The sequence below is a fragment of the Cricetulus griseus genome, chromosome 3 (assembly GCF_003668045.3).
Source record: "Cricetulus griseus strain 17A/GY chromosome 3, alternate assembly CriGri-PICRH-1.0, whole genome shotgun sequence".
In the NCBI taxonomy this organism is placed as follows: domain Eukaryota; kingdom Metazoa; phylum Chordata; class Mammalia; order Rodentia; family Cricetidae; genus Cricetulus; species Cricetulus griseus.
The window spans coordinates 244,444,669-244,505,639 of NC_048596.1; the positions used below are offsets into that span (position 1 = coordinate 244,444,669).

The 60,971-nt window shown below is 41.9% G+C and overlaps 4 protein-coding genes across 4 annotated transcripts; 2 read left to right on the forward strand and 2 right to left on the reverse strand.

The window, feature by feature from the left end:
- Positions 1–10,414: 10,414 nt before the first annotated feature.
- Positions 10,415–11,317, forward strand: LOC100772694 (putative vomeronasal receptor-like protein 4). Its single transcript, XM_027409494.1, has one exon. It carries the CDS (start codon positions 10,415–10,417, stop codon positions 11,315–11,317), a length of 903 nt encoding a protein of 300 aa, XP_027265295.1.
- A 9,623-nt stretch (positions 11,318–20,940) lies between these two features.
- On the forward strand, positions 20,941–22,030 carry LOC100774431 (vomeronasal type-1 receptor 4-like). The gene has a single exon (XM_035441721.1). It carries the CDS (start codon positions 21,086–21,088, stop codon positions 22,028–22,030), a length of 945 nt encoding a protein of 314 aa, XP_035297612.1. The 5' UTR covers positions 20,941–21,085.
- Positions 22,031–35,638: 13,608 nt separating this feature from the next.
- On the reverse strand, positions 35,639–36,541 carry LOC100772400 (putative vomeronasal receptor-like protein 4). Its single transcript, XM_027409492.1, has one exon. The coding sequence runs from the start codon at positions 36,539–36,541 to the stop codon at positions 35,639–35,641; it is 903 nt and encodes a 300-aa protein (XP_027265293.1).
- A 13,012-nt stretch (positions 36,542–49,553) lies between these two features.
- Positions 49,554–50,456, reverse strand: LOC100774145 (putative vomeronasal receptor-like protein 4). The gene has a single exon (XM_027409493.1). The coding sequence runs from the start codon at positions 50,454–50,456 to the stop codon at positions 49,554–49,556; it is 903 nt and encodes a 300-aa protein (XP_027265294.1).
- Between the last annotated feature and the right edge of the window lie 10,515 nt (positions 50,457–60,971).

Consider the following 60,971-nt stretch of genomic DNA (forward strand, 5'->3'; position numbering starts at 1 on the left):
GGATTTCCTGTCGGTATCTTACCCTACCAATTTTGTGTCTTATAAAAGTGCTTCATAGCGTTAGAGAATTGGCTTTGAGATTAAGGGCACTGGATGCTCTTCCAGAAGTCCTGAGAACAATTCCCAGAAGCAACATGATGGCTCACAACCATCCATAAGGAGTTCTAGTGCCCTCTTCTGGTGTGCAGGTGCGTATGCAGGTAGAATGCTGTATACATGAAAAAAATAGATCAGGATGCTCGATTCAAACTTTGGGATTTGTGCAAGTTTAATATACTTGAAATGCAATTCTCAAGTCTCCTGCCTTTCCTTTATATCAAACATTAAGGACTGTTGTAGATCTCTGTCCTGAAGGTCTCTGACAACATGAGCTACACAGAATAAGCTTGAACCCAGGCCACTACCAGACATCCTCACTCTTCTAGGAATATGAGATATTGCGTTTCATCTCCCCTGACAGCTGGGGGGTTTGTACCTGAGCCATTGCATTATAGAGAGCAGAACACTGCTGTAATACTTAGCACATAATGAAACACGCTGCAGCTTTCATACAATCACAGTAGTATAAAGAAACAAGCCTGGAATAAAAAACAAGTCCTCAGAGATTAGAATGTACAGTGTCCTGAGGGACTTGTCAGTTCTATTCAAAGCCCTCTGTCTGTCAGTCTGTCTGGGACTGCCTATTTGTTTCCAGCTCTCTGTTCCTTTCCACAAACTTCAATGATCATATTTAATAAGTGATATCTGTTTTTTTTCTGATGGAAATGAATACTGTCAAAGGAAGAAGGCGCCGATATAGTACAGACACTTTGAAAGTCCTTTAGGAGAGTAGGTTTTTTTCTTTTTATTTATTCTTCTCTTATACAATATATCCTGACCACAACCTTCCCTCCCTCCTCTCTTCCCAGCCCTGCCATCTCCCCTCTCCCCCTTATCCACTGCTCCTCCATTTCTCTTCAGAAAGGAGCAGGCCTCCCAGGAATATCAACCAAACACAGCATAACAAGATACAATAAGACTAGGCACAAAGGCTCATATCAGGCTGAATGAGGCAACCCAGTAGGAGGAAACGGGTCTCAAGAGCAGACAAAAGAGTCAGAGACACCCCCATTCTCACTGTTAGGAGTCCCACAAAACCCCAATTTAAACAATCATAACATGTATGCAGAGGACCTAGCCAGACCCATGCAGGCTCCGTGACTACTGCCTCAGTACCTAGAGCCCCTATGAGGCCAGGTTAGTTGATTCTGTAGGCTGTGATCTCCTGGTGTCCTTGATCCCTCTGGTTCCTAGATTTGTTCCTTCCCTGTGGGAACCCTGCAGCCTGGTCTCAGATCAGCATATGAGCACCTGTCTGATGGGTTTCCTAGGGACCAGGCACCCATGGAAACAGATTCTCACTTGGAAAGGACCAGTAGACCACAGGACAACATAGGAATTTGCAAAATTAGTACAGCTAGCTGATCTTTCCCCTCTCATTATGTATTTTTTGGGCAGTTTCAGTTTTACTTTGTCAGTCACACAAGCAACAGTTGTAATTTTCCCAGGAAATTTGGTTCTTTCCTGAATTATTTCCCCCTAAGATTCATCAGGGAACTAATGTTCTCAAATCCCTTCTGTGGAATTGCTAACTACAACAACTAATCCTGGAGCTCTTGTGACTCAATACAAAGAGTTAGGTACATATGAGGAAGCAACACATAGAACATTAAACATGACTCACAGCTCTGGAAAGGAGAGTAGGGCATGCATACACAGAATAGGGAAATAGCCCCAGGAGTACACTTAGTACCAACTACTGAGAGTAAGTTCCCTGAACACCAATCATATAGAACCAATGATATGATCTGGCATGCTCCAAGAGGAAAAATGCAGTGCAAAATGTTGGGGATGTGTATAGATCCATCTTTACCACACATAGGAGATTGTATTGGAAGAAGGATGGTATAGTGGGATGGGAAAGAGTTCCTTATCTAAGTCTGCCTTTTACGGAGAGATTGATACAGGGGACCCTCTAGTAGAAAAGGGAACTGCATGAAAGCATATCTTCCAGACATGAAAGAATTGTCTGGGTTTGAATATTGTTGTCTTAAAGCATTGAATTCATGTCGATTATTTTTTAACTTTGTAACTTGGAATAGCTGCCCACAGATTTCAGGGCTGCAAGAGCAGGATGTGTCTGGCTAGATATTTAGTTAAGCCTGCAAAAAATACTGAATTCTATGTCTAGAATAAGGTTATGTAGGGGGTGGGAAAGTGTATTTGGGGAAGCATAAAGGGGAACCATGGGGACTTTTATAATGATTAGGACCCCAAACACACCTCCTGCTCTGCAATGTTCCCTGAGCTCTGTCTAATGTTTGGCTATGGGTATCTGCAGTAGTGCCTTTGACTCTAGGAAAGTAGTTTTAAAAATAGACTTTGCAGGGAGGACCAGTGTGAGAGAAAAAAAGGAGAAGAAAAGGTAGTAGGGGCAAATACAGGAAAATATAATGTCATATGCATGAAAATGTCATAATGGCTGGGTGGTGGTGGCGCACGCCTTTAATCCCAGCACTAGGGAGGCAGAGGCAGGTGGATCTCTGTGAGTTCGAGACCAGCCTGGTCTACAAGAGCTAGTTCCAGCAAAGCCACAGAGAAACCCTGTCTTGACCCCCCCCCAAATGTCATAATGGTACCCATTGTTTCACACAATAACAAAAGAGAAACAGCAGCAGCAACAAAGGAAAAACAAAACAAAACAAAAAAACAGGGTGGCTTTGCATGCTGATAGATGAATAGTTGCCAAAGGGACTGGCTTCCAAATCAGCTGGGGCACGAAAGTGAATCTATCAGGCCCAACTTTCTCGAATTAAAACATAAGGTATTGCTCCTTGATTCATTATACTATGATGAGATTCTTGGATTATAGCAACTCAAATCTGGCAAGTACATGACTATATTTTTTAATCTCTTGTTGTTGTTATGAGATGCCTGGGTCTCTCCTAGACTGGTCTTGACCTCACGCAGGTCCATCTACCTCTGCCTGCCTAGTGCTGGGATTAAAGGCATTTGCCACAATGCCAGTATTATTTTTTCTCATCTTTGTAGTTGCTTTTTTCTTCTGAGACAGGGTTTCTCTGTATTGTTTTACAGCCTGTCCTGTCATCTTTGTTTATAGTTCTTACTAGTTCTTACCACAGTAGAGGAATGCAATTAAGATACTGACTTACAAGCTCAGTACAACGTCACATGACAGGACGTAGACTTTAAGGATGGATTAACAAAAAAAAAAAACCTTCATATTAAACAGTACCAGGCCTGGGGATTTAGCAGGCAAACTAGAACAGACAAAGTTGCCAGCACAGGAAATGTAGAAATTCACCAGAAATGAAAAAGGATGAAACTGACATCCTTATACATATGGCAAGTGAACTTTCAGGTTTGAGACAATGGACACTTTCCATAGAAATTTGAAAAGTTTCTACTTATTTTTAGTTATTTGAAGAAAAAAGTGAACATTAGGCAAAGATTCGCCCCAAACTCTCTCATGACAGCAGATGCTGAGCACAGGGAACAGAGCACCTGTGCATTCCTGGTATCATATCTCCTGGAATTGGCCCCAGTTCTTTTAAGTGTCCGAAGAAGAGTGAAGGTGACAGGCTCACCCTCTCTCCTCTTCTCCTTGGCACAGTCAAAGACAGGCTGATGTGAATCTTTAAGCAAATGTTGCATGACACACATGGTTAAAGAAACTGTGAAGTCTACTCACCCAGGTGATGAGGGGCAGACAGACTCTGGGTCCTTCTGGCAAGTGAGCCTTTCCAGGTCATATTTGTACCTTTAGTGTTTGTAGAGCATGTGTCACCAGGAAGTGTCCTCAGGACACTAACATATCACGGTGTGTGGGAAAAGGAAGCCCTCTGCAGAACCCCAGTCCCTAAAGGACGCCTTTCCCTCTCCCTCCTCAATTACTACATGTGTTTGCCTCAAAAGTTTCCTCTGGGTTAATTAGGTATTCCTTGTATTATAGAAACATGTGGAGTGAGATAGTGAAAAACAAGCTTTCTATGTCTAGAGCTCCCCATGCTCCTGATTCCTTCTTTACCTTTCTAAACTAAGTCTACAAATCACAACAGAGACCTGCTTCTGATACAGAAAGAAGTCAGTCTCTGTCCCAAGTCCTTTGTTGTATGGAGGACATAATAAATGACATACAACACTTTACACTCTACTTGCTGAGCACATCCCAACCACACACCTGAGCAGAACAAGATACAAGATGCCATTGCTTCATCTGGACACATTCTAGGATAAAGTCTGCCATAAGAGATGGTTTTACTCCTTCTTCATTGAATAAGTGGTATCTCCAAACCCTATGGACTTCCCTTTTCTAACTTGAATTCTGTCCTAACACCAGGTATCTTTGTAACAGAAAGGTGCTCCTGATACCCAATGCCGGATGAACATACTTGGGCTGTAAATAGGGAAAGTCCTTTACCTCCTGCATCCTTACTTTTGGATGGGAAATTGGATCCTGGATGGGTCAAGCCATCCCATCACATTTTCAAGGGTGAATACAAATATAAAAATGCAAACCCCAATTTTCCCTGAAGAAAAAGGGCAGGATTCATATCAATTTTCCTTTTAAAACATTTTCATCATATATTGTGTGCAATTTTTTCTCTTACCCCTTTGAGATGTTTGCAAAGTTTTGGTATGATCAAGAGAAGAGCCCTCCATTCTCTTTATGAACCTAAAATCAATCCTAGGGAAAATCCTAGTGTTTGCAAGATATGCATATACTTTTGTCATTGGCAATAATAAAAAATACAAAGTTTACTCTCTCCCACTTGACTTTCTAAAGCATTTTTTTATCATGAAAGACTGACCAGAGAGAGAGAGAGACACACAGATTTTTTATGTTTTATTTTTTGACCTGGGGAAAGGGGTATTTGCTCAGACTTGGAGATAACAAAATACATGCCTAGGCCTCTGCTCTCAACTGTCAAAACATGTGACTGCAAGGCTTCTTTTAGGGTGAGTCTCCATATGTGCACCGGAGAGCCAAGAACTGCTGGGTACACATTCTTCTGTGTCTGCTTTGGGGATCAGGATCTCCTGCATTAAACTCTACATTGTACAGTGCCACAATACACCATCTGGAGCCCCTGAGGCATTTCTCTTGCTTGAAGCCCTGCAGGAGGGAGAGGATTCTCCCTTTACACGCCATTTTGCCTTGAACCAGATACTAGAGTCCATGTTATCTTACTACAGATTTAAACTGAGTATTCCCGAATTCCACCTGACCTCTCATCATCTACTCTTGACTATAACACAGCAGTGACTTTCCCTACCTCACAGTTCTCCGTTCAGTAAGAACATCTGATGTTTTATATCAGACTTGTGGAGTTACCCACAACAGCTGGGTGTTTCTATTGTGCCATGTTCCCTGCATCACTGTTGTCCATCATAACTAGCAAAGCCTTTGCTGTCATAGTATCACATGGAGATGGCATGCCACACCACACACTGAGAAGCAGTGGAAACAGGGGCAGTGCTTTCTTGAAAACCCCTCAGTTTCTTTTCTATGCTTGATTTCCTGGCATTGGCATTTGAGAAACAATCATTATTTGGGGTTACTTCAACAATATGTTTCTTAGTAGGGTTTCTAATGCTTCATCAAAACACCACGACAAAAAGCAAGTTGGGAAGGAAAGGGTGTAATAGGCTTGTACTTCAGCAGTGCAATTCATTACTGAAGAAAGTCATGATTGAATGCAAACAGGGCTGGACCCCCTGGAGGCAGGAGGTGATACAGAGGCCATGAAGGGGAGCTCTTCCTGGCTTGCTTCCCATCACTTGTTCAGCCAACCTTCTTATAGAAACCAGGACCACCTGCGTAGGAATGGCACCATCCACTATGGGTTGGGCCTTCCAGGACTGATCACTAAATGAGAAAATGCCTTACAGCTAGATCTCATGGAGGCATTTCCTTAACTGAATTGAGCTGCAATCTCTCTTCATGCCCTACTTACTGATTATGATTTCAGATACTACTCCAGCTCATGCTTGCCTCCATGTCACCATATTACCTGCCATGATGGTCATGGACTTACCCTATGAAACTGTAAGCAAGTCCCCAATTAAATACCTTCCATTATAAGTTGCCTGAGTCATGGTGTCTCATCACAGCAAGAGAATAGTAATGAAGAAACCTTGTAAGTGCTCTCTTCACAAAACTCTGAGGCAGGCTTTGGATTAATTGACATTTTCAACTAAAAGAGGTCCTAAAAAGAGATAGATTAAATGATTAATAAAAAGACCCTCATTCAGAAATCAGGGGTTGATCATCTTCTACGATCAGTGTTCCTATACTTTGAAAACATTCAGAAATAGACCCCTTGGGATCATCACTTTTTTAAAAAAAATCAGTTCGTGGCTTTAGTGTAAAAGGAGGGGGGAACAAAACTGGAACAAAGTCTGTGAAACCAGCACCCTCAGGACACTCCTCTCCCCACTTCCCACCTCAATATCCAAGACTCTGTAATTACAATCATAATGATGTTGAATCAACAAATGACAGATAACCAGGGAGAAGGCTGGCCTCAGGGATGGAGATGTTCAGAAGGAGCCCTGTTCCCTGGTGAAGTCAAACTCCTGACAGCAGTGAGAGCTGTTATGAACACAGGGACTAGGGCGTGATAACAGAGCCTGACTGGTCCAGTGAGGACCCCCACCCTGAGCCTGCACAGACTACACAGGTGAGTGTAGCTGTGCCACTGAAGACTGAGGCTGCCTTTGACTTAAGGGGACCTGTGAGGCAGGGTGGCTGTATGTGCAGAAAAGTAGGGTCTCAGCTCCTCTGTCACTGTGCTAAAGGAGGTAGCAGGACCCAAGGAAACAATGGTTTATCATTTACCAGTTGTCCTCCAGAACCTTTATTAGGGAGTGTTCGCAGCAGTTTGTGGTGCACTGTGCCAAAGATGCTTGTCACATGGGCCAGGACACAGGGGCCTGGTGGCATTTCAGTCTGGATGTGAGGAAGTACTTACTCTTCTCACAGCCTTATACATTTACCCCTCAAAGAGTCAATGATTTTATTTGTGCCTCCTATTTGTCATGTTCTTTGTTCTTTTGAAGATAGGGCTTGCTTGCCTTCTGACTCTGATTTCATTTTCTGAACAAAAGTGAACATGAAGACACATTACAAGAGCAAAAATGCTTGCATGGGACAAAACAGCACCCTCAGGTTACAGGTGAGAACAATGGATGTGAGAAAGCCAAATAAGGTGATCACTGTGATACGTGCAGAATTGAGAGAGCGGGATTTGAGTCTGCAGTGGTTGATTGTAAAGAATGCACTGAACTCTTTGTGTATCAGTGTGTGTGTGGTGTGTGTGTGTGAGAGTGTGTGTGTGTGTGTGTGTGTGTGTGTGTGTGTGTGTGTGTGTGTACCAGAGGTGTCTGATGCTCACTGCTTCTCCTAGGCTGACTGGCTAGAAACACCCAGAGATCTTCTCTCTCTGCACCCCCAGTACTGGAATTAAAAGCATGCAGATACCACAGCATTTTGGTATTATAACCTACCCTGAGAAACTGGTCCTTTTGGCCAAGAATAATTTACTGGAGGAACTGTAAGCTTTTTATTATTTCCACAATCATTTGAATGATGGTCGATCAGGGGCACTGAAGAGCATCAGGATGAGACACCAACACAGTCCAGGAGCCTGAGGTCACACTGGGTGTGGTGAGGAAAAAGGAAGGAACACAAATTTTATCAGACTGGTGCCCGCCTTGATGTGAGAGGACAGGACTTTTGTTCCCTTCTTCCCACAAAATATTAACTCTGTGCCTCTCACAGCAAAAGGATATGAGATATAGTTTAAGCATATAACTCAGGTCTTCATGCCCAGTTTTAAACATTTAACCAACCAAGGTACATTCCCAGCACCCTGAGTTTCATCCTTCTAAAGCTTACGGTATTTCTCAAGCATTTGGTATATTTGTAACCCACTATCACATCACTTGCTGCAGAAAACCTTGACTTCATTAGATCTACATGGACTAAATTTACTGTTACGTGCTTTAGGCGAGAAGCATGTGAAGGCTTCCTAAAATATGAAAATAGCTACCCGAATTAGGTATGTATGCATTCATAGACATTAGACATGGAGTTCTTTCAGTCCCGATGCAGCATTTTATGGAAAGCAATGGCTAGTTAATTATTGAACATTCTATTTTTGATGGGTTCAAGAGCATAGAAGTGTATCTGAAAACCTCACCAAATCACAAAATAATGGATACAGAACTATTGTAAGTAAATTTAAATCACTATACTTTGCTTAAAGGATAATCTGTGTCTTTCACTACATTGGTGGAATTCAACAAATTCATTTAGCAAATGTGTCACCCAAAGGAAGTTGACTTCTTTAGGCCAGTCAGTTTTTAGATATCATAAAAAGATAACAACTCTAGTGTCTCTCCAAGAGAGCTGCCAGCTTTCTTCTGTGTTTACTGTGCAGTTTTAAAAAGAAGAGCCTCATTTAATAACTTATTCATCAACTAGTTTTGAATAAGAATTAGCAACAATGCTAAATCCCTGAGATTGTCCAAACAAAAGCAGTCTCTGAGGCATGCTCCCTATCCAGGGCAGGAAGAAAGCAGATACACAGGCAACATAGCCTGCAGAGTTCAGGGAAAGCACAGGAGAGTAAACTCTGTCTGATAAGTGTAAGATAGAGAGTAGGTAGCCATGAAGCATGATGCCTTGATAGATACCAACCAGGGTATAGCAATCATAGTCCTGTGGCAAAGAGAACACCAATGTCACATTTGAGAGGGCAGAGATGAAGGAAATTCAGAAATAATTTTAATAAGGAAAGGATGCTAACTAGTGAAGGACAAAGACAATTAAGCTTGATTTGTATTCTGAGTGTTTTTTAAGAGGAGAGCCAAATAGCATAGTTGTCAGCTTCAAAAGCAGTGTGTGTTATGTGTACTTGTTGGTGGGGCGGGCTATGTGTGTCCAGTTCTTGTATAAGTGTGTGTACAAGCACAGGTCAGAGATCAGCATTGGCTGTCTGCTTCAATATCTTTCCAACTTTATTTTTCAATCAGGGTCCTCTCTGAACATAGAACTCATTGATTCTGCAAGGCTAGCTGGCCAGCAAACTCCAAGGACATGCCACTTTCTATTTCAAACCCCTTCTCACCAGCAGTGAAGTTACAATTCTGTGCTTCTTTGGCTAGTTTTTATTTGGTTGCTGTGGACCAGAACTTAGGTCCTCATACTTGTACAGCAAGCCTTTTACAGACTGTGCCATATCCCCAGTTCCCAAAGGAATATTACAACTTGAGTGTGTATGGAGAAATAATAGAGAAGATACCATTTTTAAAGAGTGTACACTTTAAGTCAGGCGGTGGTGGCACACACCTTTAATTCCAGCACTCGGGAGTCAGAGGCAGGTGGATCTCTGACTGGTCTACAAGAACTAGTTCCAGGACAGCCTCCAAAGCAATACAGAGAAACCCTGTCTCGAAAAACCAAAAAAAAAAAAAAATACACATTAGCATGGAATATTAGGGAGATGTGATTTATAGTTACATGCCTCTGTATTTAGAATCCATAAGGCCAGCACCTGAGTTAGGAAATGTTTTCCTGATATTTCTTTCAGAGGAAGTCTCAGTAGAATGAGTCAGTAAGAGCAAGGTGGGTGGGAGGGAAAGAAAATTACCTTCTATAAGGACTGATATATGTAGAATGCTGGGAACACAAATTTTATCAGACTGGTGCCCGCCTTGATGTGAGAGGACAGGACTTTTGTTCCCTTCTTCCCACAAAATATTAACTCTGTGCCTCTCACAGCAAAAGGATATGAGATATAGAGTATATCTTATAACCTACCCTGAGAAACTGGTCCTTTTGGCCAAGAATAATTTACTGGAGGAACTGTAAGCTTTTTATTATTTCCACAATCATTTGAATGATGGTCGATCAGGGGCACTGAAGAGCATCAGGATGAGACACCAACACAGTCCAGGAGCCTGAGGTCACACTGGGTGTGGTGAGGAAAAAGGAAGGAGGACTGTCAGGCTAATAATTAGGACTGTGTTGTTTAGAAAACTGACAAAGTGATGCCATGCATTTAGCTTTTGTCTGGAAAGAGCATGGTCATATGAACTTGAGGGATAAAGGATCTTCGTGAAAGGCAGGATACATGCCCTGATTGTAGGTATGAAATTTTGATGGGAACAGAAAAAACACAAACCAAAAGAAAACAACAACAACAAAAAGAATATAATTGGGGATCATTAAGGAAATAACAATTTGTGTTTACAGACTTGAAACCACTCTTTTCATCGGAATAAGCAGAGAAAATCTTACATGTGTTTCTCAAATGACTTTTCCTAGTGCTATGCATGAAGTCAGAAGATGACATGGAATAACATTATCCAGACAATAATCTTCCTTTGTCTTATTGGACCTGGAATTGTGGGGAATATCCTAATGTTTGAGAGACATGTATACAATTCTGTCTTGGGGACTGAGAAAAAGCTTGTGGACCTTATCCTAATGCACTTGGGACTTTCTAATATGATCATTATTTGTACAACAGGGATCAGAGATATCGGTACAGTGTTTTATTTCAAAAACTTCCTTGGAGATTTTGGCTGTAAAGCTGTGGTTTTTCTGGCAAGGATGGCTCGGGGCCTTTCCATCTGTACCACCTGTCTCCTCAGTGTTGTCCAGGCTGTCACCATCAGTACCAGGACCACCATTTGGACAAAGCTAAAACCACAGTCCTCACAGCAAGTTCTTACCTATTTCTTGTTCTTTTGGATCTTTAATGTTCTCACAAGTTCCAACTTGTTGTACTATATAACAGCAGGCAGTGACAACAACAGATCTAAAGTTTCAGGGTATATTGGGTATTGCTATATGCTTCCATCCAGGCTCACAATTAAGTGGCTTTTCCTCTCGCTCATGGCTGTTCGTGATCTGATCTTTCAGAGTCTCATGGGCTGGAGCAGTGGATACATTTCTTTTTACCTGTATAGACATCACAAGCAAGTCCTCTACCTTCATAGCTGCAGGTTGGCAAATAGTTTCAGTGCAGAGATCAGAGCTGCACAGAGTGTTCTCCTTCTCATGGCCTGTTTCCTTTTCTTCTATTGGTCAGACTTTGTTTTCTCCTTTTACACAGGTTCCATGGTGACTCATGATTCCGTTATACTAAATATTAAAACATGTCTAGTACTTGGTTATGCTGTTCTCAGTCCCTTTGTCCTGAGGAGCAGAGATGTCCCTGTTGCTAAATCCTTGTGTTCTCACTGAGAAATGTGAGAATTAAATTCCTCCTTGAGCTCAAGATATATATTGTCATTTATTTGCCTTAATATTTTGGAAGGTATGTTGTGAGTGTGTAGCTTTGTTATGTAGCATAAGTTGTAAGCTGTCCTGGAAGCCACTTTTTAGCCCAGGCCTTGAGCTCATAATCCATCTGCCTGGACATTACAAGCTTTTGCACTCACACCACATTTGTCCTAGTAGTCTAACATAAGCAAATATTAAATCAGGTAAGCATTATAACAATTTCCTTTAAAAAAAGACTAGTGCAGTAGTTTGGATGTAATAGGCCCCCATAATGTCACCGGGAGTGGCACTATAAGAAGGTTTGGCTTTTTAGAGTAGGTGTGGCCTTGTTGTAGAAAGTGCAGTACCATGGGGCCAGGCTTTGAGGCCTCCTATTCTTAGGCTATTGCCAGTGTGGACACATTCCTTCTACTGACTGCAGATTAAGATTCAAAACTCTCCTCTCCTTCTCCAGCACCATGTCTGACCTGTACACCACCATGACCCACCATGTTGATAATGGACTAAACCTCTGAAACTGTAAGCCACCATAATTAGATGTTCCCTTTATAAGAGTTGCCATGGTCATGGTGCCTCTTCACAACAATACAAACCATTACTAAGACAGCTAGTACACAGCCACTTAAGAGTAGTCCAAGGTTTCTAGGCAGGAGGAAAGCGAATTCTTAACATCTACCATCTTCCCATCCACTTCCCTATCCTCTGGCTTTCAGCTTCTCATTAGCACTGGGAAATACTGGAGGCAACACTTTTGTCAGAAATCAGCATTTTCCCCCTCAAAGCCACAGGATGAGAGTAAGATAGTGCAGGTGGAGGTGAGGAGGGGACCCTTTTCTGGGATCTGTTTGTACAGCATTGTGAAGATGACAGTGAGACAAGTCAAGTCATCACAATTAGATGTGGTCACTAATGGTTTGATGTTGTCAGCTTCTAATCCCGTCATGAAACTCGTGGCACAATTCTAACATGTTAGAACTCAGACAATCCCACGAGAAGCTGTGGCTAAAGGGCTCTCTCAGTGATGCCATCTCGGGTCTGTAACCATGCTCCAGGCTGGAGCCTCACCCACACACTGATGTGTAAATACCTCACCAATAGCTTGTTAACACTGAAGTTTCCACCTCTGGCTCCCTGTCACTCACAGTGGCCAACACTGAACATCTGGGTCTGCTAAACCACTGTGCCTGTAATTCCAGGCTCCTTCCTCCCCGATGCTGCACAGGCACAGGCACAGGCACAGGCACAGGCACAGGCACAGGCACAGGCACAGGCACAGGCACAGGCACAGGCACAGACACAGACACAGGCTGCTGAACTGTGGACTAGGAGACCAGGGAACTGAGGATGCACTGGAGATCTGCTTGGTAATGACAAACGGGCTCAGCTTTGCCAACCAGAAGGACTTCTGTTGCTCTGAGAACTCCACAGCCTCTGACCCAAGAGGAAATGGAGGGTCCCGAAAGCGTTCCGACCCCATGTCCTCCAGGGTCTGTGTGCTGTAGATTTCCCCTGGAAGCCTCAGTCGGTATCGTGTGTGCACTGCCGGGCAGGCAGCTAGACTGTTCACCAAAGTTGTCCATCAGCTCACTACAGTTCCTCCTGGAAGAGAAAGAGAAGCACCTCACCAGTTACCGATGGAAGTGGAGCCAAACCAACTCTGTAGCTCAGTATCAAACAGGGCACCTAGCAGGAAGGAAGCTCACTCCTTCCGGGTCTCTCCCAGGTCCAAGAGTTGAAACTCTCAAAAGCAAAGCAAGAGAAAGGCCACACTGTTGGTCTGTAAAGTACTGCTCTTTGCTAAGGTAAACTAGGTTTTTAAAAAGGTGTAACTGGATTAAAGACTATCTTCAGAGTATTATGAAGTAGACACATGGCTAGGGAGGAGGGTTTTTTCTTTACAGCATATAGCATTTACAGATTGTATAAGTCTTTCTTTTGAGTGGACAATCTTTCTTATGAATGGACAGTCTTTCATATGAGTGGACAGTCTTTCTTATGAGTGGACAGTCTTTCTTATGAGTGGACAGTGTAAACAGAATGAGAGATCTCTTCCTCACCTAGCTAACATTTCTGTACAGATCTCTATATTGTCTACATCCTCTCATGAATCTTAAAAAGTAAAAGTGATCGAGGCCATCCTGGTCTCCAGAGCGAGTGCCAGGATAGGCTCCAAAGCTACACAGAGAAACCCTGTCTCGAAAAACCAAAAAAAAAAAAAAAAAAAAAAAAAGTAAAAGTGATATACAACTAACCTTCAATAAATGTACCTTGATGAACAGTGTGTAATAGTTCCCATTAAAAATCAAAATCCACTTACTCTGGAGCTATTATTTGGTGGGTATGATGAAAACACTTGAAAATTCTCTTAGCGAATGCCCAGTGTACATTACAGTAGAAACAGTTATCCCCTTGCTTTGCACTGGGTCTCTTTAAATAAAGAACAGCTAATGGTTGCCATGTTTATATCCCCCCAACAAGGTTCAGTAGTTATGTAAGTGAACTAACCCAGCAGACAGCTGAGAAGCACTCTCCATTTCTCCCTTATTGTTTACTCAAGGAATACAGAAACAGCTTTTGTAACCTTTTTTTTTTTTTTTTTGGCCTGACGTCTGTTGTATGTATAAAAGCTGAATGAACAAAGTAGCTTTAGAGAGAATGAGAGCTGGAAACAAAGAGTGTAAGAACCTCAGATGTCACATGCGTCTTTTTCCCTCTTAGACAGATAAGAGATTTTCCTAAACTCCTCACTGCTTTGTAGGCATTCTTTTGGCACCCGGGGTGCAGCTCTGGGAGTAGGTCTCACAGGCTGCAGAAATAGATCTAGTATATTATCTTCTACATGGGTGTACTCATTTTCCCAGCACCATTTGTCCTTCTCTGTTGACCAAACTTTCTGTACTACCAACTTGACATGCAATACATGCCCAGCTGTTTCAATAAAGGCATGACTGATACAGAGGCAACCAGATGCTCTCTATTGGATCTGAAACCCAATAAACAGAAGGAAATTCCTATCTGATACCATATAGCTGGTCTAAAGCCTTCGGTGGAGATGGTGTGTTCACAGACCTAGTGGGGAGACTGCAGCTGTTATTTTGCTAAGTGGACATGATGGGCCTATCAAATTACATTCTAAATATGGATTAAACCATGGTTGGTGTTGCCATAAGCTTTAGAAACAGAAGCTTCTTTTTGCAGTGGACAGTGGCTACTTCAAAAACTCAAGGCTAGATATACTGCTGCTGACAAGTTATATAACCACCAACATTTTGGCAATCATATTTCTTCTATCTTCTTGTGAGGCTGATTATGATGTAATGGGGCTAATTTAAAATAAAATCCATTTGTCCTAAGATTTTAGTTTGTATATCTTAGAATTAAAGATGTTGTATTTTATGTAATATTGTCATCTTATTTTACTAATACACATACAATATTATAATGGTCATAAAATTAAGCAATGATTTTTTTCAGCATAAGATGTGAATTGTGCTGGCTGGTACAGATCAAGGCCTAGGACCCTCTCAGCAGGTAAACAGCAGTCCTACAGCATATATAAAAGGTGACAGTGCTTTGGACATTGCTTTTGTAAGCTGTATTAAATCTGCCAAAGTCACATGCTTGAGACACCATGTACACATTCCTTCTTGGGGCTCCCATATGGATTTGTAATCCTCAAAAACACAAATGCTCACCTCCATGCCAAGTGCCATTAGAAAGAAGACAACTGTTTACTGACAAGGCTCAGAACTATTCTACTTTTCAAAAGAAAAATGTGGTTCCAGGTAACACCTCTCTGAGGAAAACAGCAGTAACCATAATACATATTTGCAACAAAGGCCTTTTTATTAATAAAATGTATTTATTCTATATTTTTCACCTCATATACCAGGATCCCATTCATTTCAGGTCCCTTTGCATCCACCTTCGCCCCAGCACCTCCCCCGAATAAAATAAAATTCAAGAGAAAAAAAATGAAGAAAATAAAATGAGAAAAATTAAAAAAGAAAAAGAAGGGGAATGAATTAAAAACTTTGTCTTGGAAGCTGCAGTGTGACCCAACAAGTCATACCATGTACCCCTTGGTCGATACATCTCTACTTGCAAGGGTTTAATTGCAAAGAGTCATCGGTTTGGTTGAAGGCCCCTGGTCTCCATTATGCATTCGATGCTGGGCCCTCAATAGGACTCTTCCTGGACATCCCACTGGCAGCCTGTGATGTGGAAATCCTGCAGCTGTGGGTCTGCAGGTCAGGTCCCTTCATGTGCTCCAGCAGATCATAGATGAGGTGGATGTTGGGCCATGCCAAATTGTAACCCTGGGTCTGTCCTGGGCAGCTGTAGCGTTGGTTCACCAGATGGGAATTGGGGACAGCTGTCTCATGCTCACAATTTCAGGGCTGGCTCACAGGGTTGGATCTGCAGCAAAGCCTTTATATTGTAGAAAATTTCTGGTGTGTAAGAGGCAGTCATGGTAAATGCAATCATGCAGATATTTGACAAAGGATTCCATCCTTTATTCTGTGGGACCTTTTTGTGGGTCAGTCTGGAGTCTCTTATGCTTTCTACATGACTATTCAAAAATTTATTTTTCAATTCAGAATGTTTGTGAGCTTCATGCCATCCAGGTGTCCTTATAGAGACAATGGTGAGAACCATGTCCTTGAACTACAGGCTAAATAAACTTTTCTTTATGAAGTTAGCTTGCCTTCGGTGTTTATTACAACAAAACTAGACAAATAGACACCATGACTAGAACTTATTCCCTAGCACATTGCTTTTTCTTTGTTTTTCACTCTCTCTCTTTGCTGATGCATAAATTCACAAGCACTTGAGTAAGTAAAAAAATAAGGCTCTAAAAAAAGTTGCCAATAGTCTGTTTAGAGGAAATGAATGCTCCACCAAGATAGGGCCTTAAATGCGAAAAGAAAATACACCAGTAATGTGAATACATCAGAGATTAATAAAAAATGGTAACTATTGTTATTTCTATCAGAAAGCTGCGAAATAAAATGAATGTTTTTCATTCTAACAGTTCTGAGAGATGCCCTGTTTTAGGGCATTGTTGCTGGCCCATTGGCTACAAAGTATTTCTGCTCCAAGAATACCACTAGCTCTGTCTACAGATGACTAATTTTCTGTACAGATCTCATCTGGGATGGGAGTCTCTTGTTGAATAAATCAAAGTACTACAAGCTTTAAACTTCTTTATTTATTTATACCTCAAAGATAAACAAGATACTTAGAAACTTTTAAACAAAATACCATAGACAACAGAGCGAAGTGCTCCTTGTTGGGGCAGAGATAATTATTTTATTTTCATTTTCTATCTACGGTAACGTATGTGATTTACAACTTACTTTCTCTGAATCTGGATTTCCCATTCAATAGAGAGGATGGAATCCTGGTTTCCTCAAAAGCTTTCATTTCATTTATGAAATGAAACATTTCTGATTTCTATTATATGTCAGCTTCTCCCACATGTGGAGACACCACTACGCAGGACACAAAGACAGAGCAGTAATCTCAAACTCATCTCCCAAGGAAACCCAGTGGTGCCTTCTCTTCAAGAGCAAAACAGTGACATCATCATTTCTAACATCAGGCCTACACCCACATTTGTTTATATGATTTTGTACTTGGAATAAGGACAAGGAACTAGAATGAAAAGTACACAGAGGGACCACTCTAGGACACACATAAGTTTTGCAGGTGCCCTTCAACTTTTATAACGAGTAAAGATTGCTTTTGGAATAAGGTCGATGTTAGGGAGGCATTTATATTTCAAGTCTTATAATATATCTAATGTGCAGGAATCAATCAATCAGTTACAGCAAAGACCTTAACCACCAGCATTCACAGGTAGAACAAGGGACTCTAAACTTGTCCTGGTCCAGGTTTGGGAACTTGCTCAGTAAGCAGAATCCCCAGTGCTGAACATCATTTATTCTACTTCTGTTTAAGGGGGGTGGTATTTAAAAAGGAGAAAAAATTGACTAGGTCTGTGTGTTAGGAGCCAGTTCCTTGCCAGGTCACAGCACAGCACTTCAGGAAGACGAAAACCAGTCAGGAGATGCTGGGAGCTCCATACACAGAAACTTAGTTAGTTGTTCATTTTCTCACCTCACATCCTTCCTCTCAAAGTAATTAAACCCTAATTAGCTTGAAATGACTTCTGAGCAAAACAGATGTAGTAATTGTGGAGAGAGCGGAAAGCTGTACTTCAGGGACTGGGGCTCTGCAGAGGCCTCCCTTCCCCCTGACACTGTGACAACATGAAACTTGAAGTCTGCAATACCTGATGGCAGCCAAGAGTCCCATAAATCCTGACAGTACAAATATGACCTGGAAAGTCATATTTGTCTTGAGAGCCTGTCTGCACCACAGAGGTCCAGGTGAGTCCATGAAGGTAAGATCTTCCATCCCCTCAGCTGTGCCATGAAGAGTGTCATTACAGCAGAAGTCAGTCTCTCTCTCTCTCTCTCTCTCTCTCTCTCTCTCTCTCTCTCTCTCTCTGTCTCTAAACCAGGGAGCAGTTGAGAGGCTTCTGGCCCTAACAAGGCTGGTCCCTGGCTCCAGAAAGATCAAAGGAGACTAGCTCCTGGAGATAGAGAAATGGAACAGAAATGCTGAGGCATCGCTATCCATCCTCAGGTTGGAGTATATGGCAAAGCTCTGGGTGGGTTTTGCCTAAGGTTACCTCCTTGCCTTTTAAAAAAAAAAGAATTGATAAGATATAGAAAAATTTCAACAGTCTAATCAAAACCTTGAGACAGGGACTGGAGAGATGACTCAGGGGTTAAGAGCACTTGCTGCTCTCCCACAGGGCCTGGGTTTGTCCCAGCAACCACGTGATAAGTCACAACTATCTGTAACTGTAGTTTTAGGAGATCTGATATCTTCTTCTGCCCTCCACAGGCATCAGGCATGCAGGGAGTGCACATACAGACATGCAGATGAAACACCCACACACATAAAATTGGTAAAGACAAATTAAAAATAAAACTCTGAAACAAGCAGGATGGTACACTCCTGCGATAGCAGCACTAGGGAAATGAGTCAGGAAGACTGCATGCTGAAGGCCAGCCTGTTGCATAGGAAGACCTGTATTAAAACCAGAGAAAAACAAAACCAAATGTTGCTGGCTTTCAGTCTCCAGATTCACCAGCATAATCATTACCATTGGTGCTTATAAAATTTGTACTTATCAACTTTGGTGCATTTCCATATTTCAAATATTGGCAAGTGTTTTCGTTTGTAATGTGTTGGCAAGACCTAAACCCATTTAGGATAAACTTGAAGGTTTTTGTTAAAGTTTCTCGGTTCTGTCACATAATATTATCCATACATGTAAGTCAATTTTCCTCATTGTAAGCCTGCTGGGTGTGGAGAAATATAAACCACTAGAGTAACAGTTACCATTACCATCTTGAGAATTCCTGCTGTAAAGGATCTAGGTTGTAAAGTAATACATCCTGAAACAGCTTGTCTTAATTTTATTCCAGTGCTAAGGAACAAGGAGCAATAATCTTATTTTAATTGGCATGGAAAAATCACTAATGTACATTAGCATTAGGGAATTAAACAGAATGTGGTATTCTTTGTCTCTGCAAATGGAAATCATGTCTTTTAAACTAGTTTTCTAAAACATTCCACAAGATAATCTAGGAGATGAGTCATCTTTACCTGCCTGTGATTCTTCAGTTAGAAAAGAGAAATCACTTTTGAGATATCCCAGAAGTTAGGACTCAGAGCTTTAAAATTTGGAGAAAAGTAAAGTGGATTAGATAGTGGGAATCCCTAGTCATTAAACAAAGGGAAAACAGTCAATATTTTCCATCAGGAGTAGAGGTGAAAAGATTGCAGGGATATCTACAGATTCCAATCTCTAATAAAATACTTAATGAATATTCCAATGTAGTAATGGATGTTGTAATGCTGATATGCTTGCTGCTAGTGTCTGGCATGTTTCATTATTCACAGACATAGGATGGTATCGTGTATTCTAGGGTGCAATAGTACAGGATCCCTTTGTTAAAGGAGCAATTGAAAGGCAATGACTGATATTTCTAGAGTCATAAGGCAACATGAACCCAAACCTGGGAACATGGCTCAGTTTATGCAGGTCACATGTGGTATCATCAGGCCACAGAAATTTTAAACAGTCCTGTAAGTTTCACAGATAGAAGGGAACAGAGGCATTACAGGTACTCAGAACACATGAAATATCCAAATTAAAACAAGCAAACAAAACAACAAAAAAGAAATATCCAGATTCCTCTTATTCTAGAAAAGACACCCTACGCTTACCATAAATTCCTGAGAAATGAGAATGGAGCTCCCGAACTAGGTCTAAAGTTCTGTAATCAGATCAGACTAATGTAGAACAAAGCAGCCTATCTGATAAACAGGTTGCAAGGGAAACAGAAGTTGCAGAATTCAAAGCAAACTGACATAACTGCTGCCCACAAGGCCCCACAGATGCAAATGCCACCATGGTCTTTTAGATGGGGAATCTCTGCCCAGCCAGTATGCCCCATCATACAATGCTATATGTAGCCAATACTGAGGACTCATAACTCAAAAACTTCACTCATTTCATAGCAGCATAGAGTGCTTCATTAATCTCCTTCTCCCATCTACTTCATCTTTATCCATTGGTCCAGAGCTATTCCAAACTCCTTTAGATGCCCTGAGGTCACTCATGGGTGTTACAGATTCCCTGAAGACATCCATGAGATCACAGTACTCTGCTACAACTCTCCTAGAAAGTGCCCCAAGATTCCTTATTGTGCCCTCCCTAGTTGCAACCTGGTAGTTACATGAATTTTTTAACACAGGAGTCTTTTTTAGGAAGTCTTTCGATGGTTCAGCTTTAACAGTTGGATCATATTTGGAAAGGTTACTCAATATGACTTGACATTGAGAGCTATTTTCTTTGAAAAAAATCCTAAACATTTATATGGAATGAAATCACAGAATGGTTAATGTCAAAAAATATAAAGGGAGAAATCCAAATTATAAAGCTTTGAAGCCAAATGCAAATCTGGAAATAGTTATACTAATCAAGATGCAGATAAGAAAGGAATATCAGACAAAGGAGGAGAAAATGTGGAAAGTAAAGTTACTAGATCTGAGAGATGTTATAGGTGATGACCCAGCAGGGAATCCAAGAGTCTGTGAGTGTGATGTGGGGAAGGCAGACAGGTTCAGCAGGAGCCTCGGGCTTTGAGATTGGGGTGGGGAAATATGAGAAACAGGAAGAAATTTTGGTTAGGGGAACTGAACTTGGAGTTCAACTATGCTAACAGTTAACAAGGACAATGCACACACACACACACACACACACACACACACACACACACACACACACATACAGAGAGAGAGAGAGAGAGAGAGAGAGAGAGAGAGAGAGAGAGAGATGAACAAGTCAACTTTGTTTGTGTAGAGCTCAAAAATAAAAATCTCCTTTAAAACTTTAGATTTTGAATAGCAGTTACCTAACTCACCTGACAGAGCACACACAATATCCCAGAGTCCACAGTGGGGAAAAGGGGAGAATTTCAAGGACCTAATCTACAACATTACATGTGTCCACTGCTGCCTCTTGCACACTAGAAAATTCTATTGTGAAAAATGTGTATTTCAGATCCATGCCTAACATTACTGATGTTTTCTTGAAAAGTGATTGCAGCCTGGAAACAAGTTTTTCTACCTAGGAAGGAAGAAATGGTTTTGAAGTTTATTAAGGAAATAATTTTCCTCTTGATGACTATGGTTGGTACTCTGGGGAATATTTCTGTTTCTATGAACTATATGTTCAGTTGGTGGGCAGGCCCCGAGAAGAAACCCATACACCTTATTCTCATCCACCTGGCTTTTACAAACATCATAATCCTTCTTGCAAAAGGATTTCCAAACACAGTAGCAGCATTTGGATTGAGAAACTTCTTAGATGACATAGGTTGTAAGACCCTTATTTACCTAGAGAGGGTGGCCCGTGGCCTTTCCATCTGTACCAGCAGTCTCCTCACTGTGGTCCAGGCCATCATCATCAGTCCCAGAGCATCTGGGTGGAGGAGATTCAGACCAAAGTCTGCATGGCACATCCTTCCATTCTTTTCATTCTTTTGGATGCTCAATGCTTTAATAAGTATGAACCTAATCCATTCCATCACAAGTATTAATTTGAATATATCGAAGCTTAAAAATGGCTACAACTATTGCCATTTTATGCTAGAAAGTCAGAAAACAAAGTGGATTGTTCTCCCTCTCATGGTCCTGAGAGATGCTGTGTTTCAGGGTGCCATGGGAGGGGCCAGTGGCTACATGGTACTTCTTCTCCACAAGCACCACCAGCATGTCCTCTACCTTCAGAACTCCAAGCTTCTCTACAGAACTCCCCCTGAGCTGAGAGCTGCTCAGAGTGTCCTCCTGCTGATGCTCTGTTTTGTTTTCTTCTATTGGACTGACTGTGCTTTCTCTCTATTTTTAAGTCTCTCTTTAGGGAACAATTCTGAGATGATAGTTATTAGAGAATTTCTTGTTCTTGGTTATGCAATCTTCAGCCCTCTTGTGCTGATTCACAGGGATGGACTTCTGGCTGAGTGTTCACAAAGTCAGTGGAAGAAATTGAGAAACTATCTCACTTATCTGTTTAATAAGCACAGATGAATTCTTAATCCTGTGATATTGTGGGTAAGAAAAATCCAACCAAAGCACTTTAAATATGTTTATATCCTTAAACAGCAATCCTGTTTAAGTAACCCACAGCCCTTATTTGAGAGAGATCTAAACAAATTACAATGTTATAGAAATCTTCTACAGCTAGGCACCCTCAAGAAGTGGCTTTAATTACAGATTGTGAAAATGGTTTTCTCAGAACTGATTCCATTAGTAGTGGGATGTGTGAGGACAAATTAAGTACATTTTCTCAAAAGAACTAATGTATCTTTGCTGCCAAGAATTTCTTATCTTAGTTCCATAGCCACAGGTAGATTTGTTCTTTGGGAATTTCATTGGGGGAAAATGTTATACATTGTAGGATTGTGGTTTCCTAAACACAATAATATAAAACAAAAGCCGATTTTTGGCTGTTTAAAAGCAGGTTAATTATCCAGCCACAGGAATGATCTTAGGGATTGAGATGAAAAATCAAAACATCTTTGTCTGGAATGACACATATGATGTGATTTCAGGCAATAGAATCCATTGACACCAATCACAGAACTTCAGCGCTTGGAAATATTTAACTGATGCATGAAGAGCCTCTGTAGGAGAATATATTGTGGACTGTGTGATAATCATGTAAAGAATGCACAGTTAAGTTTCATTCTGTATCCTTCTATAGTTGCTGCATTTATAAAAATGTGAATTTCTCTTTTTCCAATATGGATAAATAAATGTGTTTGCAAGCAAACAGGGCTTGTTTATAACTGCCCTTTGTTGATATCCTAACTCTCCGCACACTATCCATCTCTCTGTCACCAAAGAACTAAAAAGGATCTGATTCTATTTTAATTTAATTGACAGTTTCTGCAATTGGATCCACACAATAAGGTATTGGGTAGAGAATATGGTTCTAGCTATTGGATATTGGATGAATCCATTATGAAAAATATTTATTATACTTATTGTATAATATATGAACATAAAGCTCTAGATTTGTTAGAGACATATTTGTACCCTATTTGAAAAGAACATTTCTATCACCTCTGGAGAGAACTCCTGTAGACATTTGGATACATCATGGTTCTACTTTACAATGGCGAAAACATATTTATTTTGTGTTTGGTTGTACAAAAACTGTTAGCAATTTCTGTTAAAAGTTTATGTTATAGCTCCATAAGTAGCTTGGCTTTCTAGTGTAAATATAACTTTGCATGGTGAATGCAAAAAAATATTACTTATCTCTTACAATAAATCTTTCCACCAAAGCCACCTGAGCCCTACCGCCACGTGGGCTGTCTCCGCCAGCTGCCCAAGTTCTGCCCTGCTGCATGGGTGGACAAAATAATACAAAGATATATTAGGTAAAAGCTGCTTGGCCAATGACTAGGATTCTCATCTGTTAGCTCAGTCTTAATTATCATAAATCTATATATTTTATAAGACTTATCTTATAGAGGATGCCTTCTGCTGGCACCCTTTCTTGCCGGTGGATCACATTGTGCTGCTGGAGGAAGAGCAGAGGGGAAAAGGGACACTTCCTGTTTCTCCTTGCTTAAACATGAGTCTCCTTTCTATGTCACTTCTTGCCTGGAACACCACTTCACTACTACATTTCCCAGAATCCTCTTTGACTCCTAGTCCTGTTTAACTTGCTATTTCATTGGCCAAACAGTGTTTTATTTATCATCCAGTAAGACAAACAACAGAAGCACTTCCCCTATCACTTATCTAAATTTTATGTTTTTCTTGTTAAAAGCTTTTAAAAGTATCTAGATCAACAATCACTTTTTGAGAGCTGACTCAAAAGGAAGTGAACTAAGAACAACTTGTTAAAACTGAACCATGGGAGAAGATGGCTGAGCATTAAGAATAGATAGACCCATGACCATTGATACAGTGTGAGGATGAATAGACTAAAATTTGAGTTTCTTAAATTGGTGCTATTCTGTGTTTCTCTTTGGAAAAGCAGAAGTAAATCAAAATTAAAAATGGCTTTATAGTTATATGCAGAAAATAAATAAAACTAAGGAAATGTTAAGTTAAAACTGTTGTAAACCTACATGAGTGTAAGGAACAGAATTTGAAATTATGGAATTTATAGTAGCTTCACCAAGTGACTTTCACTTTCTTCTTTTCATTTATTTTTATTGCTAGTAAAATAAAAATATGAACACAAATCATACAGTGATTATTGCCTACAAAATCTTTCATAATGTGTGAACAAATGATGACTAAAAATGTTTAAAATCTGGCACCTTCAGATCAAGGCATTTTGCCAGGCGTGAGTGTGCACGCCTGCAATCTCAGAACGGAGGGAGTTAAGAAGGGAGGAAGGGGAAGGTGGAGGAAAAAGGAGGAAGAGGAGAAGGAGGCTGAGGCAGAGGTGGGAAGATGACTGTGTCAGTAATGTGCTGACTGTGCACGCCTGAGAACCCGAGTTCAGATCCATAGGACCCATGTGGAATAAAATAAACCAGGCAAATGTGACTCGAGCAACTCTAGCGCTGAAAAGATGGAGAAAGACAGATCCTGCCAGCTCACTGGCCAGCCAGTCTGTGCATTCTATAAGATCTAAGGGAGACCCCATTACAAAGATAAGATGTAGAAGGCAGGTAACATAGCTAACCAGGCAAAGGTACTTGCCACCAAGCCTAATGAAACGAGTCTGGTCCGGTGGACCTACATAGTGTAAGGATAGAACTTACTCCCATAAGTTCCCCTCTGACCTCCATGTGCATCACACACACACACACACACACACACACACACACACACACACACACACACACACACAATGTGTTCCCCAAAATAATGGTAAAGTGGAGAGTAATAGTGGAAGATGACACCAGATATCGACCTCCATATTTACATGTGAGGAGAGAGAGAGAGAGAGAGAGAGAGAGAGAGAGAGAGAGAGAGAGAGAGAGAGAGAGAGAGAATGCAAGCCTTCAGCAGGAAACTAATAAATTCACACCAGGCACATCATAAATTGCTAAAAATTAAAACAATAAATGAATTTTTGAAAGTGTCCTGAGAAAAACAACTTATAAAATAAACATAGATTATCAAATAACATTGAACTTTTCACAACGCACTGTGAATATAATATAAAACTTTCATTGATCACCTTTCCTTATGAAACCTCAACTCTGATTGGTGAGGAACATTGAGTTTTTACCCTTTAAATTACATTACATGCTTAAAAACTAGTGTCAGGGGCTGCAAAGACTGTTTAGTGGCTAAGAGCACTGAATGTTCTTCCATAAGACTCCTTTCGAATTCATAACATCCATAGGGTAACTCACAACTAATTGTTCCAAGGGGCTCTGATGCCCACTTCAGACTTCCACAGATACTACATGCATGTGGTACACAGGGACTCACGAAGGCAAATATTTACAAACATAATATAAGGTAAAATCTAAAAACTAATTTCTAAAAACAAATGTCAAATCTGAAAGGTCTAAATAAGTTCATTTCTCACCACAAAGTAACAGGAAATGAGTGCAGTTCATTTGTGCAATAGAGTGGTTGACAGCACATATTTGTGGCAGTACCTATAAAAGGGAATCTGGCTTCTTTGCAGAAGCTTTGAGACTGAACATTGACTCATATCTGAGAACTCATTGGTGAACAGTTCTTGTTAGATTTCTGCTTAAATTTAAAAACATAAAAAGAGGCGCAAGATTAGGCATGAGAACAAGAGATACATTAACCATAGTTTATTATAGGCTGGCAGAGCAGAGAGAGTAAGAGAGTAGAGAGACACAGAGAGAGAGAGAGAGAGAGAGAGAGAGAGAGAGAGAGAGAGAGAGAGAGAGAGAGAGAGAGAGCGCTAATGGCTGACCGCCATGGTTGATCGCCAGAAAGAAAGAGGGAGAATAATGCTGTGGGCTTAAAAAGGGGCGCTCTCGTGCATGTGCAGAGTCCCCTTGCAGCTCCAAACTGAACTGTGTAATGAGCTACATGGCAAGTCATTGTGCATGTCCCACCTGATGTCAGGGGCCAGGGTCTGTCTCTTAAAGAGGTAGAGCAGGTCAGCATTAATGCCTGAACCTTTCAGTTCTAGTGTCTCAAGTCAGAGGAATCTAAATCTGGTGATTCCCCCTTGTATATAGCATATGGAATTCTGGAAGACTTTAGGTCACTTGAGTTTTACAGTTATCAGATACCATGATCAGCCAATCAATATAAAAGCGTTCTCTGCATTGAACTATTCGGATCACCATGTCACCATGATCATGACAACCTTCCCTATGGAGACTAAGTCTCATCACTTGTTTCCTATCCTCTTGTAATTAGACCACCATAGACCAGAGATTCCATGTCAACTGGAGAGCCCATCACAGAGCACTTCAGAATTCTGTGGCCATTCTCATTAAATGATTTCTCATAGCCACAGTGCAAGGCCGTGGGGCACTAAGATTACACAATGTATAAAATGATGTTCTTGCACACACACACACACACACACACACACACACACACACACACACACAAGCACATTGAGAATTGTTAAAAATAAATGATCAACATTTTTACACACTGTCTCTTTTCACAGTGCTATGTGTGTGTAAACCAGATCCAAAATCTTTGACTCTTTGAATCCCTCTGAATCTTTCTTCCCCTCTTCATACATTTACAACCTTCTAATGTTGATCTTTGAAGGATTCCACATAGATTATATGAATTCATTGAAACCAGAAGCCCTATGAAGAAATATGCTAAATACCAAGTTTACAATGGGTTAGTTCAGTTAGTATATGGCAATATCTAGGAATTTTTTACCTGTCACTTGAAAAATTCATAATGATCTGTTGGGCCTAAAAAGGCTCAGATGTGAGGCCCAGTGTAACCTCCTGAGTCTGGCTGGAGTTTGGCGACCTGTCTCTGGCCTGTAACCTCCAAGTGACTCAGCAAGGCCTGATGTAAGACTGACCCCTGCCTAGATACCTGCCAGCTTGGTGGAATATTATTGGCCCTTTCTCCTCGTGTCACTTAAGAAGCTGCTTGGACTTTGAGAACCTAAACTTATGACCCTGCCCAAAAAAGGACCATTGGGGCTAGGAAATTCCATCCTGGTAAACAGTTTCCAGGAATAGAGATGTAGCTGCCCTGAACATTTCATGACCCCGGAGGGTTGCAGTTTGGCAGATGTAGACAGCCAATCAGAAACGTAACTGTTGGTCACCTCATCCCCACCTGCTTTGTGGTTTTTCCCTTTAAAAGAACTCCCAATTCTGAGCTTGGGGTCTGACTCTTTAACTCCTGTGTGAGCTTGAGTTGGGACCCCAGTGCGTTGGCAGCTGAATAAAGCCTCTTGCTGTTTGTATCAAGCCTTTGTCTCCACCTGGTGATTGGGGTTGACACAGTCCTGGGCCGAGATCCTGGGAGCCTGAGCCTCCAGGGGTCTTTCATTTGGTGATCGGGAAACCACGACCACCCCCCACCTGAAAGGAGTCAATCTTGGAGGTAAGCAGGTACCCTATTCTGTCTTGTCTACTGTCTGCCGGCTCTGTCTACTCTGTAAAAGCGCTTTTGTTTTGCAGTTGTCCTGGGAGTTGTGAGACTGCCCGGACTGCGATCAGTAGACATGCCTGGAGGATCGGATAGTGGTGATTGGAGCCGCCTGCATTTGCCGCAGGTCCGCCCAGTGCCATTGCCTTCTGAGACACCTTCCTTTTTGTGTCATAAGTGGCGTGGCCGGATTGTGTTGGCATCTGTTCTTTTCTGTCTTTTCTGTCTTTGTGCGTTTGTATCGTTGGTTTTCAATATGGGACAGACCATAACCACCCCCCTCAGTCTGACTCTTGACCACTGGATGGACGTTAAGGACAGAGCCCATAGTCAGTCAGTTAAAGTTAAGAAACATAAATGACAAATCTTCTGCACTTCAGGATCCACCATGACACCCCCTTTTGTTGAGTCACATGGCGCCACACAAGGTAACTTTCTTTTTCCTGTCTTTGTTTCTGTATGGTTTCTGTGAAGCCTGGAGCATCAGAACAGACTGTGTGACTGGCCAGTTAAGCAGGTTTGTTATCTGATCTGTTCTGATCCACATCTTGCTTGCCTGCTTTTCAGTGCTGGCTTGGCAGATCCTGAGCTGTATGTTCTGTGTCAGATTTGTATTTTCATGTCTACTGTCTTTGTTAATTGTGTAAATGTAAAGGTCCTATGTTGGGTTCACTACCGAAATCTGTAAGTAGGCCTATAAGAATTTAGAGGAGGGGACTGAGGGGATGCCCAATCCCTTGTTTAAGATGGAGGTTCGGGTGGCAGCTTCCGTAGTCTGTAAAAAGGGGGCCAGGGGGCCCAAGGTCGCCCAATCTGTAGGAAGGGTACTTGGTGGGACCAAGTTGCCTGCTCCATCTGTAAGGGGACCCAGGGGGGTCGCCCAATCTGTAGGGGAAGACTTGGTTGTGGACCAAGTTTTCCCCATGTGGTTAGCCATCTGAAATTCTGAATAGGACTCTACTCTGGAGGTCTTTCAGAACAGCTGCTGCTCTGGACTCCAGCGGCGTCTTTCTCTCTGTCCTTACCACCCATGCACATGGCATTCGTGAGTCAGGGGTCTTTTTTTTTGCTGCCCTGAGCACGTGGCATGCAGGATAGGAGTTCCTCTGCCATGTGCCATGGATTAGAGTGTGCTACAGCAGAGTCCCGTGTCTCAGAGCACATGGTGAGGCTGCTGCTCTGAACTTCAACCACTGCTGCAGCCCTCACAGCTGAGCCTGGCCGGTGAAGGTGAGTTTATCTCTCCATCCTCACCTGACTGTCTGTGAGGCATACAAAGTGGAGCTCTCTCTCTGCCCCAACTGCCATCCTGCTGCAGGTCCTAGCACGGTAGTAGGAGTTTCCCTGCCCTGAGCACATGGCTTGCAAGGCCACTATTTGCCTGGCCTTCTCCATGCCCCACAAACATGGTGTGCAGAATGTTGGAGCAGGGAAACCTCGGGGGTCTCTTTCCTGCCCCCGCATGGGCAGAAGGTCTGGGCTTACCAGCATCCCTCCCCCCCAGATTTCTGCCGTGAGCACATGGAGCTAGGGTGGATGAACCATCTGGCCTGATCCAGACATTCTAAAGAAATGGCCTTAAAGTTATTAAAAACTACAAGAGGGAAAGGAAAATATGATCTGTTAACTATAGTTTTTCATGTCTATAAACAATGAAGTTTAAAAATTGGTAATGTAAACTAAAATTTTAACCATAGTAAGTTAATTCTATTTGTTATGTTTTTGTTTAAATTAAAGATAAAGAAAAAGAGAAAAAGAAGAAAAGAGGGGGATGAGACATGTTAACTAGTTTATTATAGGGCCTGGCAGAGTAGGGAGACTAAGAGAGAAGAGAAACAGGGATTGTAATGGCTGACCGCCACGGCCGGTCACCATAGAGAGGCAAAGAGAGCTCATAGGTAGGAGAAGAGAGAGACAAGAAGAAACAGAGAGAGAGTAGCAGGGAATTTGGGACTTTTAAAGGGAAGACTGCCCATGTGCACTGAGGTTCCATGCATGCCCAGAGTCCTCACGCAGGCTGTAATGTGTGGCGGGTAATGTGGTGATGACGTAGCACATTTTCCTGTGTGTGCCCTGACTGTTATCAGGGGGTGGGGTCTGTCTCTTAAAGAGATATTGCCAATCAGAAATTAAAGCCTGAACCTTTCACTATTGAAAAAGTTCTGTTTATTTCTCAAGTAAATTATGTATGCTTGTTTTGAAATGTTCTATCTGTTTTCTGGCATAACCTAAGTTCTGTTACAAGCATACAGCTAAAACAAATGGTGCAGGTCACCGCCATTTTGCAGTCAGCCACATGGCAAGCTGGTCACATGGCTGGCTGGTAGCCATTTTGCTGAAGCTGAAAAAGATATTTAGACTGCCATCTTAACTAAAGGTGACCATTAGGAGGTACCATCTTATAAACAAGTTTTTTTAATTAAGATTTAAAATGTTAATGCTTCTATATATTACAGAAAGACATTAATGTTTGTACTTTTAAAATGTTTTTATTAATGTTTCAATTTAGAATTGTTTTAAGCAAAGCCTGACAATGTAGACTTCTAGTTTTATAAAAGCTGCTAATCTAAGATGTTAAAAATACAAATTAATACAGTTTATGTTTTCAGAAGTTAAGCTTAAGCAAGCAACTAAAATGTGTACATGTAGCTACTGTTTAAAGACTATAAGGTAACTATACGCAATTTAAATTCAACTGTGCTAAGTTTCAACTATTTTACTAAGTTAAAACCAGTTAAAGTCAGACTGAAAGTTAATTACTTACAGAAATAAGGCCTTACTTAGTCACCTATGTACTTAAGGCAAGTAACTAAAACAGACAGACAGAGACCTAATGCTTCAGAGACCTGGAGAATATGGCATTTAAAATGTTATTTTAAAGGTTCATAATATCAGACAGACTGCCAGATCCTGACAGTGACCCAAAGTCTCCAAAGAAGATTAAGAGGCACCCTGGTTCCTAGACGAGGATGATGACGACACTGCCCAGTGAGCCAGATGCTCAAAAATGACACCTGCTGCCTTCCAGGACCTGGCCCAGACTGTGGACAAAACTGCTGGACACTAGAAAATTGATTACCTCGACAAAACAAAGTCAGGCTTTTCCATGTCCCTCTTCCACAGAGAGAAAAAAACCTCTCACCTTATAGGCCTAGCTAAGATTGCTGTTCTTTGATACTTCTGCTTCCAACGCTAATGGAGAGACTTGGGTATGGTTAACTGTATATGGACTGGCTTCTGTCACTTTTTAATAGATTTGGAAACTGTACAAAATTTCCCATTCTCAGGTCTCTGAAATACTAATGGTTGTCAGCTTGGCAGCATCAGGCAGTCAGATCCACAAGACTATAGTCAGCTTGGTAGCTGTTAAAGTAGTGACTACCTACTGTTCAGTCACAAACTCAAGGTTTTTGGGTTTATTTTGGTTGTCATCTAAGTATAAACTTAAAGGGCCTTTTCATCAGGCTAAGGCACCTCTGTCCAATCTATAACCAGCTCTCTGGACAAAAGAAAAATGTACATACTTCTAACCCAAATCTGTAGTTTTTGCTAGGATTCAAAGTTAGAAATATGTTCCTGCTGTTTAAACAGATATCCAGACATCTGTTTTTTTCTGCACTGTGGGTTTCAGTAAATAAGTTTTACATGTCTTAAACAGGTTTCTACTTCTGGCAGACACATCTGAGTATCAGTTGCTGACTACAGCCTGCCCCTAAAGGACTGCAAGCCCTAGACTTGCAGTGGATGTAAACCAGTCCAGCTGATGTGGTCACCCCCTGTCTCTTCAACAGAGTCTGACAACCAGCTGAATTGCCTGAATTCCCTTTTTGCTTTTGACTAGCATTTCAACTCTCTTGGGTCCCTAACTGTGTTCCGAAGTCAGCTGGAAGCAGCATGGGAAAGAATACATCGCCCATTTTCCCTGGTTGAAATGCTAAGTCAAAATAAACTCCCTTACATAGGGGATACCAATGTCACTCCCTCAGAGAAATCAGAAGGACTAGAGAAGCACCAAGGGAGAGAGAGGCCAACCAGAGCTGGTTTGAAAGCTGGTACAGCAGGTCCCCTTGGTTCACTACCCTGGTCTCCTCGTTGCTCAGGCCTATCATTATTATCTTATTACTTCTCACTTTTGGTCCTTGTATTCTCAACCGCCTGATGACTTTCATTCGTGAGAGAGTAAGCTCGGTCCAGGTACTGATGCTGTGCCAATAGTATCACTCACTCCCTAATGAGGATGCCGGAGAGACAGCAATTCCATGAATGGAATCCCCAAAGAAGAAAATGGGAGAGTGAAGAACCTGCTTGGGCTGTGAGAACCTAAACTTATGACCCTGCCTGGAAAAGGACCATTGGGGTTGGGAAATTCCACCCTGGTAAATAGTTTCCAGGAATAGAGTTTCCACCCTGATAAACAGTTTCCAGAAATAGAGAACGTTGCTGCCCTGAACATTCCATGACCCTGGGGTTACAATTTGGCAGATATAGGCAGCCAATCAGAAACGTAACTGTTGATCACCTCATCCCCACCTGCTTTGCTGTTTTTCCCTTTAAAAGAACTTCCAATTCTGAGCTTGGGGTCCGACTCTTTTCCTGTGTGAGCTTGAGTTCGGACCCCAGTGCGCTGGCAGCTGAATAAAGCCTCTTGCTGTTTGCATCAAGCCTTTGCCTCCACCTGGTGATTGGGGTTGCCACAGTCCTGGGGGCCTGAGCCTCCGGGGGTCTTTCAGTCACTTTACCCCATCCTAAGATTCCTATCCCCTACCTCAGCCTTATATAAGTCCCTGCCTGTTGGAATAAAGTGAGATCCTGCTTTGACAAATCTCTGACTCAGTGTGTATTTTCTCCCTGGTAACCAGGATGGGGAAGGTCTGAAGACACCGGCAGGACAGACCCTTCCCCAGCTCTATCTGCAGGAGGATACAGCAGGCATTCTAACTCCAGAATTCTAAATTTTCCTGATTGCCTTATGTCTTTGTGAGGCCCACTTTCAATGCTTATTCTGCCTCTTCCTTGGCAGGCCTTGCTTGGTTGTAGTTAATTTATTCTTTCAACAAATATATATTTTTTAAAATTCTAGCACTCACGATGCTGAAACAGTAGGGTCAACATGTGTGAGGTCAGTTTCAGCTAAACTAGCTAAAAGATGGTAGTAGGAGATTCACTGAATTCTAGTGTACCCTTCAGTGATGTGTCAGGAGAAAGAGTTCTGTTTCAGAACTTATATCACTTATAAGTATCTACAATTATTGATAAGGAGGAAAAATATCAACAAGTTTTCCATCAAAATAGGACTAGGATGCATTTCCTAAGAAGGTTACTTAGGAAATATTAAGTTATACAGGAATAAGAAAACAGACTAAGGAACTCTAACCTAAGACTATATAGTTAAACTAAGCTGTTGACATCTGCTTTTTAACGCTGCTTGGCCCTTCCTCTTCTCTGAAAAGTGTACAATCTGTCCTTCCTTGAGATGTTACCATCACCAGTATCTGCTTAGACAGCAAGTTCTGTTTGCTAAAGACAAATCCATATTAATTAAGAGAAACTGGTAACTTTGGCTTCTATAAAATTTGTTTAGCTCCAGAGAAAATCACTTGTGGATTAAAGATAAAAAGACCACTACAGAATGGTGGGTGGACATGTTTCCCTCAGAGTTGTAGGCCTATCTGCCTCTCTGTCTTTGTTCAGACTGACCCAGTTTAAAGTAGGGGAGGGGACCCCTCAAAGACCCTTGGAACACCCAGCCCTCAAGTAGAAACTGGGCTTCAGCTTTTCAAGTCCCCCTTTTGCTTTGTAGAGAGTCCTCTGTGTGTGCCTCACTGTGTGTGTACACTGGGAATCCATGGAGATTTCAGGGGCTTTCACTTTACCCACCAAATGGTAATGAAGGAGCAGGTGGACATATTAATTTAGTTTATCTGTGAGATTCCAGATTTGTGTCAAAACTGTATCTATTGAAGGTTAATTATCTATCAGTTTTATTTTTAATAATGCAAGAGAAACTACATAAAATGAAATGACTTTGGGCAGAAATGTGTGTGTCGGGCACTGTCCTTTCCTTCCCATTCTCATTGTCCATTCCATAAGAAAGAGGGCGAATACACCTTGTAAACCCACAAGGTCTTTGGAGAGGCAGCTCTCCTCCTCAGCCTTGCATCTCCCTCAGAGCACTGGAAAAGGTGACCACTTTAATTAGGGTTCTCTAGAGGAACAGAACCAAGGGGATTAAAAATATTCCATATAACATATGATATAGTATTTATGTATATAATGACAGAATTGATTAGATCATCTTTAAAATAGTAACAAGAGCTAAATCCCACCAGAACATCTGAGAACCTGGTGTGCACTAGGTTCTTGAGCCTGAGAGTCTCACCAGTGGAGTAGTCTCACCACAGCTGTCTCTCACCAGAACTGACTCTACTGGGGCATAACTGCCAGTTAGTGCATGAGACAGGAACCTCAGTAGTGCTACTCTGGCTCCAGAAGCCTGGAACTTTCCTAGAGAGCCCCTGGTTCTGCTCTCAGCAACGAAATCAGCCCCAGCAGCAGCAACTGAGCAAATCATCTCAGAGTCAGAGGGAAGGCCAAGTTGGGATCATCTTTCTGACACATCCTTTTAATATGGACCTTCTCATTCAGATGATTCTGATTTGTGACAAGTTGACATAGAAACTAACCATAATAGTGGTCTTTAATCTATATTATCAAAACATTAATAGCCTAGATTATCTCAGCAAAGAGCAGTATTTCAGAGACCCACAGCCTGGCCTATTTCTTGCTGTAGTCTGAAAATTTTTGTCTCTTGGACCCAGGAAGCTACACAGAGAGCAATTCAAGCCCGTGGCTTGCAACAATTGTTTGTATCTTTCTATTTATCCTGGGGAGGGAGTGCAGTGAGATGATGGACAGCTTTGGTGAACAGTGCTCTGAGTTCCTGCATCCCTTCAGGAATGACACTTATACAGAAGGCAGGAGCCTCCTTGGGATGACTACAGTGCAGTGTCTTGAGGACCCAGGATCGGGATGATTTCTGAATTCTTTGGCTCCTCTTGGGCCTGAGGCTGTGGAGTTCTCAAGGCTCTAAATGTCCTGTTGTTTGGCATGGCCATGCCACCTGGGTTGTCCCAGGCATATTCCCTCTGCACCACCAGCACCTTGGTCTCCTGGTTCTCAGCTTGACAAGGTGTGCCTGCGCAGCATCAGAGAAGATGGATTTTGACATTCAGGGGCCAAGGAGGCCTAACAAATACCATGATGTTCAATATATAGGCCATAGGGAATGACTGAGAATGACAGATGGAAACTCCAATGTTAACAACCTATCATTAAGGTTTTAATACACCAGCGTGCCAGTGGGGCCCTGGCCAGGAGCACAGCATTGCTAGAGAGGGCCCATTTGCTAGAGTGTCTTGTAGTGGTACTCTAAGTGTTAACCCAGTTATAGTTGACCAGAGGTGTCAATACTTTTGGGAGCAACATTTTGGAAACTAGCAATGTCAAAAAAAAAAAAAGGTAGCCAAATCTACCTGTTGTGGTGACCTTGCTTGTCTCACTGTCATCTTCACTCTGCAGTTACAAGCTCACCTCAGATAAGGCCCATCTCCTCACCTCCATTTAACCTATTTTGTTTTCCTTTTCTGGCTTTGGAAAAGATGCAATATTAATTTCTGACAGCACACTCAGCTCCAGCAATTTACCCAGTGCTAATGAGAAGCAAAAAACATCACATGACAGGGATGGCAAGAGACTGCTTTCTACCTGTCTAGAACCCTGAACTCGTATGAAGATTGTGCAGTGCTACACTTTTTAAGGAAAGAAAATATATTACTATAATATTTAATTTAATGTTGTAATACATTAGAACATTTAGGCAGATGGCAGTTTGGTGGGGAATGCCTGTAATGCCAGCATTTGGGATTCTGAGGCTTCTCCAGGTGAGCCTGTTCTATGTACTGACTGCCAGGTCAGCCTATGCTATGTAGCAAACATGATGTTCCCCAGCTCTAAATTTCATCATGTCAAAGCAGTTTGCAATGTACATACCTTTAGCTCATAAAGAATATGTGTAGAGTGTAATTTCTACACTTCTCAGTGAGCATGCAAGATATTAGGAACACGGGCATCTCTGTTGATCAGAACATAGGGGCTAAACCCAGCATAACCAAGCTCTAAAAATGTCTTAATATTTAGTGAAATAGAATCATGTGTTGCTGTGAAACCAGTGTAGAAGGAGAGAATGAAATCGACCCAATAAAAGAAAAGGAAGCAGGCCATTAGAATGAGAACACTCCAGGTGGCTCTGATTTCTGGAGGGGAATTGTTTTCACACCTGGAGCTGTGAAGGTAGAGGACCCGCTTGTGATGCTTATAAAGATGGAACACCATGGACCCGCTGCTCCAGCCCATCAGACTCTGAAAGATGACATCACGAAGAGCCATGAGAGACAGGAATAGCCACTTGATTACATGTCTTGATTGCAGCATATAGCAATGGCCAATGAATGTTCCAGGTATAGAAGTGTTCAAGCCACCACTTCCTTTGATGTAGCAGAGCAAGTTGGAGCTTATGAGAACATTAGCCATCCAAAAGAGGAGGAGAAAGGGAAGAACTTGCAATGAGTTCTGTGGTTTTAGCTTTGTCCAAATGGTGGTCCTGGGACTGATGGTGACAGCCTGGACCACACTGAGGAAACAGGTGGTGCAGATGGAAAGGCCCCGAGCCATCCTTGCCAGATAAACCACAGCTTTACAGCCAATATCTCCTAGGAAGTTTTGGAAATAAAACATTGTGGCTATGTCTCTGATCCCTGTGGTACAAATAATGATCATATTAGAAAATGCCAAGTGGATGAGGATAAGGTTCATGGGCCTTTTCTCAGTCCCCAAGGTAGAGATGTATATGTGTTTCACAAATATTAGGCTATTTCCCACAATTCCAGGTCCAGCAAGAGAAAGGACAATTATTGCATGGATAATGTTATTCAACTTCATCTTCTGACTTCATGCACAACACTAGGGGAAGTCATTTGAGAAATACATGTAAGATTTTCTCTGTTTATTCTGATAAAAACAATGGTATCAATTATATAAAAACAGATGGTTCTTTACTTGATGATGCCTGATCATATTCTTTATTTTCCCAGTCTGTCTATTTTCCAATTCCACAGAAGTGGTGCTAGCTACAATCAGGGCATAAACTTCAGTTTTCCTGCCTTTCACAAAGACCCTTCTTTGTCTTCTTTATCTTTTCTCCTATGACCATGCCACTCCTGGAGAAAAGCTAAACGTACAGCACCACTTTGTCAGTTTTCTAAACAACACAGTCCTGAATATTAGCCTGATAGGATGCTTCCTTTTCCCTCATCACACCCAGTGTGACTTCAGGCTCCTGGACAGGATTGGTGCCTCATCCTGATCTTCATTGTTCTATATGCAACCATCACTCTATTGTTGAGCTAATACAAAGCTCGCAGCTTCTCAGAAAGTTGTTCTTGGTCAAGTGGCCCAGTTTCTCAGGGGGAAATCATGTGGTATTCTCCTCTCCCCAAACATTTGATCATAAATTATACAGAGGTTAGTGACTTAGTGAGGGCATGAAAACGTAGATCACTGGCCTCAGGGTGGGACTAAGTGTGATTAAAAATTGTGTTCCTAATATTCATGGATAGAATCATCCTGTTTACTCCACTTTCTCCTGTTTTTCCTTTTTCCGCTAAGAACACTTCCCCCGGTATAACACCAGGAAACTGTTCCTGTGGAGTCTTAACATAGGCATGTCTTGCTGATGGTTTTAAGGTTTGGTTCAGTCTAGCCATGTTCTCAGTCACAAATCCCTCAGCCTTCGAGTCCTCCCCAGTATCTCACACTGTGACTGACATCATTTTATGTATGGTATCTCCCCCGCCCCTGTTCTTTACTTTCTATATTGAAGTCAAAATGATCCCATTAAGCAGACAATTATTCCATTTGTTTCATTCCTCACCAAACACAGAGAGCTTCACATGACAAACTTAATTTCTCTTTGTCCTCTACAATTAGGCATCTTCTCCTCATTAAAATTATTTCTGACTTACTTTGAACCTCCTCTTACAAATGGAACATTGGCCTTTACCTTTCCATAGGAATCTGTGCTGTAACCACAGCTGATGTTTGCCCTACTACCATGCCTTATTGCTCCTTGCTTAGAGTCTCATCTCTTCTGCTTTCTCTGCCCTCAGAAGGTTGTGTTGTCTGTGCATGTGCTCCCTTCCCTCACTGGGAAATGAGCAGGCCTCAGAGACACTGGTTCTGCATGTAGTTTGTAAGTATTAGCATAATGCCTGTTCAAAGGTTTATAGCTGCTCAAGGAAGCTGTTGGTTTTAAAATAGCACTTGAATCATAGATATGAACTGACAAAGCAATTTTGAGAATTTGAGTAGGGCTCTTCATTAAAATCGATAAAGATTAGTTTCCTCAAGAAGTCAGTACATTTTGGATGGCACGTTTAGGAAGTGTTCAGCACTTCATCACTTGTGCAATGATGTAAGCTTCCAGGATTCAAACAATTTAGTGATGGGCATGGGCTATCCTTTAAGAACTTACCAGCACTGCTTTATTTTCTCTTGAAATCCCTCTGTATGGAACTGCTTGTGTTTTGATAGCTTTTCAGGTGTGCATAGGTGATCACTGAGATGCCAATAGCAAAATTTATTACCATGAAACTGTCTTTGATTTCCTACAGTGTCAGAACTTAGTTGGAACACACACACACACACACACACACACACACACACACACACACATCTACTCCAGGGTGATTGGGAATACATATCTTTATACATTTTCATACACACATTTAATATGCTCTCTCAGCCATCACTCTTCTAGCATGTAAGACATAGCAAAGAACAACTTTTATGAAACTAATCAAGTCAAGGTTTTCTTTCAGAAATGGGTCATAGGCTCGAGGGGCAGATGCAAGGTCCAGATGCTTGAGAGAGTAATCAATAAACTAGAGAGGAACAAATTGCAAAATCAACAAGCTCAAGTTTTGCAACCAGCTATCCTGTCTGTCAAACCCCGCTCTTCCACATCGTTCTACTCCTGGCTTTGCACATTGAGCTTGGCCCCTTTAAGGCTTGCTGATGTAGAGATGGTACTTGGCACCAATCATGTGTGTTGAGAGGGTTCAATGGAGCTTAGTACAGTGCCTGCCAACCATTAGACACGCTCTCATAGCATTGCTCTGTTTTGTGTCATGTCAGCTTCCCCATGATTCTCTGCACTTGCATTCTGTGTTATGTTTGAGTCTGTACAGGGAAGCTTCAGAAACAATAAAAGCAGAACAAGGAAGGGCAAAGCCCCCCACCCCCTTATGAGAGGCTAAAGGGCACTAAAGGGCACCAGATCTATGATACGGTACAGCAGAACCTTTCACCCCTGTGAGGACAAACACACAAAATGGAGAAACTGCAGAGAAGAAACGCTTCCTCACACTCCATGTCTCCTGGGCTGGCTGAGCATCTCTGGCCCAGTGCAGCCCATGCAGCTGCACACGGCTCCCTCACGAGCATGAAAACAATTCTGCAGGGCAGGTGGGAATGAGAGACTGCTTTTCCCCGTGATCTTCCCCTTCCTCTTTCTCAGTGACAGAGGAATGCAGGTCCTTCTCTTCAAGTGCCTTCCCTCCCAGTCCCTTCCTCATGGCATCTCTGTTAAGGTGAAAGGCAGCTCCAGTCCACTGTGACACGATGGAACACTTACCTGTGCAGTCTGTGCAGGCCTCAGGGTGGGTGTTCTCACAGCACAGCAGGCCCTGTTTATCATCCTTAAGCCCTGTGTTCCCAGCAACTGTCACTGTTGTTAGGATGTTGCCATCGGAGCTTAGCTTCTCCAGGGGAAAGGGGCTCCTTATGCACCTGTCCATCCTGGATGCTCTCCCTGGAGCCCTGTCATTTACTGAGGCAAAAACTTTCTGTTCCTAGTCACAGTCCCTGTGTGATGACAAGAAGTGCTGTGAGGATGAACAGCACCCTGGGTTTCCTGGCTGCTGAGAATTAAATATCTAGCACACATAGTACACATACATATATGCAGACAAAACACACGGATGAAATGCTAAATAAAAATAGGTGTGATAAGATGAATCAATCTAATAAAAATAAAAGTTTAAAGAAAAATAAAAAGAAGCTCAGTGGCACCATGAACAAAAGATGTTCAAGGGCCAGAGTCGGTGGTTGGTCTTCAGGTGTGGTGTCCAGGCCGAGCAGCAGGGAACATTTTGGAGGTCTGTCTGTTCCTTGCTCTGAGTGCTGACTTTATGCAGCGCAGTCAACTCCCCTCCTGGCTTTGTTCTCCATTTCTTCTCTAGTTTGTCTGTAACTCTCTTTAGATGTTCACTGTCAAACAACGGGCTTCAGATTGTTCAGTCATTGCCCAGATCACATGGAGAAGGGGTGTGTATAATTAACTCTAGGGCCACACATGAGTTCTGGATCTGCAACACCAGCTTGAGAAACAAATTCTTTAGTTGTCATTTGCCCTTAGACAGCAGAGGAGACCCAAGGTGGAGAGCGCACGGGACTCACCACCCACACAGCCAGCCCTGCAGAGAGGCTCGGCTCCCACTTCTCCAACTCTGCCACTCCTTTCCCTTCCAGGGGCCTATCCATCCACTTACGGGTGTGAAGGAATGCACTGGAGTGCTCATATCGGAGAACCAATATTCAGGAGACTTCCCCCTTCCCTACAGGTGCATCTGTGTTTCTGTCAGCTGAGACGGATACAGCGAAGTGGGGTGTAGAAGAGAAGAGGGCTCCTAATCTTGCCCAGAGACACTCTGTGGTGTCTAAGCCCCGGGTCGCTCTCCTGAAAGGGAGGCTATGGCAGCTCTGGCATCAACCTGTGTCTGAATGAGACTTAGTGTCAGTCCTGGGCTGCTGAGGGCAGCTTACAGACACATTCTCTCCTTTTATTCTTCTTCAATCTTAGGCATATCTAACTGTGACTTAGGGGCTCTCTCTAAAGGGGTGTGTGTGTGTGTGTGTGTGTGTGTGTGTGTGTGTGTGTGTGTGTGTGAGAGAGAGAGAGAGAGAGAGAGAGAGAGAGAGAGAGAGAGAGAGGAGAGAATCTTTTCATATAGTGTGTGCATATGTGTAGCTTCTCCATTTAGTGTGTAGGATACAAACTCTTCTTATCTGTGGCCTGAAAGGTCTTCACTCTTGATCATAAAGAGTTCTTGAAAGTTGTGATAATGTTCATTTTTATATTGTTGTCTCAGTGTAATATTTTCTTAAACTTTCATTTAATTCCTGATGTTTTTCTGCTTGATCCATTTTTTTTTGGAATACTTCTCACTGCTTTTCATTTGGCTTATTGAGTTTTCCATTTCTAATATTTGTTTGTTTTTCATCAAAATTTTGAATTTTCTTGCTGAATGTCTAATCTGTGCTGCTAATTTTCTGGGTCTACATTCTAAGTTTACTGAATGTTGCTGCCTGGGTGGGGAGGCAGGTAGCCACCAGGAAGCACAAGGCTGAAAGGGAAAATCCACAGCGAAGGTGTGTACCAAACATTTCTAACTGAGGGGGTTAGGGGAAAAGACACTCACATACTCTCTTGACGGTTTTCTTCAGACGTTCTCTTTATTCTTCTTTTGCATTTTCTATTCCTTCTCTCATTCTTGAGGTTTTCCTTCTAACTCTCATCCTTGATGTTTTCCTTCTAGCCCATTTTAACTTGTTTACTCTAATCCTATTTTTCCCTTACAGCTTGTATACCCCAGCAAGATCTTTCAGAAAGGATAAAAATTAAAATGTGATTACATTCTGTTTTTCAAGTGAATGAATACAAGTAAAAAACAGCATGGGTTCCATATCCCTTACATAATTAAATATTTTACATAATACAAGTGAAAGACAAAGCATCCCCAGAACCCATATATATTCACACCCAAGCAACTTGTTATGAATTCACCATGTAGGCAAGCAAGCTATTCTTCTCCATCATGTCTTTTACTAATTAAGGTGTATTTTGCAATTACAAAGGAAGGGCCAATTACTTTATTACTTATCTTGGAAGGTAATCTTATAAGGATTCTTAAAAGAACCACAAATCTAAACCTTTATATATGAAATGAATAAGTAGCTCTATTTTACATCTTTAGGGTACACACCCACTCATCAATAGTTTTTATGTCAGGAATTTGAGGGCAGAAATGGGTATAAAGAATTTATCATCAACCAACCTTAGCAAGAAAAATATGCCATCTAGTAACAATTGGGCTTCTTTGTACCTTTGACCTCAGCTATGTGTCCTTGTGAATTTTAGATTGTTTTCTAGGGTTTTTCCATCTCAAAACTATTATCAAAACATCTGATCAAACATGAAATTATTTTAAAGCTTTGTTTCAGCTCGTGATGCACACTGAAACCTGTGACTGTGTCTTTCTTCATTAAGAGAATTAGAGCCAGCCTGGCTCCTGGGGACTCAATTGTTTTTCTTAATCATTGACCTGAGCTATGGTTTATGTAGCACTTTAGGTGAAACTCACAGACCCTGGCTGTGTTTTATTATTTATGTTCTTGTTTTATTTTTAACCATAAAAATTCAGTATAAGCTAACATTATTATTATCAATTAGACGGTACAGCTTAGGGAGGAATCATCTTCAATGACAATCCACAGGTAAAAAATGCCAACTGGAATGGGAAGTTTTCATTAGATAAACACACTATACTACAGGCAGTGGGGGGTCTCCCCAGATCCATTCACACCAGGCCAGATACCGGAGAAAGATCACAGCAGCAAATGTGTAAAGGCGGAGCAGAAGCAAAAGACAGTCTGGGGTCTAAGGCTTGCCTAACTGAGTTTGACCCATCAGGGGTTTCCTCCTGGTAGGCTGGCACCTTGAACTTCAAATGCCACCTGCTGCTCCTCTGACAAGGTCATCAGCAATGTTCTTTCATTTCACTTTTCTGAATCCTCTTTAAGGTCACTAATGATTAGGAAAACACCTTTTTGTTATTCATTATATCCAATATTTCATTACTTTCATGTATAGTATAATATGTGTGAAGATAGGGAGACTTGCAGGGTGGATTCATAAAATATTGCCTTTTAAATCCAATCCACATGGAACAAACAATACAGTTAAAAACGAAACAAAACAAAACAGAAGGTGACCCTTTGGAGCCCAGAAACTCACCAAAATCTAGTGAATAAATTTTCTAAACAATAATGCAGTCAGCGTCACAAGGACACAGTGGAAACTGAAGGACAGTGAGTTCAAAGAAACCTTGATAAAGTTTCTGAATGACCGACATTATTTACAGGCCACCCTGGAGCTCTGTGATGAGAGCAGATCTTGAATACAGGGACAGAGATGCTCAAGACTTCTGGGGGACACCTGTCACTGGAACTTTCAGTATTCTGGTCCCAGGCACACACCTTTTCATCTCAGGTGGAAAGGGAATGTCTTTGGGTTCACCCTGCCCAGTTTCCTGATCATCCAAAGAGAGACCAACATTTGTGCTTCTGAGGAAAACTGGCATATGCAAGAATCAAAGAACTGTCAGGTCTCCTCACCATGATGGCTGTGGGACATACAAGCTCTGGCCAAGTTCTTCTAGCCAAAAGAAGGTGGTGTGTGTTTGGCAGTATGTATATCTCCAGGGTTTGCAGAATTCTTGGCTGTCACAAAACATCAGCAAAACTTCAGTTTCCAAAATTGTCACCATGTCAGGGAGAAGCAAACCCACTGTGGAATCTCAGTGCCTGATATGCAATCTTCATCTCTACGCCCCCCCCCCCCCAGTTACCTCATTTAACTCTCAAGTTATCCTAGGCTTAATTATTTACTTTTTACTGTATTTCTTTCATGTAAGTTTGACATTTGTTTACAGATATATTATTGCATTTTGGCATTAGCTAGATCTTGGGAATGAAACCTATAGATCTGAGCAATGCCCCTTATGATTTGGTACAGCAATGTTTTATGCAGATTTTTGCCCATATCACATCTTAAAGTGTTTTTTTTTCTCCATTTCTACTGTTTTCTCAGAATCTGGGGCCTCACTTGAAGGTCTGTGATTTGCCTTGAACTGCCTGTTACATAGAATGATAAATAACATCAATCCAAGAATATTCTTTACATATTGACTTCTTATTTCCACAGGGGGATTTATTGAAGTTTATTTTTAGGTATTTCTTTTTATTGTTTGAGACTATTCTCAAAAGTATTGTTTTGCTGATTTTGTCTCAATGTTGTTTTCATTAGCACATAAAATGTCTTTGGATTTGTACATTGACTTCATATCCTGTTATTTTGTTGTAAGTTTTGTACTGACCAGACCTAAGAAATTTCTAGGGGAATCTTTAGGGTCATTTAACATCATGTCATCGGAAACATTTGACTTTGTTGAAATTACACTGGAAATACCAAGCACAGCTCATGGGCTTGGGGAGGAATTGGTGAATGAATTCCTTTTCCCCTCCTGTGCCCTAGCTTGCCTAGGCTCTACACTTAGCTTTTTCATAGGCTCTCCTAAGTCCTCACTAAGAAATGTCAAGAAGTCAAAATTAGGTTGATCATCAAATTATTCACTCTGTACTTCGGGGCAAGAGAGGATACACCCTTGAAAGTGGCTGCAATAAGGGAGCTGAAGGAATAATCTCTCAGCATAGTTGTGAGTGGCGCCACTTTTACTTTTGATTTTTACCTGGACAGGAAGAACCTTCCCTTTTGCTTCTTTTTACCAACTTTAAGGTTTCACCATCGAGCTTATAGTCATGGCTATATGTTTATATGCCTTTTCAGTATTTTGGGGGGACTCTGCCCCATACTTCCTCATCTAAATTTCCTTCTGGAAGCCATAATTTTTGTTATAATCAAAACATCTTAAAAACAACCTAATAGTTGGGATTTTGATACTACTTTTCCTCCTTTCTTTAAAAAATGAAACACAATCTCAACATTAAGACAAAGCTGTCCCAGTTTCTGCCCCATTGGTCTCACTCATATCCTCTTGTGACAGTCTCCACTTTCCTATGTCATAGCCAATTTCAGGTTCCTTTTCAGGCACCGCATGTCCCCACTCCAGAGGCAGTTGGACCTGGGAGAATGAGGTGGACTAAAGTCTCATGTAATAGCAAACTTTATTTAGAGCAGTAAACAATTTATACTCTGAAGGTGAGAAAGTTCATATGAGTTCAAGCTGTATACAATAACAAAGACAAGCTGAGCATGACAAAACATTTTTTTTCACAGAAGCACACAAAGGACTTTTAAACATTTATTTATTATTGATAACAAGCAATAATAAGCAATCTGAAATAAATCCACTCCTTTCTGCTCTGCCTGGAGGGAGCATGAAAACACATTCCAATTTTTTTCTGTGACTTGGAGAAACTGAGACAAGATGTTTTTTGTCTTGTTGCCTTGGAGAGTTTCCACAAGCACTCAGAATTCTCAGACTACTCCATTCCTGGGTCATGTTCTTACAAGGAGAGAGGGTTTATTTGGATTACACTTCCACATCACTGTTCACCATCAGAGGAAGTCAGGGCAGGAACTTGCCTAAGCCAGAAACCTAGAAGCAGAAGCTTGCTGAATTGTTCCTCATGGCGACTCAGCCTGCTTTTGTATAGAACCCAGGAGCATTTGCCCAAAGATGGCACCGCCTACAAAAGACTGTGAACTCCCCCATTAATCACTAATTAAGAAAATTCCCTACACCTTGATTATGGGGTGTTTCTTCAATGAAGGTTTCCTCCATTCAGATAAAGCTAGCTTGTGTCAAGTTGACAAAACTAGCCAGTTCACAGCCATTGGCCACCATAAAGCAGTGACAATAAGACCCACAGAATAACTTTGGCTGTAGTCGCAGCAATGAAGCAAGTGGAACAGTGTTAGTGGCAGCTTGCCCTAAGGTACGGGTAATGGGACAGTTACCATCCCACGGTAATGTGGAAACCTGTTCTCACATGTTCTCTGACAGTCCAGTCTCCATTTCTTTTTGCCGTAGCTGCTTACTAACTTGAGAAACACATAGGAGGTAGAATCTTGATTGAGGGTTAGGATCTTTCCTCATACAGCTCTTTAAGGGGTTGTCACCTATGTTAGAGTCAGAAGTTCTGATCACGCAGATGCTTTTGTGGAACACCATAAATAAAAAAGCCAAGACTGACATTGGGGTTCAAGCTTCAAGCTGAAGAACAGAGAAGCAAAGCAGCCAAGCCAGTTGATCTTATCTCTTCCCAGCTGAAGTTTCAATTCCATCTCCATGAAACCTCAGAGGCAAAAGGCTCTGAATTCCTGTCTCAGCATCCTTTTATTCCTTTCTCTACCCAGCCATACCACTCCTGCCTCCACCTTCCTAGTGCTGGGATTAAAGGCATGTGATCCCAAGTGCTAGGATCAAAGGTGTGAGTTCTGTTACTCTTCAATCTTGTGTAAGTCAGGGTGGCCTTAAATTCAGAGAGATCCATCTGCCTGTCTCCTGAGTCCTGAGTTTAAAGGTGTATGCCACCACTGTCTAGTTTCTATAGCTAACTAGTGAGACTGTCTTTGCAAACTGATCTCTAGTGGCTTTATTAGATCATAAACAATATATCACCACATGTTTGAGTCTTCCATGCCCAATAAATTATGATGTATTCGGATAATCCAAGTAAACTGGTTCACTCAACTCAACTTGGATGGAACCAATTCTTTGCATATCTTTTACCCTAACTGCAGGTGAACAATTTATTTAATGTCTTCCTAGGAAAAGTCACATGACAGAGAGAATTTGAAGGTGAAGGCTGCCAAGCTCAGAGTAGCCACAACTTCATATTTCTGATTATATGGAGGAACCAGCCACAAGCAGGTTCACAAATGGAGGTAGGTTCTGAGGGCTGTAGGCTGCACACCACACACCGACGGTCTATTCTCTTGTGTATTTAGGTTCCACATATTACCAAAATCATGGAGTACTTCATTTAGCATAATGTCCCACACGTCCATGCTAGTGACCAGCAATATGGTCAGCATGAGGAAATGAAGTTGTTTATACTAATCCATCTGTCAAATCCCATGCGCTTTACCTGAAAGAGCATAATTGAATCCCATTTCCAGGTTGCCTTCACTATCCTCTGCTTATTTACAATTTTCATCATATATTAAAGTTTTAATTTATGTTCTGATCAAGCTTTTGCTTCATTTTCCCCAATTTACTCTTTCTTTTATAGAAATTTTTTTCCAACATTTTTTTATACAATAGCAACTCTATATGCCGCTCAGAGTCCTGACCACCCTTGTTCATGCTGTGCCAACAATTATGTATCTCCTATCTTTTTTAAAAAAAATTAAATTATTTCACAGTTTTTTGTGTATGTGTGTGTTCATGTGTGTATGTCTCAGCATGAATATGGAGGCCAGAGGACAACATTTGGGAGTTAGTTTTCTCCTTTAGAGGTAAATCAGACTGTCTGTGTAACGTGAATAAATAAAAGACCTAGAGACAGATACTGGGGTTCCAGCTTCAAACTGAAGATCAGAAAAGCAAAGCAGTCATCCACTAGCTCTCACCTCTAGCTCAGGCTGAAAGGGCTGATCCAGGCACGAGCTCTTCACCAAGTCTCAAACTGCTGCCTCTCCTCAGTGTGGCTGGAGAATCAATGCCTCATATTGAATCTTCCCTTGCTCTTGTCTTTTATACCCCTCTAGTGCTGGAGTTAAAAGTGTCAACTGTAATTTTCTATTAGACTGGTACAATCTTGTGCAGATCTGGGTGGCCTTGGACTCACAGAGATCCATCTATCTCTTAATCCCGAGTCCTGTGATGAAAGGTGTGTGTCACCACCTCCTAATTTCTGGCTGCTTGGATAAAGGGTGTGTATCACCACTGCCTGATCTCTATACCTTGAGGCTGACTTTGCTTTTCTGAATCCTCTGTCAAGATTTAATAAATCATAAATAATATATCACTACATATCTGGCTTGTCAGCAGGCGCTCTTATCCACGCAGGCAACTCTACAGATCTCTCTCTCTCTCTCTACTCTTAATGTTGAACAATTTTTTTTTCATCATTCAGATTACACAGACTGCCTTAGAAAGTGTTCATTAGTCTGGTCCTTTATGTCAGTTTCTAAAAGACAGCTGTAACAGAAGAGCTGTGAGACTGTAAGAGAAGCAATAGATGTTACCCACAAACAAGTCACATTTGCATGAGAAAGGTGACAAGGAGCTGGAGGCATGGTTAAGAGACTTGATCTTCTTGCAGAACACCCTGGTTCCTTACCCAACACCTACTTCCTAGGACTCATGGCAACCTATAATTCTAGTTCCCTGGAACTCAGTGTCCTCTTCTGGTCTGTGTAGGGATCGACACATGTGGCACACACTCATAGACACATACAAAAAATAAATCCTTGTATTAGGAAAACAAGCTATTTAATAATCTATAGCACAATACGATCCTCATCACTTACTTAAATGTTTTGTATATACAGTGTAATCAAGTAAAATACATGTCTACAGCACACAGACCCTGGATGACACAAGGTCAGGACGCTTCCGGGACCCTCCATTTCCACTTGGGCCAGAGGCTGTGGAGTTCTCAGAGCAACAGATGTCCTTCTGGTTGGCAAAGCTGTGCCCCTTGGCCATTACCAAGCAGATCTCCAGTACATCCTCAGTTCCCTGGTCTCCTAGTCCACAGTTCAGCAGCGTGTGTCTATGCCTGTGCCTGTGCCTGTGCCTGTGCCTGTGCCTGTGCAGCATCGGGGATGAAGGAGCCTGGAATTACAGGCACAGTGGTTTAGCAGACCCAGATGTTCAGTGTCGGCCACTGTGAGTGACAGGGAACCAGAGGTGGAAACTTCAGTGTTAACAAGCTATTGGTGAGGTATTTACACATCAGTGTGTGGGTGAGGCTCCAGCCTGGAGCATGGTTACAGACCCGAGATGGCATCACTGAGACAGCCCTTTAGCCACAGCTTCTCATGGGATTATCTGAGTTTTAACATGGTTAGAATTGTCCCACATTGCCATCACTAGTTTCCTGGTGGGATTAGAACCTGACAATGTCAAACAATTAGTGACCACATCTACTGAATTGTGATGGCTTGAATTGTCTCACTGTTATCTTCCCTCTGCTGTACAAACAGACCCCAGAAAAGGGTCTTCTCCTCACCTCCACCTGCACTATCTTGCTCTCACCCTGTGGCTTTGAGGGGAAAAATTTGCTGGTTTCTGACAGAAGTGTTGCCTCCAGTATTTTCCCAGTGCTAATGAGAAGTTAAAAGTCAGAGGATAGGGACAGTGGATGGGAAGATGGGAAGAATCTTCTTTCTACCTGCCTAGAAATCCTGGACTACTCTTAAGTGACCTTGATCTAGATGTCTTAGTAATGGTTTGTATTGTTGTGAAGAGGCACCATGACCATGGCAACTCTTATAAAGGGAACATCTAATTGTGATGGCTTACAGTTTCAGAGGTTTAGTCCATTATCATCATGGTGAGTCATGGTGGTATACAGGTCAGACATGGTACTGGAGAAGGAGAGGAGAGTTTTGAATCTTAATCTGCAGTCAGTAGAAGGAATGTGTCCACACTGGCAATAGCTTGACCATAGGAGGCCTTAAAGCCTGGCCCCATGGTACTGCACTTTCTACAACAAGACCACACCTACTCCAAAAAGCCAAACCTTCTTATAGTGCCACTCCCGGTGACCTTATGGAGGCCAATTACATTCAAATTACTGCACTAGTCTTTTTTAAAAGGAAGTTATTATAATGCTTACCTGATTTAATGTTTAGCTATATTAGAATACAAGGGCAAAAGTGGTGCAATGGCAAGTGTTTTAATGCCCAGGTAGGTGAATTACGAGGTCAAGGACTCGGCTAAAAAGTGGCTTCCAGAACAGCTTACAACTTATGCTACATAACAAAGCTACACACTCACCACACACCTTCCAAAATATTAAGGCAAATAAATGACTGTGTGCATCTTGAGCTCATGGAGGAATTTAATTATAGCATTTCTCAGGGAAAACACAAGGATTTAGCAAGAGGCACATCTCTGCTCCTCAGGACAAAGGGACTGAGAACAGCATAACCAAGTACTAGACGTTTTTTAATATTTAGTATAACGGAGTCATGAGTCACCATGGAACCTGTGTAAAAGGAGAAAACAAAGTCTGTCCAATAGAAGAAAAGGAAACAGGCCATGAGAAGGAGAACACTCTGTGCAGCTCTGATCTCTGCACTGAAACTATTTGCCAACCTGCAGCTATGAAGGTAGAGGACTTGCTTGTGATGTCTATACAGGTAAAAAGAAATGTATCCACTGCTCCAGCCCATGAGACTCTGAAAGATCAGATCACGAACAGCCATGAGCGAGAGGAAAAGCCACTTAACTTCGAGCCTGGATGGAAGCATATAGCAATACCCAATATACTCTGGAACTTTAGATCTGTTGTTGTCACTGCCTGCTGTTATATAGTACAACAAGTTGGAACTTGTGAGAACATTAAAGATCCAAAAGAGGAAGACATAGGTAAGAACTTGCTGTGAGGACTGTGGTTTGAGCTTGCTCCAAATGGTGGCCCTGGGACAGATGGTGACAGCCTGGACGACACTGAGAAGACAGGTGGTACAGATGGAAAGGCCCCGAGCCATCCTTGCCAGAAAAACCACAGCTTTACAGCCAAAATCTCCAAGGAAGTTTCTGAAATAAAACACTGTACCGATATCTCTGATCCCTGTTGTACAAATAATGATCATATTAGAAAGTCCCAAGTGCATGAGGATAAGGTCCACAGGCTTTTTCTCAGTCCCCAAGACAGAATTGTATACATGTCTCCCAAACATTAGGATATTCCCTACAATTCCAGGTCCAATAAGACAAAGGAAGATTATTGTCTGGATAATGTTATTCCATGTCATCTTCTGACTTCATGCATAGCACTAGGAAAAGTCATTTGAGAAACACATGTAAGATTTTCTCTGCTTATTCTGATGAAAAGAGTGGTGTCAAGTCTGTAAACACAGATTGTTCTTTCCTTAATGATGCCACGATCATATTCTTTTTTTGGTTTTCTTTTGGTTTCTTTTGGTTTGTGTTTTTTTCTGTTCCCATGGATATGACATAGCTACAGTCAGGGCATATATCCTGCCTTTCACAAAGATCCTTCATCCCTCAAGTTCATATAACCATGCTCTTCCCAGATAAAAGCTAAATGCACGGCATCACTTTGCCATTTTTCTAAACAACACAGTCCTAATTATTAGCCTGACAGTCCTCCTTTCTTTTCCTCACCACACCCAGTGTGACCTCAGGCTCCTGAACTGTGTTGGTGTCTCATCCTGATCCTCTTCAGTGCCCCTGATTGACCATCACTCAATGATGGTAGAGATAATAAAATACTTGCAGCTCCTCCAGAAAATTATTCTTGGCCGAAAGGACCAGTTTCTCGGGGGAGGTTATAAGATATACTCTATAACTCATATCCCTTTGCCATGAGAGACACAGAGTTAATATTTTGTGGGAAGAAGGGAACAAAAGTCCTGTCCTCTCACATCAAGGTGGGCACCAGTCTGATAAAATTTGTGATCCCAGCATTCTACATATGTCAGACCTTATCAAAGATGATTTTCTTTCCCTCCCACCCACCTTACTGTCTCTTTCAACTGAGACTTCTGCTAAAAGAAATACCAGGAAAACATTTCCTAGCTTAAATATTGACTCTAACCTACAAGGCATGTAGCCGATTATATATTTTAAGTCTTGTTGCGACTAATGCTTTCTCAGTCAAAATTGCCTCAAGCTATGAATCTCATCTCCCTATTATTCCATGCAAATGTGTAAACTCTTTAAAAATGGTATCATCTCTATTATTTCTCTTTACACACTCAAGTCATAATATTCCTTTGGGAGCTGGGGATATGACACAGTCTGTAAGTCCCAAGTTATGATCCACAGCAACCGAATAAAAACTAACCAAAGAAGCACAGAATTGTAACTCCACTGCTGGTGAGAAGGGGTTTGAAATAGAAAGTGGCATGTCCTTGGAGTTCACTTGCAGAATCAATGAGCTTTATGTTCAGAGAGGACCCTGATTGAAAAATAAAGTTGGGAAGATATTGAAGCAGACAGCCAATGCTGATCTCTGACCTGTGCTTGTACACACACTTATACAAGAACTGGACACACATAAGCCCGCCCCACCAACAAGTACACATAACACACAATGCTTTTGAAGCTGACAACTATGCTATTTGCCTCTCCTCTTATAAAACACTCAGAATACAAATCAAGCTTAATTGTCTTTGTCCTTCACTAGTTAGCATCCTTTCCTTATTAAAATTATTTCTGAATTTCCTTCATCTCTGCCCTCTCAAATGTGACATTGGTGTTCTCTTTGCCACAGGACTATGATTGCTATACCCTGGTTGGTATCAATCAAGGCATCATGCTTCATGGCTACCTACTCTCTATCTTACACTTATCAGACAGAGTTTACTCTCCTGTGCTTTCCCTGAACTCTGCAGGCTATGTTGCCTGTGTATCTGCTTTCTTCCTGCCCTGGATAGGGAGCATGCCTCAGAGACTGCTTTTGTTTGGACAATCTCAGGGATTTAGCATTGCTGCTAATTCTTATTCAAAACTAGTTGATGAATAAGTTATTAAATGAGGCTCTTCTTTTTAAAACTGCACTGTAAACACAGAAGAAATCTGGCAGCTCTCTTGGAGAGACACTAGAGTTGTTATCTTTTTATGATATCTAAAAACTGACTGGCCTAAAGAAGTCAACTTCCTTTGGGTGACACATTTGCTAAATGAATTTGTTGAATTCCTCCAATGTAGTGAAAGACACAGATTATCCTAAGCAAAGTACAGTGATTTAAATTTACTTACAATAGTTCTGTATCCATTATTTTGTGATTTGGTGAGGTTTTCAGATACACTTGTATGTTCTTGAAACCATCAAAAATAGAATGTTCAATAATTAACTAGCCATTGCTTTCCATAACAATGGTGCATCGGGACTGAAAGAACTCCATGTCTAATGTCTACGAATGCATACATACCTAATTCGGGTAGCTATTTTCATATTTTAGGAAGCCTTCACATGCTTCTCGCCTAAAGCACGTAACAGTAAATTTAGTCCATGTAGATCTAATGAAGTCAAGGTTTTCTGCAGCAAGCGATGTGGTAGTGGGTTACAAATATACCAAATGCTTGAGAAATACCATAAGCTTTAGAAGGATGAAACTCAGGGTGCTGGAAATGTGCCTTGGTTGGTTTAATGTTTAAAATAGAGACATGAAGACCTGAGTTATATGCTCAGAACCCCCCCAAATGCTGTGGTATCATGCATGCTTTTAATTCCAGTACTGGGGGTGCAGAGAGAGGAAGATCTCTGGGTGTTTCTAGCCAGTCAGCCTAGGAGAAGCAGTGAGCATCAGACACCCGAGGTTACCCTCTGGTACACACACACACACACACACACTGAGTTTAGTATACACAAAAGCATTCTTTACAATCAACCACTGCAGAATCAAATCCCGCTCTCTCAATTCTGCACGTATCACAGTGATCACCTTATTTGGCTTTCTCACATCCATTGTTCTCACCTGTAACCTGAGGGTGCTGTTTTGTCCCATGCAAGCATTTTTGCTCTTGTAATGTGTCTTCATGTTCACTTTTGTTCAGAAAATGAAATCAGAGTCAGAAGGCAAGCAAGCCCTATCTTCAAAAGAACAAAGAACATGACAAATAGGAGGCACAAATAAAATCTTTGACTCTTTGAGGGGTAAATGTATAAGGCTGTGGGAAGAGTAAGTACTTCCTCACATCCAGACTCAAATGCCACCAGGCCCCTGTGTCCTGGCCCATGTGACAAGCATCTTTGGCACAGTGCACCACAAACTGCTGCGAACACTCCCTAACAAAGGTTCTGGAGGACAACTGGTAAATGATAAACCATTGTTTCCTTGGGTCCTGCTACTTCCTTAAGCACAGTGACAGAGGAGCTGAGACCCTACTTTTCTGCACATACAGTAACCTTGCTTCACAGTTCCCCTTAAGTCAAAGGCAGCCTCAGTCTTCAGTGGCACAGCTACACTCACCTATGTGGTCTGTGCAGGCTCAGGGTGGGGGTCCTCACTGGACCAGTCAGGCTCTGTTATCACGCCCTAGTCCCTGTGTTCATAACAGCTCTCACTGCTGTCAGGAATTTGACTTCACCAGGGAACAGGGCTCCTTCTGCACATCTCCATCTCTGAGGCCAGCCTTCTCCCTGGATCTCTGTTGTTTGTTGATTCAACATCATTATGATTGTAATTACAGAGTCTTGGATGATGAGGTGGGAAGTAGGGAGAGCAGTGTCCTGAGGGTGCTGGTTTCTCAGACTTTGTTACAGTTTTGTGCTCCTCTCCTTTTACACTAAAGCCAAGGACTGATTTGAAAAAAAAAAAAAAAAAAAACATTGATGATCCCAAGGGGTCTATTTCTGAATGTTTTCAAAGTATAGGAACACTGATCATAGATGATGATCAACCCCTGATTTTTGAATGAGGGTCATTTTATTAATCACTTAATCTATCTCTTTTTAAGTTCTCTTTTAGTTGAAAATGTCAATTAATCCAAAGCCTGCCTCAGAGTTTTGTGAAGAAAGCAGTTACAAGGTTTCTTCATTACTATTCTCTTGCTGTGATAGACACCATGACTCAGGCAACTTATAATGGAAGGTATTTAATTGGGGACTTGTTTACAGTTTCATAGGGTAAGTCCATGACCATCATGGCAGGTAATATGGTGACATGGAGGCAAGCATGAGCTGGAGTAGTATCTGAAATCATAATCAGCAGGTAGAGAGAGAGAGAGAGAGAGAGAGAGAGAGAGAGAGAGAGAGAGAGAGAGAGACTGGATTCAGTTGAGAAAATGCTTCAATGAGATCCAACTGTAAGGCATTCTTTTCATTTAGTGATCAATGTGGTAGGTCCCAGCCCATTGCGTGTGGTGCCATTCCTGGACTGTTGGTCATGGTTTCTATAAGAAGGTGAACTGAGCAAGTCATGGGAAGCAAGCCAGTAAGCAGCTCCCCTCCATGGACTCTGTATCACCTACTGCCTCCTGGTGGGGAGGGCAGCCCTATTTTCATTCTGTTATGACTTTTTTTCAGTGATGATTAGCACTGCTGAAGCCTAATAAACCCTTTCCTCCCAACTTCCTTTTTGGTCATGGTGTTTTGACAAAGCAATAGAAACCTTAACTAAGACACATGCCATTGGAAGAATTCCAAATATTGATTGTTTCTTAAATGCTAATGCCAGGAAAGTATGTGTAGGAAAGAAACTGTGAGATTTTCAAGAAAACATTGCTCCTGTTTCCATTGCTTCTCAGTGTGTGGTGTGGCATGCCATCTCCATGTGATACTATGACAGCAAAGGCTTTGCTGGTTATGATGGACAACAACAGTGATGCAGGGAACATGGCAGAGTAGAAACACCCAACCGTTGGGGGTATCTTCACAAGTCTGATATAAAACATCAGATGTTCTTACTAAACGGAGAACTGTGAGGTAGGGAAAGGCACTGCTGTGTTATAGTCAAGAGTAGATGATGAGAGGTCAGGTGGAATTCGGGAATACTCAGTTTTAGATCTGTAGTAAGATAACGTGGACTCTAGCATCTGGTGCAAGGCAAAATGACATGTAAAGGGAGAGTCCTCTCCCTCCTGCAGGGCTTCAAGCAAGAGAAATACCTCAGGGGCTCCAGATGGTGTATTGTGGCACTGTACAATGTAGAGTTTAATGCAGGAGATCCTGATCCCCCAAAGCAGACACAGAAGAATGTGTACCCAGCAGTTCTTGGCTCTCTGGGGCACATATGGAGACTCATCCTAAAAGAAGCCTTGCAATCACATGTTCGATAGTCGAGAGCAGAAGCCCAGGCATGCATTTTGTATCTCCAAGTCAGTGTGAATACCCCTCTCCCCTGTTCAAAAAAATAAATAAATAAACATAAAAAACCTGCATCTACAAAAAGACAAACATGGTATGTACTCACTCATATATGAATTTTCGATGTAGAGTTATGGATTACCAGCCTACAATCCTCATCTCCAAAGGAAGTAGGTAAGGAGAAGAATGTATGAACCCCGGGGAAGGGGAAGGGGCAGGATCTCCTGAGCTAATTGAGAGCATGAGGGTAGGGGAGAGGGAGCTGGCAGAATGAGAGGAGAAGAAGGGGAAGGGAGAAGAGGAAATGGAGGAGCAGAAAGGTTGAGTAGTGGGAAGAATAGATGAAAGCAGGATGAGAGATACCATAACAGAGGGAGCCATTCTAGGTCAGAGGAGAGATCTGGAAGAGATACCATAACAGAGGGAGATCTACAAGGATGACACCAAATGACAATCTAGGCAATGGTGGAGAGGCTACCCTAAATGCCCTTCCCCTATAATGAGACTGATGACTGCCTTATATGCCATCCTAGAGCCCTCATCCAGTGGCTGACAGAGGTAGAGGCAGACACCCACAGCGAAACACTGAACTGAATTCTGGAACCCAGTTGCAGAGAGGGAGGAGTGAAGAGCAAAGAGGTTGGAACCAGGTTAGTGAAACCCACAGAAACAGATGACCTGAACAAGGGGGAGCACATGGACCCCAGCCTGATGTCTGGAAGGCCAGAACAGGACTGATCCAGACCCTTGAATGTGGATGTCAATGAGGAGGACTCTCTATGGGGCCCCTGCCTGGTGGTGGATCCCTATTTATCCTTGGCTTAAGAAGGAGCCTGCCCCACTTGGAGGGATGCTCTCTCAGCCAGGACAAATGGGGGAGGGCGTAGGCCTTACCCAGGATGATGTGACAGACTTTGGGGAACTCCCATGGAGGGCCTTACCCTCCCTGGGGACAGAGAGGGGATGAGGTGAGGCTGGTGTGGGGTTGGGGGAGGGGAGGGAGAGGGAGAGGGAGAAGGAATTGACATGTGAAGCAGGCTTGTTTCTAATTTGAACTAATAAACAGTCTCTTGGGGGGAAAAACTGTGTCTCTCTCTGTGTAGTCAATCTTTCATTATAAAAATAATGCTTTAGAAAGTCAAGTGGGAGAGAGTAAAGTTTGTATTTTTTATTACTGCCAATGACGAAAGTATATGCATATCTTACAACACTAGGATTTTCCCTAGAATTCATTCCAGGTTCATAAAGAGAACAGAGGGCTATTGTCTTGATGAAATCAAAACTTTACAAACAGCTCAAAGGTGTAAGAGAAAAAATTATATACAATGTATGATGAAAATGTTTTAAAAGGAAAAATTGATATGAATCCTGCCCTTTTGCTTCAGGGAAACTTGGGGTTTGCATTTTTATATTTGTATTCACCCTTGAAAATGTGATGGGATGGCTTGACCCATCCAGGATTCAATTTCCCATTCAAAAGCAAGAAAGCAGGAGGTAAAGGACTTTCCCTTTTACAGCCCAAGCATGTTCATCCTGCATTGGGTATCAGGAGCACCTTTCTGTTACAAAGATTCAGTGGTATTAGGACAGAATTCAAGTTGGAAAAGGAAAGTCCATAGGGTTTGGGGAGTACAACTTATTTAATGAAGGAGTAAAATCACCTCTTATAGCAGACTTTATCCTAGAATGTGTCCAGATGAAGCAATGACATCTTGTTCTGCTCAAGTGTGTGGTTGGGATGTGCTCAGCAAGTAGAGTGTAAAGTGTTGGATGTCATTTATTATGTCCTCCATACAACAAAGGACTTGGGACAGAGACTGACTTCTTTCTGTATCAGAAGCAGGTCTCTGTTGTGATTTGTCTACTTAGTTTAGAAAGGTAAAGAAGGAATCAGGAGCATGGGGAGCTCTAGACATAGAAAGCTTGTTGTTCACTATCTCACTCCACATGTTTCTATAATACAAGGAATACCTAATTAACCCAGAGGAAACTTTTGAGGCAAACACATGTAGTAATTGAGGAGGGAGAGGGAAAGGCGTCCTTTAGGGACTGGGGTTCTGCAGAGGGCTTCCCTTTCCCACACACCGTGATATGTTAGTGTCCTGAGGACACTTCCTGGTGACACATGCTCTACAAACACTGAAGGTACAAATATGACCTGGAAAGGCTCACTTGCCAGAAGGACCCAGAGTCTGTCTGTCCCTCATCACCCGGGTGAGTAGACTTCACAGTTTCTTTAACCATGTGTGCCATGCAACATTTGCTTAAAGATTCACATCAGCCTGTCTTTGACTGTGCCAAGGAGAAGAGGAGAGAGGGTGAGCCTGTCACCTTCACTCTTCTTCCGACACTTAAAAGAACTGGGGCCAATTCCAGGAGATATGATACCAGGAATGCACAGGTGCTCTGTTCCCTGTGCTCAGCATCTGCTGTCATGAGAGAGTTTGGGGCGAATCTTTGCCTAATGTTCACTTTTTTCTTCAAATAACTAAAAATAAGTAGAAACTTTTCAAATTTCTATGCAAAGTATCCATTTTCTTGAACCTGAAAGTTCACTTGCCATGTGTATAAGGATGTCAGTTTCATCCTTTTTCATTTTTGGTGAATTTCTACATTTCCTGTGCCAGCAACTTTGTTCTAGTTTGCCTGCTAACTCCCCAGGCCTGGTACTGTTTAATATGAAGGTTTTCTTTGTTAATCCATCCTTAAAGTCTACATTCTATCTCGTGACGTTGAACTGAACTTGTAAGTCAGTATCTTCATTGCATTCCTAGACTGTGGTGAGGACTATTAAGAACTACAAAGATGAAAAATAAGCCTGACATGGTTGCCCATGCCTTTACTCCCAACTCTTGGCAGGCAGAGACAGGTGGACCTGTGTGAGGTCAAGACCAGTCTAGGAGAGACCCAGGCATCTCATAACAACAATAAGAGATTAAAAAATATAGTCATGTACTTGCCAGATTTGAGTTGCTATAATTCAAGAATCTCATCATAGTATAATAAATCAAGGAGCAATACCTTATGTTTTAATTCGAGAAAGCTGGGCCTGATAGATTCACTTCCCTGACCCAGATGATTTGGAAGCCAATCTGGATGGGATATTATCCATCTATCAGCATGCAAAGCCACCCTGTTTTGTTTTTTTTTTCCTTTGTTGCTACTGCTGTTTTACTTTTGTTATTTGTGAAACAATCGGTACCACTATGACATTTTCATGCATATGTCATTGTGTTTTCCTGTATTTGTCCCTACTACCCTTTCTTCTCTTCCTTTCGCCTCTCCACTGGTCCTCCCTGAAAAGTCTATTTTTAAAACTATTTTCCTGGAGTCAAAGGCACTACTGTTGTGTCATGAGGTCAATGCAGAGACCCTCAGCTGAATATTAGACAGAGCTCAGGGAACATTGCAGAGCAGGAGGTGTTTTGGGGGTCCTAATCATTATAAAAGTCCCCATGGCTCCCCTTTATGCTTCCCCAAATACACTTTCCTACCCCCTACATAACCTTATTCTAGACATAGAGTTCAGTATTTTTTGCAGGCTTAACTAAATATCTAGCCAGACACATCCTGCTCTTGCAGCCCTGATATTGACTGACAGCTATTCCAAGTTACAAAGTTAAAAAGTAATAGACATGAATTCAATGCTTTAAGACAACAATATTCAAACCCAGACAATTCTTTCATGTCTGGAAGATATACTTTCATGCAGTTCCCTTTTCTACTAGAGGGTCCCCTGTCTCAATCTCTCCATAAAAGGCAGACTTAGATAAGGAACTCTTTTCCCATCCCACTATACCATCCTTCTTCCAGTACAATCTCCTATGTGTGGTAAAGATGGATCTATACACATCCCCAACATTTTGCACTGCATTTTTCCTCTTGGAGCATGCCAGATCATATCATTGGTTCTATATGACTGGTGTTCAGGGAACTTACTCTCAGTAGTTGGTACTAAGTGTATTCCTGGGGCTATTTCCCTATTCTGTGTATGCATGCCCTACTCTCCTTTCCAGAGCTGTGAGTCATGTTTAATGTTCTATGTGTTGCTTCCTCATATGTACCTAACGGCTTGTATTGAGTCAGAAAAGCTCCAAGATTAGTTGTTGTAGTTAGCAATTCCACAGAAGGGATTTGAGAACATTAGTTCCCTGATGAATCTTAGGGGGAAATAATTCAGGAAAGAACCAAATTTCCTGGGAAAATTACAACTGTTGCTTGTGTGACTGACAAAGTAAAACTGAAACTGCCCAAAATATACATAATGAGAGGGGAAAGAGCCTGCTAGCTGCACTAATTTTGCAAATTCCTATGTTGTCCTGTGGTCTACTGGTCCTTTCCAAGTGAGAATCTGTTTTCATGGGTGCCTGGTCCCTAGGAAACCCATGGGACAAGGTGCTCATATTTTGATCTGAGACCAGGCTGCAGGGTTCCCACAGGGAAGGAACAAATCTAGGAACCAGAGGGGTCAAGGACACCAGGAGATCACAGCCTACAGAATCAACTAACCTGGCCTCATAGGGGCTCTAGGTACTGAGGCAGTAGTCACGGAGCCTGCATGGGTCTGGCTAGGTCCTCTGCATACATGTTATGATTGTTTAAATTGGGGTTTTGTGGGACTCCTAACAGTGAGAATGGGGGTGTCTCTGACTCTTTTGTCTGCTCTTGAGACCCGTTTCCTCCTACTGGGTTGCCTCATTCAGCCTGATATGAGCCTTTGTGCCTAGTCTTATTGTATCTTGTTATGCTGTGTTTGGTTCATATTCCTGGGAGGCCTACTCCTTTCTGAAGGGAAATGGAGGAGCAGTGGATAAGGGGGAGAGGGGAGATGGCAGGGCTGGGAAGAGTGGAGGGAGGGAAGGTTGTGGTCAGGATATATTGTATAAGAGAAGAATAAATAAAAAGAAAAAAAAACCTACTCTCCTAAAGGACTTTCAAAGTGTCTGTACTATATAAGTGCCTTCTTCCTTTGACAGTATTCATTTCCATCAGAAAAAAAAACAGGTATCACTTATTAAATATGATCATTGAAGTTTGTGGAAAGGAACAGAGAGCTGGAAACAAGTAGGCAGTCCCAGACAGACTGACAGACAGAAGGGCTTTGAATAGAATTGACAAGTCCCTCAGGACACTGTACATTCTAATCTCTGAGTACTTGTTTTTTATTCCAGGCTTGTTTCTTTACACTACTGTGATTGTATAAAAGCTGCAGCGTGTTTCATTATGTGCTAAGTATTACAGCAGTGTTCTGCTCTCTATAATGCAATGGCTCAGGTACAAATCCACCCAGCTGTCGGGGGAGATGAAATGCAATATCTCATATTCCTAGAAGAGTGAGGCTGTCTGATATTGGCCTGGGTTCAAGCTTATTCTGTGTAGCGCATGTTGTCAGAGACCTTCAGGACAGAGATCTACAACAGTCCTTAATGTTTAATATAAAGGAAAGGCAGGAGGCTTGCAGAATTGCATTTCAAGAATATTAAACATGCACAAA

Bases quoted from the DNA above. Each gene is read 5' to 3' on its own strand.
- LOC100774145 (XM_027409493.1), bottom strand. From the start codon at position 50,456: ATGACATGGAATAACATTATCCAGACAATAATCTTCCTTTGTCTTATT.
- LOC100772694 (XM_027409494.1), top strand. From the start codon at position 10,415: ATGACATGGAATAACATTATCCAGACAATAATCTTCCTTTGTCTTATT.
- LOC100772400 (XM_027409492.1), bottom strand. From the start codon at position 36,541: ATGAAGTTGAATAACATTATCCATGCAATAATTGTCCTTTCTCTTGCT.
- LOC100774431 (XM_035441721.1), top strand. From the start codon at position 21,086: ATGGTTTTGAAGTTTATTAAGGAAATAATTTTCCTCTTGATGACTATG.